The 72,089-nt window shown below is 41.4% G+C and overlaps 6 protein-coding genes and 1 long non-coding RNA gene across 7 annotated transcripts in view; 4 read left to right on the top strand and 3 right to left on the bottom strand.

The window, feature by feature from the left end:
• Positions 1–6,322: 6,322 nt before the first annotated feature.
• Positions 6,323–18,922, top strand: unc45a (unc-45 myosin chaperone A). The gene is made up of 19 exons (XM_080737326.1): positions 6,323–6,464; positions 7,768–7,960; positions 8,254–8,429; positions 8,544–8,633; positions 9,721–9,888; positions 10,651–10,819; positions 11,194–11,364; positions 11,982–12,153; positions 12,616–12,916; positions 13,074–13,168; positions 13,260–13,401; positions 13,540–13,680; positions 13,955–14,082; positions 14,176–14,242; positions 14,514–14,627; positions 14,738–14,853; positions 15,693–15,810; positions 16,407–16,562; positions 17,902–18,922. The coding sequence occupies exons 1-19, from the start codon at positions 6,438–6,440 to the stop codon at positions 18,163–18,165; spliced, it is 2,808 nt and encodes a 935-aa protein (XP_080593452.1). The 5' UTR covers positions 6,323–6,437; the 3' UTR covers positions 18,166–18,922.
• A 943-nt stretch (positions 18,923–19,865) lies between these two features.
• On the bottom strand, positions 19,866–21,901 carry LOC308294245 (uncharacterized protein; the record flags this gene model as incomplete). The annotated part of the gene is made up of 3 exons (XM_080736973.1): positions 21,806–21,901; positions 20,640–20,906; positions 19,866–20,022 (listed from the first exon to the last, which is right to left on the bottom strand). Exons 1-3 carry the CDS (start codon positions 21,853–21,855, stop codon positions 19,866–19,868), a joined length of 474 nt encoding a protein of 157 aa, XP_080593099.1. The 5' UTR covers positions 21,856–21,901.
• Positions 21,902–22,064: 163 nt separating this feature from the next.
• LOC308294009 lies at positions 22,065–23,210 on the bottom strand. Its single transcript, XR_013962508.1, has 3 exons — positions 23,107–23,210; positions 22,563–22,677; positions 22,065–22,240 (listed from the first exon to the last, which is right to left on the bottom strand). It is a non-coding gene; the product is annotated as an uncharacterized lncRNA (long non-coding RNA).
• Positions 23,211–24,141: 931 nt separating this feature from the next.
• rccd1 (RCC1 domain containing 1) lies at positions 24,142–29,672 on the top strand (the record flags this gene model as incomplete). Its single annotated transcript, XM_080736406.1, has 8 exons — positions 24,142–24,367; positions 24,486–24,689; positions 24,938–25,103; positions 25,414–25,535; positions 25,993–26,094; positions 27,846–28,016; positions 28,284–28,313; positions 29,494–29,672. The coding sequence occupies 8 exons, from the start codon at positions 24,142–24,144 to the stop codon at positions 29,670–29,672; spliced, it is 1,200 nt and encodes a 399-aa protein (XP_080592532.1).
• Positions 29,673–29,864: 192 nt separating this feature from the next.
• Positions 29,865–33,010, bottom strand: cib1 (calcium and integrin binding 1 (calmyrin)). The gene is made up of 7 exons (XM_080736407.1): positions 32,869–33,010; positions 32,455–32,489; positions 32,083–32,188; positions 31,013–31,166; positions 30,427–30,545; positions 30,163–30,251; positions 29,865–30,071 (listed from the first exon to the last, which is right to left on the bottom strand). Exons 1-7 carry the CDS (start codon positions 32,917–32,919, stop codon positions 30,050–30,052), a joined length of 576 nt encoding a protein of 191 aa, XP_080592533.1. The 5' UTR covers positions 32,920–33,010; the 3' UTR covers positions 29,865–30,049.
• Positions 33,011–52,712: 19,702 nt separating this feature from the next.
• Positions 52,713–55,803, top strand: gdpgp1 (GDP-D-glucose phosphorylase 1; the record flags this gene model as incomplete). The annotated part of the gene is made up of 3 exons (XM_080736974.1): positions 52,713–52,885; positions 53,381–53,564; positions 55,027–55,803. 3 exons carry the CDS (start codon positions 52,713–52,715, stop codon positions 55,801–55,803), a joined length of 1,134 nt encoding a protein of 377 aa, XP_080593100.1.
• Positions 55,804–65,206: 9,403 nt separating this feature from the next.
• Positions 65,207–72,089, top strand: part of rhcgb (Rh family, C glycoprotein b) — a gene marked incomplete at both ends in the record, with an annotated part of 11,456 nt that continues 4,573 nt past the window's right edge. Inside the window, 4 exons of the mRNA XM_080736491.1 lie at positions 65,207–65,429; positions 69,475–69,667; positions 70,457–70,607; positions 71,662–71,809. Coding sequence (XP_080592617.1) covers positions 65,207–65,429; positions 69,475–69,667; positions 70,457–70,607; positions 71,662–71,809 — 715 coding nt within the window. The remainder of the gene's footprint in view (positions 65,430–69,474; positions 69,668–70,456; positions 70,608–71,661; positions 71,810–72,089) is intronic.

The raw sequence follows: 72,089 nt of genomic DNA on the forward strand, positions 1-72,089 counted from the left end.
CCCATGGAGCTTGCTGGTATAGAGGCCGGCGCTGGGTGGAGTGTGGCCGAGGAGGGAGCCCCTAGTCGGCCTAGAGGGTGTGGAGGGTCGGCCCTGGTGCTCTGGAGCTCCGAGCTCCAGGCTCCCTGGCTCAGTGCCCACTTTAAGCACTGACTAACACTAAAAGGCAGGGGCAGGGGAGACAAGCTCAGGGGGTCCCCGGGACCTCCAGAGAACCAGGGACCACCTTTTGCATCCCAAACCCGAGTAGAGACACCCATCTGGGCCACTTTCCGCCCAGCACCAGCATACTCGACCACCTCCGGAGCTCCAGGGCCGGGGGGGCAGCGCCGTCGCCGGCCTGCCCCACCGAGAGTGCCCCCAGGTCGGCCTCGAGCGGCGAGGGGCCGGCCCCTGGGCCCTGGAGCTCCGGAGGTGGTCGAGTATGCTGGTGCTGGGCGGAAAGTGGCCCAGATGGGTGTCTCTACTCGGGTTTGGGATGCAAAAGGTGGTCCCTGGTTCTCTGGAGGTCCCGGGGACCCCCTGAGCACCAGGGACCACCTTTTGCATCCCAAACCCGAGTAGAGACACCCATCTGGGCCACTTTCCGCCCAGCACCAGCATACTCGACCACCTCCGGAGCTCCAGGGCCGGGGGGGCAGCGCCGTCGCCGGCCTGCCCCACCGAGAGTGCCCCCCAGGTCGGCCTCGAGCGGCGAGGGGCCGGCCCCTGGGCCCTGGAGCTCCGAGCTCCAGGCTCCCTGGCTCTCTCCCCCCCTCCCTCCTTTGAAAAACTCTCCAGAGCAAAGTGGGAACTCGTCCGTGCAACGTCATAGGGGGTGGATTGAGATTCCAGGGGGCGGATTGAGTCATTCTCATACTATCCAATAGCATCCCTCACACAATCCGCCCCCTAACATACTATCCAATAGCATCCCTCACACAATCCGCCCCTAATCTGCTGTGGTCTGCAGCCAAACCCACTTGCATTTTGGACCCAATCCTAGGATTTCTTTTTATTTATTTTTTGTCTTGACAAATACAAAAAATATTATTGAACTCAAGTCTCCATGGTGTAAGTCAGTTTTGGGTGTGAACTATTCCTTTAAATAAGCCATGTGCTTTCTTGGGCCTATCCTTTTAGTTGACCTTGTACCAGTGAACTGTACTGTCATGAAACTGTACCTTATCCTATGCAAACTACTAATACATTCTTCAATCAATCAATCCATCAATCCTGCACGTTACACACGCACAACCTGGGCCCACTGGCCATATTGCAAGTGGTCCCCCAAGTGGTATGGTAATTGGCAATTAAGATTTTATATAACATTAATAACAACTTAATGTCAAAATACAAAATAGCAAACACTACACACACACACACACACACACACACACACACACACACACACACACACACAGAGAGAGAGAGAGAGACTCAACAAACAAGTATTTTCAGAGTAAAATATGCCTTCAAGCTAATCAGTAGCTATGTTTTGGTTACTGATTCACTGAGGAAAAAGGTAGACGGTAATAGGCTACATTATGTGTATTGGTAATAATTAAATTATTGCCATAATGCATTCTCAGTTATCGAATCGCACCTTGCTATGGGAAAATATGAATTGCAAGAAGTACAGTATATAATATGTACACTGTATATTCGTTTGTTGGTGTATATTCACAAGACATTATGGATGCTATTAGGGACATTCTGGCATTAAAGTCATGTATGGAAAGTGGTTCCAGAATGCCCATTACCAACTTTGTGTTAATAAACCTAAAAAAATAAAAAATAAAGAAAATGAAACAGAATTCCTGAGAGCATTTTCAGTGGGCGGCTAGAATGTTGTTTTGCTCGGCAACAGAGCCAAATGAACGACAGCTCAGAACACCCGAGGCACCAGTGCATGGGTCTTACTGTTGATCACTTAAAGGAAACCTCAAACGGGTATTGTGAGTTCAGTCAGAATGTTATGTCATACATCAGTGGTTCTTAACCTGTGGGTCGGATGGGTCAGATGACAGTGACGTAATAATTTAAGGACTTTTAAGCCTAAAAAAGGAGAAAGAAAAGAAAAAGCCCATTACTGCATCAAAAGTAAACAACAAACTTGTTAGGAAATTTGATAAAATATGGAACTTGTGAATGTATTTCACTGTTGCCATGCTAATGCCATGTCCAGATTACAACCTTGGCTCTGAGGAATTCTGTGCAAAGCACCCACAAGGCCAGGTCACTGTCTGGTGGAAACGAGGACTTTTCAACTGTGGGCCCAAAACAACAGTCTAACCACCTTTGTGGAAAAATACTAGGACGACTCGCACGTGTTTGATGGACGTGGCAACCTTGTCATATAAGCAGGAACCTATGAACTTGTCCCACACCTTACTGTCATATTAAACTGTATTCTTTTATATATGAAGACCACCATCTTGTCAGAGAGAGCACAAACTATTGAGCCATTATTTCTGTACAGTACCTGTCTGATTACTCTCTCAGCACAGTACAATCTAAATATAGATTTTGATTCATTCTCTTGTCTTATTTCTTGGTGATGTCATTTGTTTCATATGGGAATAAGAAACGAGTTGTTGTAGTTTACAGAATTTATTTATCAAAACTATACTATAAAAACTAGTCAAACACTGGCCAAATTGAATGCCTCAACTCAGGGTGGGGCGGGGAGGGGTCCCCAGTTCAAAAATGATTATTTTGGGGGGTCGTGGCCTGAAAGGTTTGAGAACCACTATATATATTATGTCACTACCCAGCAAGCACGTCAGGACCTGGACCAATCAGTGACGTCTCGATTGGGGCCAGATCACAGCCCATATGATCCTGACGTCATTACCAGGATGTCATATGGACTTTTTTGTTTGACAGGATTATTGTTTGTAATGTTAGTTGAAATATGAGCATATACGGTAAAATTATGGGACATATCTAACTAGTTATGATATTTATCTGGCCTAGAATATCACCTGATTTCAACCAACATAAATCCAGTCAAAAACAAAACTTCAAGATCATCCCCATATGGGCTGTGATCTGGCCCCAATCGAGACGTCACTGATTGGTCCAGGTCCTGTCCGTGCTTGCTGGGTAACACATGTTGGATGGTTCTTTGAGAGCCTACTAAAGTGGAAGTGCATGATGTGGTAATCCTGTAATCTTTTACCATACGTTGGATGTTGGGAACTACAGGTAAAATAATGCTATGTGAAAGCTTCTTTATATGGCCACCGGGGTTTGTACGGGTTCTATTTGCTTTCTGACACATGAGCTATTGATGTTGGCTGGGAGAGATGGGCTCAAACAGTGCTGCCTGCAGTCATACAGTAGGCTATACACTAGAAAAACACGAACCCCAGCCGGCAGTGCACTGAACCACAAAGAACCACTCTACAGGTCATTGACAACCTGAGAAACCCAGTGTCATGTTGCAAGATAATGTTGTCAGGTTTTTCATGTTACTGATGGACTGTTTTATAAACTCCTTTAATCTTATTTTGTGGAAACAGGAGCTTTAGCTGTGACTTCAATAATTCATTAGAAAGCTGTTTGTCAGACAAACAAAGGAAACAGATGGTTTTGTTTTGGGGCTTCTTATAGTCTCAAGAGAGTTTCAGTACACAATTCCTTGGAGCTTAGCTCATTTTCATCTCACTCAGCTATTGTTTCTCGTCACAATTGACAGATTGTTGCCGACTCTGTGTAGAGTGTAGACACTCCACACAATTCTGGACAAACATATGGACAATTATTCAGTGATGAAAAGTAGATTTGGAGTAAAAAGTACAATCTCTCACACAGTTCTGTGGAGTAAAACGCAGTGCACTCTAACTAAAGGTATCAATAATGCAATGTAGAAATATTGTTCCAAGTAAAATTCCAGTATTCAAAATGTAAAAGTGTATGTAAAAGTACAAAAGTAGCAGCATCAAAATTTAGCCTATACCAAAACTAAAAGTAGGCCTACTCATTGTGCAGAACGTCCTAGTTCAAAATGTGTAAAAATCTTTTGAAAATAGCAGATCTACAAGCTCTCAATGCATCACATCTTTAATTTACACCACTGCTCTTACATAATAATAAAAAAAAAATGGATGCAGCTGCTTGTGTTTTTTTTAGTCCAACATCAGACATATTTCTAAGGCTGTGATCCTTCTCTATGGTTAGGTCTGATTCTTGTGGATCTCGTGTGGTTCTGTGGAGTAAGAGGTCTCTCTCACACTGACTTTGGCACTTAGGAAATATATCACCAGCCGTTGGATATCTGGCCTAGTGGCCTTTACTTCCACCTCAAGTCACAGAGTGGCCATGGTAACTGGAGGGGCTCAGGCGGCAGGCCACATAATGTAGGTCCCATAGGAGCACCTTAGCAACGCTATGCAGTGCACACAACAATAGGGCAGCTTGGCAATAACATTAATGGAGGAACTCTGTAAAACCATGTGCTAATATAACCCAGCTAGAGTGTACACATTTGCATACAGCATACGCTCTGAGTTACAAATAGATAAATGATACTAAGGATTTTATGTGTAGTGACTGACTGACTATCCCTGGGGATTGGCAGAGGACTGTGTCATGTGCCATGCTGGCTCTAAGAAAGGCAGCCTGCAAATGAAAAGTCTTTCAACATTTGTAAAGTTTGGGGTTTAACATTATTATAAGGGGGAAAGGAGGTCAAACAAGAAAAACTAAATGCAACATAGACCTTTATGGTGTTTGAGCATAGCAGCAGAATACTGTGCATGATATAGGCCTACTTATGAACATTACAAAATAAAAACAAAACAAGTCACTGCTTTGTATGGGATTAGTTGCAACTGCTATATTTTGGTTCCAATACTTTTGTACTTTTACACGTAGAATTTTGAAAACAAATTTTACTGACCTACTTGTAACAAAGTATTTCTACATGGCATAAAACCATAGCCTACTTCTTTCATCACCACTGTTTGTCTCGTTATAATACAAAGACATTATTTGGGTCACATCACTCTCTATTCACCAGCAACCAGGAATGAAAATATCAGTGTTGGAAAAAGTAGGCTAGGCTACTCATTTTACTTAAGTAAAAGTATCAATAATGCAATGTAGAAAATAGAAATACTCTGAAGTAAAAGTTCAGAATTCTAAATGTAGCCTACTTGAGTAGCCTACAAGTGCAAAAGTATTGGCATTAAAATAACTCAGTCATTATGCAGAATTGTCCCATTTCAAGTTTTCAAAAGTAGACAAAATATTTGAAAATAGCAGATCTACAAGCTCACATGTGTCACACTGTGACGCATTGTGAGCTTGTAGACGGCCTATTTTCAAATGGCTGAAATGTATATAGGCATAGGGTTTAACCCTTAAGTGCTGTTCGGGTCATTTTGACCCGTTTTACATTTTCATTTGGAAAAAAAAGGTAGAAGTTAAAAATGTTTCCACCTGAAACTCACTGGCCTTAAAGATTCTTCTGAGATGAACATGTAAAAAAAATATTTTTGCACTACACCCATGCTACACCCCCCTCATATTTTTTGAACCTTAAGTGCTGTTCGGGTCATTTTGACCCGGAAGCACAGAAATACACAGTATTATGCCAAAACACAGACACACAGTCACCCCCACTTCTAACACCCCCCTCCCGAAGCCCCATTCCGAACCCTCCCCGCCTTCCTATAAGCATGAGCAATATTGCCCAGTATTAAATGAAGTAGTTTTTTTTACATGGATTTCAGCTAAATCAGTAAAAACGCCTAGCTCTTTCAGTGTTTAATGTGATATAGCAAAGCAGAAATGCAAACATTTACCAAATATATCATATGAATTGTTTGGTATTGAGTCAAAGTCAATGTATCATGATGATTTGTTAAGTTAAAATTTATATTAGTGTTGTTTTTTTAAACCAAATATCCACCGGGTCAAAATGACCCGAACAGAACGAAGGTGTAGTGAATCTGAACAGAACTTAAGGGTTAAGTGGTTAATGTATGTTTTTTTAATAATCTACAAAATAACCAGTAACTAAAGTTTTCAGGAAAATATAGTGGAGTAAAAGGTACAATATTTTGATCCGAGATGTGGTAGAGTATTATAGGCTAGAAGTAGAAGTGTATTGGAAAGTGGAAATACTCTAGTAAAGTACAAATACCTAAAAATGTTACTTGAGTACAGTACTTAAGTAAATGTAAATGTATTAACCACTGAAAATATAACCAAATAGGTCCATGATGTGAGATGGAGATAGCTCTGTGTGCTGAAGCTGCCATGCCTTTTATGGGCATACGCCGTCGAGGGAGGGCGGGGCTGGTTGGTGAGCGTCATCATCGTGCTGCCGACTCCCGGAAGCATAACACATTTTTGGCAGAAGTTTAATGCGTTTTTGTTAACTACAGAATATACAACACAAAGATCATTCCATCTGGCACAATACTGCGTCCGGAGACACACTGAAGATGAGCGCTGTCGATGAAAAACAAAAGGTAAGATATAACATGCATGCATGCATTGCATGAACTAAAACGTGAAGTCCTTGCATTGATATCTCATTACATGTTAGTAACCTAGGCGATCACATACAATACACACATAATATATATTATGACTTTGTGGTCATGCTATAACGTTATCTTTAGTAATTTAAAGAACGTTTACCTGCCAGCGGAAATGGGCGAATATTTACAGTATTTGGATCAAAATACAGACCAGGATCTAACACCAGGATACTATCCAAATCCACTGTCAGTATCCTGATCCTGGTCCAGTAGGCTAAATACTTTTTTATGTATTTTCGCATTTCATGAATTGGAATGCATGAAATGTATAAGATCACAGACATTCTAGGGCTAACTTCTCAGCATACAGGGCCATTCTGAATACTGAATACTGAGCAGTCTATAACTCTATAAAAGTATATCGTTTTAAAAACCATTAAAGTCAAGTGGATGGCAGTATTCACACCAACTATATTAAAAGAATCACACCAGTGTGAAGTGAGTGGTGCTGCTGCAGTGCTGCTGCTGCACATGATGTCACATGTATTTGGTATTTGATACCCACGGAAAAACACATGGACATGTCATACACACAAAGTCACATTAGTTAGTGTGGTTGCTAAGGCCTGAGTTTGTTTTTTGTTGTTTGCCAGAATTGCACCTTTCTAGTTAGTCGTAAACGGATATGGTGGGTTAGACTGTGTTCAGATGCCTGGAACGTACCCCATGTATGGAGGTGATTCACCTCTTCAATTCCAACATCCACAATTTCCCCATATATGGAGATAACTGACAAGCCCAGGTCTGATATCATAAACTCTATCTTTGGGCATGACCGGTCATTGAGACTCCATATATGGATATAACTGACTCACAGTGACATTACCGGGATGACACCAGCACTGCAGCCAAGATATAAAGCCAAGGGAATCACAGGGCCAGCGTTTAGTTCAGATCCATCGGATATACCCAGACACGAAGCATCAAGACTAGTCTAGACCTTCAAGACATTGACCGGTTTGGTTCAAACTAGGGGAGAACTCATCACCCTCTGTACGAACCCGGTTAGCTGGCCTTACAACCCAGATACTCACGTCCTACAGACTCCTTACTGATTCTCCTTCCTTATATCCCGCTACTGCTAAGGACATCCCAGTTTAATCCCTGCTTGGACACCATCACATCGGGTCTAGACTTAGGTTTAGACAAACAGTCAAATCTGTGGTATTTTATATCTACTGTATATTATTATATTACCGTCCCTCTTTTCTACTCATGTCTTTCCCTGTAGGACCCTGCAGCCATGAAAGAGGAAGGGAACAGGCTCTTCAAGGCAGGAGACATGCAGGGTGCTATAAGCTGCTACACCAAGGCGTTGAAGATCAGTGATGGTGGAACAGAGGCTGGTGTTCTCCATCGCAATCGGAGTGCTTGTTACCTCAAGCTGGAGGATTACAAAAAGGCAGAGGCTGATGCCTCGAAAGGTGGAGTGCATGCATATTTTAGTCTTCATTAGGCAGAAGAATGCATACCCTTCCCCCAAAAGACAAAACCTGTGCAACCTGTGAACTCATAAGCCCAATATATCCCCTGGCCAAGGGCAGATTCCCTCTTGCATTTGGTTTCCTATGCTAGATACCCAGAAGTGATTTTGTTGTCTTTCTATTATATAATTTATTTATTTATTTCTGTCAATGTGAAATGCACTTTTCTATAAGATGTTGAGTGCTACTGTGCTGTGTAAATAATAAACACAACTTGTCTTCACTCCACACAGCTCTGGATACTGACCCGGGTGATGTCAAAGCAAGGTTCCGAAGGGCTCAGGCTTATCAGAAACTGGGTCGGCTAGACCAGGCATTTATGGATGCACAGAGGTGTGCTCAACTGGAACCCAAAAACAAAACATTCCAGGACCTCCTCCGGCAGTTGGGAGCACAAATCCAGCAGAAGGTGACGTTTCTTCAGAGAGTCAGGTTACTGGGTTTGAACAGCTATGGTGCTTTGTATGATCTATAATGGATGAGCTTTTGTTAACAACTGTCCTTTTTCTCCTCTATCTTGTAGTCGTTGCAGCTAAACTCCACAGACGCTCGTGTTCAGCAGATGTTCTCCCTCCTAGTAGATGCATCTGCGAAAGAGTCTGATAGGCAAAAGGTAAGGTTCCTCTTCAAATCTAGTCATAGAAACAATGGTACTGCAATATGTAGTCCCTGCTGCTCAGTATAAAGCAGGGATGTCATTACGTGCGCATCCCGCATCAAAAACTCATTCAAGTCACCCAGGGACTCATTCATGTCATGGTCCTGGGGTCCCGGGGATGCGCCTCCATTGGAGTCCATGTTAAAATAATTTACCGGGTCGCGGTAAAAGAAAAACATTTTAAAATTCCACAGACACCACCATTGTTCATGGGTGAAAGCATCCTACTTTACCCTACATTAACACAAATAAAATCCACGTAGAAAGTCTTAAACAGGCGATAGAAACGTCAATGTTTTGATTCCACTGACGTCCGACGCCATTTCGCACGCCCAAATTCATTAGGGGCACATGTTTTAGTAGTTTTAGTAGTTCTAAGTTCAAACATTAGCCAAATTGTAAAATAAATATAAGAAATAGGCAAACATTTTGAAAATAGCCGATCTACAAGCTCACAGTGCTCGAAAACATTGTATTGAGGACTCATAAAACTTTTCTGGGACCCATTTGAATGACCACCTGTGGGTCCCGGGACCCATTACATTGAAAACCTAGTAACATCACACCACACCAACTACAAACGAAGACAGGTTTGTAGCAAGTGTTCCTTAGCAAAGGAAAGTTCACTACTAGTGTTAACTCTGAGGTCCAAATGGAACCAAATGGACCCTTAACTCAACTACTATACAAATTAAGGGTCTGTAACCCCAAGAGTATACAAATGGAACTGAATACACCCGTACGGGTCTATTTGGTTCCATTTGTACACTCTAAACAAAAGACTAGTCTGACCAAAGTTTGTGATGAGGAGAAATTGTTGCAACAGACAATGGTTTTCAACATTCTAAAAACTGTACAGTCCACGTCAAGGCAACAAGCAGAGATAATTTACAGTTTTTATAGCATGTATTTTGTATACATATTTACACATAATTACATGTATCATGTATGTATATCTCAGGATCTCAGGCTTTTAATCAGTTATTGCACTGATTGTGTGATTAGATTTGGACCTCTCTTTCATGTCCATCCATTGATTTAGGCTGCACAGAACCTGGTGGTGTTGTCTCGAGAGGATGCAGGTGCTGAGCAGATCTTTCGTAATGATGGAGTGAAGCTGCTTCAGAAGCTGCTGGGTTCCAAACAGGAGGAGCTGGTGCTGTCAGCTCTGAGGACGCTGGTGGGGTTGTGTACAGGGCATCAGTCCAGAGTAAGTATTTACTGTTCATAACTTTAGCTGGCGACCAGATGGAATGTGTGCCTGACAAATAGGGATATCATTCTCACTGTTCTTTCCTGCTTTGCCATTCTCATTCCCAGTCTGCTGTTTGCTGACCGATTGCTTTGCATTGCACAACCAACTAACATTAAAGGAGTAGTTCACCCCCAAAATGACTTCTTTTCTATTGATTACTCGTGCAATGGAGACTTGAGTTCAATACAATATTTTTGTATTTGTAAGACTCCTAAGACAAAGCATTGATTGTTGTAAATTTACCCACATTGATTCTGGATGGGGACCCGAATGCATTTGGGTCCCCATCCGGAATCAATGGGGGTAAATGTATTGTAATCAAATTACTGTCTTAGGAATGCGACAAAAAACTAAAACTGTTATTGAACTCAAGTCTCCATGGCATAAGTAATCAATAGAAAAAAAGTCATTTTGGGGGTGAACTACTCCTTTAACCCTAGTCATAGAAACAATGGTACTGCAGTATATAGTCCCTGCTGCTCTGTATAAAAGTAGTTGTATCACCAACTACAAGCAAAGGCATGTTGTTTTTCCTTAGCATAATCCCTTAATAATCAAGAAGTGCTTTTAAAAATATATATTTGTTGTTTTTAAATTATATCAACAAAATAAATTGTCAACATTAATCAGATTAATTGTTTCTTTTACCCATTTTTCTTATATAATCAGTTAAATCAATATATATACATTTTGGTTATCTGATTGTCATCTCTCCAGACCATGGCCATAGTGAATGAGTTAGGAATGGAACAGCTGTGTGCGGTCATGGGATGTGAGGCGTCCGCTGTGTCTCTGGCCGCCTGCCACCTGCTGCAGGTCATGTTTGAGGCTCTGACTGAGGGCATGGACAGAGAGATCAGAGGGAAAGATGAGGCCATCCTGCCTGGTGAGATTGGAGTCTAATGATGCACTATAGATACGTTTAAAATGAAAATCGAATACATCGGTCGACCGACCGAGAACTGAAATGGCACCTGCTGTTTGATGTGACACTGCAGCTAAAAGAAGAGCCACTAGATTCTAGAAGGGTACTTTTCACCAGAATTAGAATTGTCTTATTTTGTTCTTTTTTTTCTTCTTTTTTTTCTCAATATTGTGATTTTAAAAAGTCTAAATTTAAGTCAAATTGATCTGTGGATTTGGAGAATCTGAAGAATTCTGGCCTTAAACGTATTTCACATCATTTATCGGTTTGACACCTTTACTGCAGTTCTTCATCTGGTATTTAATCATAAACTGGCCATGTGGATTTTGATACAGAACCGTCCAAGGAGCTGCGGTCCATGCTGCGGCATCTGTTGGAGATGATACCAGCGTCGAGTGTATCGGGCCCTGGCAGAGACAGCGCCATAAACCTCCTGGTCAAACAAGTGCCTCGCAAGTCCAGAAAGAACCCTGACAACTCCGTCACGTTATGGGTGATAGATCAGGGTACGACACAAACCATCATACATTCTTGGAAAGTTTCACTTTAAGAATACATTGTTTTTGTGGGTATATTTGTTATTTTGTGGGAATTCAGCAAAGATTTATGAAATCACTCTTTTCAAGATGGTCAGTCATTTGGTGGATATTATGAAAGATTACCGTCTCCCGTGTGTTACTGGCTAGGGATGGGACGATACGCGATATCATCTTTTATCGTGATAAAAAACATTCACGATAATCGTATCATGGATATTTAATTTATCGTAATATAGTCTTCTGTCATGCTTTGGGATCAATTCACCTTTTACTTGCCGAGCTGCAAATCCGGTACCACTTAAACCCTCTATAATTGGTAAAAGGTATTTATAATATGTACTTGATACAGTCTTTTTTTTTCACTCTATCAAATGTCTTTGCCAAAAAATAGCCGATAGCTTGTAGATCGGCTATTTTTTGGCAAATGTTCCGCCCCAGGATAATGGATTTTGATTATTTATTTTGTCACAATAATCGTGATATGAAATTTTCATATCGTCCCATCCCTATTACTGGCTGATAACGACAATAAGTCACTCCCGACCTACTTACCGTTCAAAATATTCCTCTGTCTCCTCTTGCAGGACTGAAGAAGATCCTGGTGGTGGCAGGAACAGTGCCTGAACTCGCAGAAGGACCACCTCTCACAGAAAACTCCCACATGAGCTGCTCTGTGCTGCTTAGTAAACTGTATGATGACCTCAACAGTGACAAAGAGAGGGACAACTTCAACAAACTAGCAGAGGAATATGTCCAGTGAGTTTCCTTCTTATCACATTAGGTTCTATTACTCATTCGAACTCTAAATCTCGAATTTCTAAAACACTAATACGTCCCAGGTTTTCAACATTCGGTACAAAATTTTCATATTTTTTGCCAGAATTAAAATAAGGATTATTTTATAGTTATTTTCAATGGTTGCATAGACTTGTATCATGTTGTTCTCATGTAAAGATGCTCATCTAATCAATCAGCATACATGAACAAATGCATTTCTAGTCTGAATTCAACGCTGAGGCTGGCGTTTGTCAATCATTCACCTTTGGTGCGTATACATGTGCATGAAAGTGTGTGCACGGCAAACGTGTGCAGTGATTTGAGGGGCTGAATATATCGCCACCGGCCTTGTTTTAGACTACAGGGCGACTCTGCTGCAAGGATTTGTGAACGGGGAAATGTTTGGCGGCTAATAGTTATAATAACTGTTTTTCTTTGCAGGGAACAATTCAGCAGGCATGATCTGGAGAGCAAGCTGCGGGCCATCCAGACGGTGTCGGTGCTCCTCCAAGGACCCAGCGACGTGGGGAACAGAACCCTGGAGATGTCAGGGATGATGGATGCGGTCATAGCTCTCTGTGCCTCCCAGGAGGTGACCCACCAGCAGGTAGCGGTGGAGGCTCTGATCCACGCCGCAGGCAAGGCCAAGAGAGCGTCCTTCATCACAGCCAACGGCGTGGCACTCCTGAAAGACCTCTTCAAGACGAGCGAGAATGACAGGATACGCGTGAGGGCACTAGTGGTAAGAGCTCCAGAAAAAGCAGTTTTACGTTAGTTTTACGGTCCTCATCGGAGGTTGCAGCAAAGAATATAGTCAACGTTGTTGAAGTAATTGTTAGTTGGGGGTCGTGTCACACAGGGTTTGTTTAGTAACTGGATTTGGGGGTTGTGTGCTACAGGGTTTGTGTAAACTGGGATCTGCAGGAGGGACGGATTTCAGCATGAAGCAGTTTGCAGAGGGATCCACGCTGAAACTGGCCAAGCAATGCAGGAAGTATGTTCTGGATAATATCTAGAAATCGGTCATTTCTGTCCTGTTTTCTTGGATGTAAAATGAGGGATGATACTGTATATCTCTGCTTCAGGTGGCTATGTAACGAGTCTCTAACTGCATCCTCTCGTCGGTGGGCGGTAGAAGGCCTGGCGTACCTCACGTTCGATGCCGATGTGAAGGAGGACTTGGTGGAGGACAAGAACGCACTTCAAGCCATGTTTGAACTAGCCAAGGTTGCACAGTCTTTGCATTATGATCATTGCAAGTGTTTGTAGTCATTGTGAATGCGATAATAAGAGTATCATAATTTATAATCATTTGCAAACATGTCTGCATTTGTTTTGACATTAAATATGTTTTCCTTCTCACAGTCTGAAGACAAAACGGTGCTGTTTGCAGTGGGCTCCACATTGGTGAACTGCTCTAACAGCTATGATGTGGAGAAGCCAGACCCTCAGATGGTGCAGCTGGCCGAATACGCAAAGCAGCACATCCCAAAAGAACACCCAAAGGTTCTGTCATTTTTATATTGTAGACTCTTGGAGCTCTGGTTTTGCCCATGCCTTATCCCTTATCCCTAAAGTCCTTTGCCTTTTTTCAAATAGCCGATCATACATCGAAAGAAACATTGTGAGCTTGTAGATCAATTATTTGTAAAAAAGAGTTTAGGGATTAGAGGCAAGGCAGGGACGAAAATAGGGCCCCATGTTCTCTTTGAGTTCCGTAGTTGATCTCTAAAAGCTCACACAACGTGTTGCATTGACGTGTTTCTGTTTCATCTGTCAGGATGCCCCTTCCTATGTGGAGAAGAGGTTGCTTAAACTTCTGCAAGCTGGCGTGGTTTCTGCGTTGGTGTGTATGGTCAAAAAGGAGAGTCCTGCCCTCACAGACTCTTGCAGGGAGTGTTTTGCCAGGTAGGCATCACATAAATGTAACCGACCGTCCTCCCCTTTCAGCTCCTGTCCTTGTCTTTGCTGGGTTTTATCCATTTTCATTTCTCACTCTAGGGTGTTCCTGGCTTTGGTGGAGCAGCAGGAAGAACGAGGCGCGGTGGTGGCACACGGTGGAGGAAAGGTTAGAGCACCCTGATCCATTATTATGCCACCTAGAGCTAGGCATACACTTTGTTCAACATGTCTAGCTGTCAGAATGGACAAGTAAACAAAGTATGCACACTCACAGCCACAGCTGCTGGGCAGAAGCAAACATCACAAATGAATACAGTCCACACACTTTATCAAGCTCCATTATTTATTACCACCCTGTGGTAATAAATAATACCCTTTGGAGTTTGATCCAGTTTCAGAATAGAGCCTCATTCCTGTTCATCTTTTTCCCTCTGCAGGCTCTGATCCCACTGGCATCCGAGGGCACAGATGTTGGAAAACTAAAGGCAGCACAAGCCCTGGCAAAACTCGTGATCACCACCAACCCCGAGATTGGATTCCCGGGAGAAAGGGTGAGCGGGGGATGCTGTAATATTTGCCACTTCAGTTAAATATATTAGTTAATGTGTTGTAAAGCCTTCACTGAAAAAAAAACCCACCTCGCTCCCTCTTGTGTTGTCAGATCTACGAAGTGGTCCGACCCCTTGTCAGTCTTCTGTCTCTGGAATGCACAGGGCTGCAGAATTTTGAAGCTCTCATGGCCCTAACCAATCTGGGAGGCATCAGTGAAAGGCTCAGGTCAGCCACTAGGGGGAGGCCTCTCCTTAGAAAACACATACACTACATACACTGACATACATAGTCCAGTTTATTATTTAGGCCTAGAATTATTGAATGCTTTAACCAGTGAAAAATAGCAGATATACAAGATCACAGCGCGGCACCGAGTGCCACGCTGCGAGCTTGTAGATCTGCTATTTTTTGAAAAAGTCGTGAAAATGTGTGCAAATCTTTGAATAATATGTATTTTCAAAGGCGAACGTTTGTAACTCAAATTTTGCTTCCGGGTGGTCCCTGGAACTAGATATTTTGAGATGGGGGTCTGTGGCCAAATAAATATCATTTTGGGGGTCCTTCACGTGAAAAGGTTTGAGAACCACTGACATAGTAGTCTCTCAAGAACAGACTAACTGAGCTCCATTTAAGTGAAAAGGACCTTTTCTTTGACAATGGCGAGCCAGATTGCTGACATAGAAACATAGGTTTTTCAAAAAATCTTAGAAGGATTCAAAAGACACAAGAATTCTAATTTTCACGATTTTTCAAAAATAGCAGATCTACAAGCTCGCAGCGCGGCACTCGGTGCCGCGCTGTGAGCTTGTATATCTGCTATTTTTCAATAGTTAAAGCATAAAATAATGATACACAATATAGTGTACCCGTTCTAAATGGGTTAAATTGAGAATAATAATTGTGCTGGACAATCAAGCCTTTGTTTTGTATTCAAACGTTGTTCATCTATACATTATATGCAAGTTATTTTAATACGTTGTTTTGGGAATAGTGATAATACATACTGTAATAACCAACAAAATGTACGTAAATATTTAGAGAGCTTGTGTTCCACGGTTTCACAGGCAAAAGATAATCAAGGAGAAAGCTGTACCAAAAATTGAAGGCTACATGTTCGACGATCACGACCTGCTCCGAGCGGCCGCCACCGAGTGCATGTGTAATCTCATTCTGAGCACCGAGGTAAGACGCACGCAGAAATCACTGAGCTTTGGGATTTTCAATATGTGGGAAAGCTAGTGGTGTACCGTAAAATGTGTTCGTTTTTACCGTGTTGTGGAAATAGGGGTGGGCGATATGGAAAAATGCAATATCACGATATCTTCCCAAGCTGTATCACGATACACGGTTTGATCACGATTCTTTTTCACGTTGGTTTTGATGGTTATTTTTCGAGTTACTTGACAAAAACTAGACTCTCTGGGTTCCTTTTGGGAGGTCTAAATTGAACTTTACAAGTATGTAACTCTGACAGTATACAAATGAAACCCTTACCGGTCCATTTGGTTTAATTTGTATACTGTCAGAGTTAAGTGGAGACCTTGACATTTTAAAGTTTGAGAACTACTGATTTAGACCAAAATGCAGGTTTAAATTGAATTCTGCAATGAATCTCTGTATTAACGAGTAAACAGGATTTTTTTACAAGGCTCCCTCAATTGTATCACAATTACGATAACTCTGAAAAGGCATATCGTGGAGACATTGTATCGTCTCCACGATAATTATCACCATATCGCCCACCCCTAAGTGGAAATTTGTCTGCTATTGGTGTTCAGGTGCAGGAGCTGTTCCTGGCCAAGGGGAATGACCGTCTGAAGTTGCTTGTGCTCTACTGTGGAGAGGAAGACGACAGGCTTAGGAGAGCTGCTGCAGGAGGTCTGGCCATGCTGACTGCTGAGCAGCCTGAGATTTGCACCCGCATTCCTGAAACTGTAAGTAAAGAACTAAATAAAAACTAAGCTGTGATGGCTAAGACTAAATATACTGTTAATTTTGTCAACAAATAAAAACTGGACTAAAACGTTAGGGAGGGACTAGTGGAGGAGAGAGAGAGAGAGAGAGTAGAACTGAAAGACAAGTCATTTTATGTTTAGTGCACCATGGACTCTTACAGCTTGCCTATTCAGTGGGATGTGGAGCTGAGAAGAATACCTCCTCATGCGTCGCTGCGAGTGAAAAGAAGCTCTCTTGACGTAACACATGTCTGAGGAGACACATTGTTTTCTTCACTCTCCCTAGAACAACTGTAGCTAGCGGTAGCCGTGACGGGACTGGCATAAATTGGGAGAAAAAGCGGAAAACAAAGTCAATAGACCCTTTAACATACAGTACCACACATCACACTGATATGTCAAGTATGTGAGCACAGGCAGGTTGCAGAAGAACCTGACCGCCAAATCAAACCTTTGGCTGCAGTGCAGATGGAGAAGACTAAGGTTGTCCATCGTGTCCATTGATGACACAAGCCTCATACACAAGACATTGAGTGAAGTGAAACAAGCACTCCTCTTAAAATACATGCAACCAGCATGGAGGTCAATACCTAACATCTAACTCTCGCAACAGTTTAACTGATTACATTTTAAGATGACCCTCTACAGTGAAAAGTTACCCGCATACTGCCAACTTGCACTGTACATGAAGTTATATATTAGGAGCTAAGCAGCGTTTCTGTCACAGTTGGCCCTCTAATAGGGCATTCCCCAAATATTTGAATTATAAAGTCACTATTCGACGTTGTTCACCGAAGTCGAATATTCGCTTTTTTTTATTGTTTTCTCTTTTATATAGTTTCTAAAGCTTGGCTAGATAGGAAGTCATAAGAATGAGTTGTCAATGCCCCTGGTGGATGAATTTGTTAATGCTCTATACCAGGGCTTCTCAAACCTTTTTAGGCTGTGACCCCCCAATTTAAACATAATTTGAACTGGTGACCCCCATCCTGACCCTGCACTTGGAATTGTAGGTATTTCATTTAATGTGACTCGGTTCCGCAGATAAAATATTGTGAAAATAGCAGATCTACATGCTCGCAACGCGAGGCGTTGTGACCACATGAACTCCTATTCGGCCCTATTCTGGGTGAACATTCAGAGAATATTGCAGATCTACAAGCTCACAACATGTCAAGTCTGTGAAGGTATTTAGTGTAGAGCGAAAACAGAGGGGGCCTTGTATACTGTAAAGCACTGCGGAACTCTAGTCTACTAAGTTAAGGTTTGTGTGGTTTATAGAGTCCCTTGTGAGTTTATTCTGTGTCTTGTCTTTTAGACTACCCAGTGGCTGACGATCCTGCAGGCCCTGCTTCTGGTGACAACGGTGGACCTGCGTCATCGCGGGGTCGTCATTGTGCTCAACCTGATGCAGGCAGAGAAGAGTCTGGCTGAGACACTGATGGAGAGCGAGATGCTGGAGATCCTCTCTGTCATGGCCAAGGGGGGACAAGAACAAGAGGCCATCTCCAAGCTGGCTCAGAGCTGTCTGGACACGGCCATACAGCATGGCATCATTAAGAAAACGGAGGTTGTAGATTGAGAGAAGGCCTAAGGACTCAACGTGACAGTGTGTCTACATGGTTTATTGGAGTGCACAGATACTGTACCTATTGCAAAAATAACTGGGACCAGAGGAATTATTCCCTTTACCAGCTCTGTCACTTACTGTATGAATTATTCCAATGCTGACAGGTCTTACATCAACACCAAGAACCATGAAAAACAGAGGAACTGAGTATTTTAATGAAGAGGTTGAGAAATGAAGAGAAATTGACAACTGCTCAATCATGCCTGTTTTCACTAGAATCATGTTCATCAAGCACAAGTATATCGATTTGGGAGACCAAATACTTAACACATTGCTTTTTACTTTGCATTCCTGTTCCCCTGATATTATGGTATTTATTTTTGCACCACACTATGCATGTTTACGTTCTTTTTATATGACCAATAGAAAATAATTTGCTTTTAAAAATAAAATATATATATCCGTATAATGCTCCACACTACATTTCCAATATTTACGATTTGTAATGTAAACTTAAAGCATACTGGTAATAAAATCTGGGAAGCTGCAATATAATTTCACTCATGTTGAACTGTTTTTTTCTGTAGACCTTTTCACACAACATATTGTTGCTGTCGGGCAGAAACCTCATATCTACATATTCAAAAAAAAAATCACAAATTAATAACCTCATACTGTAGCGTCACAAAACTGAAAAAGAATAAAATAAAAAAAGCATCAAAAGTACTAGCTCTGTTCCATAGCGTTAGTGGAGTTCTCCCTAACGCTATGTTCCTCTACATCCCAAATCCTTGGCAAATCCGGAAAGACCCGCCGTCTGGTCCGAAAATAACAAAAACTGTTTCGCCCCTCACCAAACCAAAGGTATCAGTTGAAAGCTTACTCTACTTTATAGTGGATGCGGTCTGAGCCCCCCACCACACGATTAAAATATATTTCTAGGGCAAAATGAAAAATATTCTACCGGAAGGAGACCCCATTTCTTCTAGTTTTTCACTATTTGTCGTCGCCATCGGGGTCCCAACTCACTACTGCCGCGCAGGTCAGAGGACCGAATTACACAGAGCATTGTCTCATTGGGTGTTATTCAACTCTGCGATGTTGGAAGCGCTGTTTCGTAACAACCAGGAATAGTGTCTCCATCCGGTGGAATATTTTTCATTTAGCCCTAGAAATGTATTTTAATCGTGTGATGGGGGGGCTCAGACCGCATCCACTAAGTAGAGTAAGCTTTTAACTGTCCAATGATACCTTTGGTTTGGTGAGGGGCGAAACAGTTTTTGTTATTTTCGGACCAGACGACAGGTCTTTCCGGATTTGCCAAGGATTCGGGAGGTAGAGGAACATAGCGTTAGGGAGAACTCCACTGTTCGCTCCTCGTCGCTACGCAGGACCTGAAGCAATCCCGTGAGCTCATTCAGACGACAATAATTGTAAAGGATTCCTACCCGATGACCCGAGAATATCAAGCTTTTTTGATATTATCGGGAGCGCTCCCGACGAGTCCCGAGGTCATAAAAAGCTAATTAACATAATCCGATCGTGTCGGGGTACTGTTCAAGCCCAAGACCGATTCCGGGGCCGACCAAACGATTTTCCCGGGGGGTCATCCCGAAATCTGATCGGGGAGCCTCGGCTCCGGGATCGGCTCAATGTGTACGGGCCTTAACGCTATGGACCAGAGCTACAAAAGTACATGAGAGAAAGTACTCTCAAATGAGAACAACAACAAAGTCTCCTTGGCTTGCACTTGGAGCGGGCGTCAGTGGGGTGGAGTGGTCCTGATGGCTTGCAGATGGATCTTGCCTCAGAGGATCATCATCAGCTGTCCTCACGCTATACTCCTTTGGAAATAACCGTTTGTGGAGTCTGTGCAAAAGACAGTTGAGATTATACGATTATCTGACTGACAGTTATCTGCTTGACCCAGTAAATGCATGCATAAGCAGTGCACATACTAAAACACTTCACGCCATGGCCATCAACTACTTTATCAGATAGACTGACATCTCTGCACAATGACACAATATGCATCTTCTGTCCAACTTGTTCTGTTCTTCATCCATTTCATATCTGCTGGTCACGTCACCTGTCCGTCACCTGTACTATATATCCACAAGTTTCCCCGGGAGTTTACTGGAGACTATCAGGACCAAACTTCCGGGTTTAACAGCAGACATACAAGCTCACGTTGCGTCGCAGATGCAACCCGTTGTGAGCTTGTAAATCGGCGGCGGAAGCTCGGTGCAGACGTCTGTGCAATGCACTATGGGGCGTTGGAAACTTGTGGATATTCTTTATGTGTGTAATAATCTTTAGAACGTGGTTCTAAAGACACTGTCTGGTTTTATCTTGTTCTATGAGCTTGTAGTTAAGGGGTGATTATTAGAACCACGAGGGGTCAACTAAATTCACAACAGAGCTTTTAGGAATGTGCTTCATTGATTGAGGATTAAAAGTAGTTTTTAAATGTGCAGTATGCTTACCTGTGGCAGTATTTAAGGTCAGGGCAGGTGGCTCGGTCTGCCGCAGCATATACATAGTTTTCACCAAACTCAGCTTGAAGGTCTTTCTTGAAGACTGACAGGGCAGAGCGTGGCGTGTGTCCAATTTCAAAGAGCTTGGTTAAAGCCTCAATGGCCTTTTGCCCAACATCTCTGTGTTTCATAGAGTCAAACGAATAGATGTTGTGGTTGTGGATGTTCTGGAGAGTTATCACAGTCGGATACTGTGGCATATGTTGGTCCTTACTCCTGAGACAAACAGCACAAAACAAAATAGGTTAGACATAAAGGCACAAAATATGTTAGCCTTAAATTTGTGGAATAGTTAAATTCAAATTAAAGCACTTATTTATTTTATTTTTTTATCCCACGATTGTTCCCACCCATTTTCACCCAGTGCCAATTGCCTATGTAATCCTGGGCTCTGCTCTCCCTCTGCCGCGCCTGGGTAGACAACGGACAAACCTCATGCTTCCTTCAATGCATGGGTAGTCCAAGTTGTTTCTTTTCACCTGACGGGGGATTTCCCTGAGATGGACGTAGCACGTGGAAGGAACACGTTATTCCAACCAGTTCCTTTCCCCTCCATCAGGCGCCCCGGCTGGCCAGGGGGAGGCATTATTGAGACCAGGATTACTGCATGTTTTTTGTGAGGGTATCAACCCTAGGAGACACAGGGAGAAAATGGTAAATGGTGCATTTATATAGCGCTTTTATCCAAGGCGCTTTACATAGATTGTGCATTACATTCACCCATTCATGCACACATTCATACACCGGTGGCAGAGGAAACCATGCAAGGCACCGACCTGCTCACCGGGAGCAACTAGGGGTTCAGAGTCTTGCTCAGGGACTCTTTGACATTAACTCAGGGGGAGCCCGGATTCGAACTGGGAACCCTTCGGGTACCCCCTTCGTGCTCTAATAACGGTTTCTCTACCCCTGAGCTATGCCGCAAACTCCACACAGAAACATGCAAACTCCACACAGAAAGGCCCTAACGCCATCCCCACCTAGGGTGTGGGCTCTGATGACGCGGAGGGAGGAACACGCCCCCAGCACCCACAGCGTCCCCCGGCGGGAATCAAACCCAGGACCTTCTAGCTGTGAGGCGAAGCGCTAACCAATTAAAGCACTTATAAACTCACTCTGACTTTTTGCCGTTTACTGCAGTGATATGCTTTACGATCACGGTCATTTTAGCTGGACAGTCAGTGTTTTTTGATGTCCTTCTGGTGCTTGCTGTGTCCGACTGCCCCTTCACATGGTGCTGACAATTGTAGACCGTCTGAAATATACAAATATCAACTCATTGTACTACAATAATGTATGTGTAATGTGTTTCTAGTTAGGTAGTCATGACAGTTTCTTACATTACAGATCATCCTTTTCCCTGTTGTTGTTTTTTTCGTGTTAACCCTCCATGTCACAGGGGTGCAGCGTGTCTTCAGAACCCACTCTTTTGCTTCTTCTGCGGTCTTCAATGTGAGACGTATGGTAGCGCAAACTGCAGTATGGTCCAATCCTGTTTGCGTCTCCTCAATGGAGCACACGTGATAGTCAAATCCTGGTGGCAAGCATTTCTGTAAATGGAATGATGTTATTCATGTTTAAGCCATATGCCTAATGGTCTTTAATGTGGCAAAAACCAGTTCCATTAGTCTACAATCAATATGAAAGCCATGGAACATTAGGTGATGGGCATGTAATGTAAGGTGAGGTGATAACGGTCTTCAATGTCTTTCGTTGTCTCCATCTGTCTCCAGTTTGTAACCCCCAGTCTATACACTGAATAAGAAAACCATAGAATTCTGGCAGCATTTCTAACTAAATCTACTTTTGCACTAAACCTTCCTACAACGTAGACTGAAATGAATAAACCCAGCAATACACATTGTGACTGACCTGTAGGGCCGGATGTTGAGAAAGATCAACATCTCCACATGGAATTAGGGATGGATGTTGAACAAGCGTGCGTTTAACAACATCTCCACATGGAGTTGTGCTTTCTGAAATGGCACTGTGAAGACAGACGAGAAAAACATTGTTATAATGCTTAATTACATTGCCACTGGCTCCCGTTACCTAACAGACAATAAGCATTATGAATGGATTTAATTTTTCCTTTTGCAGTGAATGAAATTCAGCAGCAGGCGAGATCAGTGTTTCTCAAATGAGGATATATGTGTACCCCTAGTGGTGGAGGTACTACAGGGGGTACACGAGAGAAAGTGGAACATGGAAAAATAAATTACTCTCAAATGATAAAACATTGATAACCCTTGTTTTAACCTTCTGATTTGTAAAGTGTTAAACAACAATAAAAACTTCACTATGACAAACTGTTATTGATTGGAAAGCAATTCTCATTTGCACATTATAAAACCACATGTTGTGTTGTGGTCCCAGTTTAAAATAAATCTACTTGGAAGTGGTCAATTCACTCAACTCCACTCTAATGACTTTTGCTGCTGGCTGACATGGAATCATTTGGCCTGGTCTCTTTGCTGCTCGTCTGATTGCTGTTGCTCTTTGGGTCATGTAGAAAGTAGCAGTATCTTCCAGACGCTTGGCCCAATCAGCAAGTGTCTGATTGGGGACTGAGGGATTCTTTTCCAAGGCGGTAAGGGTTCTGCGCAGTCGCTTCATGATGCTTTGGCGGTCCGGTGTGTCTGTTAAAACAGGTGCAACTTTACAACACAACCAGTGCAACGTGCAGTTTACAGTAAGATCTTAATATTCCCACATTTATTGTACTCAAATGTGTTCTACTTCAGCCTAAATATACTGTAACGCTGAGTTAATATTGTACATGTAATAAAGTACTTGTATATCCAGCAAAAGTATTATTCTTACCCTCTTTGCCATGCACCACTGAAGGATGGTTAGAAGAATTTTCATTGTTGCATTCTTGGGTGGTCGTGTTGTCTCCTTGGCTTGCACTTGAAGATGGAAAAGTAACTTCATTTAACACATGATAACTGTGTGACGATGCATATCATTTACACGTTTATTCAGTAAAGAGGTCAAAGCTTGTCTCCATGTCTCGTCGTGTATATAATGCTGAGTTACACAGCTTCAGCTAAACACTCATTTAACACAACAAAATAAGCTTCGTACCTCATTGTCTCTGTTTGTGTGGACTTCAGCGACAAGTGATTCCTTATTTCACTCGCGTGCTTCCTTAGTTGTTTCTCTTGTGTGTTTTAGCAAAGCAGCAGAACACTGAACTGTGTGTGAAGTGAACACAGTAGCCTACCTTGTTTGTTTATGTGTTGTGTGTGGGAGCATGGGGGAGAGGAAGTGAATGCCCTGTTAAGCGAGGATTTCCGGAACTCTATGCGCGTTCCCTAGCAACGCCAACGCCACTATATTTAGCGCATGCGCAATCCTTACCACTGGGGTATAAACTTTGCGCGAAACTGCGTGATGATGATCGCATGCGCCTGTATGCAGCGGTGTATGCAGGAGTTAAGTTGCACAAATGAACTGGTTTGGATTTGGTTTCAACGCTTTCGGACAAATATGTGATAATAATGAGAAGTTAGAAAGAGACCAGGGTTGTACCGTCAAGGTGCTTGTACCAACCAACATTACAGACTGTGTTGAACTTGTGGAAGCATCCAGCTGTCAACAAGACACTCACAGGAGTAGAAATATTAGTCTAATCAGAGCAAGTTGGAGCCGGAGAGCATCTTTGTATTCAGAAGGTAACAGGCTGTTATAACCCATTTCTTTACAAATGACATTATTGATTGCATTGTGGTTAAAACTAAAGAAGCGTGTATTCTAAAATGTAGCTTATAATTGAACTTTCTGACTGTTTAGATGATGGCCTTGTGCGCCTGTCGGGGTTTGGCTCAGGAGGAGGATTGACAGGCGCAGCAGGTTGCCATGGCTGCAAGGATGCTCAGATAAGCGAAGAGTATGTGACACTGGCTTTCCCAGACAGAATAGAGTCCTGGAAAACCCAGAACAACGACAAGACACCTGTTTGGAGCATGGCCATGAAAACACAGTCAGAGGAATCTGGTAGCCTATACTCTAATTATATATCCTGAATGCTAAGGTAACCTTGAGAGTGTGCCAATGGAACCAAATGGACCGGTCCACTTGGTTCAATTTGTAAACTCTGTGAGAGTAAATCAAAACTGAGGATTTCATGATGAGTTTTGTATTGATGTAACTATATGACATCTATCGACTAGCCTACTAGTCATATATTACAATTACATGATAATATGCATTTCAACAGTCTATTCCCTGTTTTCTTGTTCTAGAGACCTCACTTAATCTCCCACTAGTCCCAGGAGGATACATAGCCGCAACACCTCCCCTCTTCCGCCCTCTATCTCCTCAGCTGAAGGCTGTCAGTCTAGCACTGGGGGCCGAGCACGCCTTACTTCTCAGTGCAACCGGAGCTATATACACCTGGGGGTCAGGCAGGTAAAGGAGCAAGCAATATTAGCCCTCAAGCCCTGAGTGACTAGCTTACAGGCCGCACTCACACAGATGCGTGAGACATCTTCTCCGTATCGTCTGAGAATGAGGGGGGAGGGGAAGTCCAATGCATTGTCAATGGAAGGTTGTTTGGTTTTTTGTCGTTGACAATGCATTGGATTCTCCCCTCCCCCACTCATTCTCAGACTACACAGACACGATAGCTGTCGCAACTGTGTGTAGCGCGCCTAACAGACTGCTTTGTTGTTGTTGTTCAACCTGCCATCATTTGTGTGTTTGTTTTTATTATTCATAGCCACGGTCAGTTGGGGCATGAAGTTCTCAGTTCTGAGCAGGAGCCCAGGGCGGTTGAGGCCCTCGGGGGGTTGCCAATGAGCTTTGTGGCTGCTGGGGGCTGGCACTCTGCCTGCATCAGTGGTAAGACTAATGCCTCATTTATGCTCCATATGACAGTGTGCAGAAAATGGCAGACCTACACAGTACAATGGTTACAGTACAGTACAAATAGGACTGCTATGTTTGGCGCACGATACCGTTGTATGAATAAGTATAATTTGGGCTTAAAGGAGCTATAGTCAACTTTTTCATTGTAGGGCCGACACTTTGTTTACATCCTAGTCTATAGACTAGAATGTAAACAAATTGTCGGTCTGACAATGGCCAAAATGATTATTTTATCATTATTTTACGCTTTTTGTGGTCATTTTTGAATAGAAACACATAAATTAAACTTATTTTTTTATAAAATATTTTTGAAACATTATTTTTATTTTAGCACCCTTTTTTCAAGAAAAAGTTGACTATAGCTCCTTTAAGAGTAACAAATTATAGGTTTATTATCAGGGGGGTTAATGTAGACCAATTTTGTCAACAGCTGGGGGTGACCTGTATGTGTGGGGTTGGAATGAGAGTGGCCAGCTCGGCCTCCCATCACAGACACTACGAAAAGAGCAGCACGGAAGGAGCAAGCGACCAGGTTAGTCTATTATTCATTCAATATTTGGGGTAAATAGGTGAACATTACGCAAAAATAGCTGAACTGTTGTGAACTTGTAGATCTGCTATTTGTGGCAGAGATATTTGCTTTGTAGGGAAAACATGAGGGGGCCCAAACCCCTGGGGGAACGTGGGCAACAAAGTTAGTATAGAGGGTTAAAGTGAGGTAGGCAACCTTTTTGGGCATATGATCCACTTTACCTTTTCCAAGGTTAGAGATATCTACCATTGCCAGCCGAGCTGACACTCCTGACAGTGAACACATTCACAGCTTAGCTGCTAATGAGAATAATGCGAACACAGAATAAGTCAATCAGTTAATCTTTGGTGAAAAGTTTTATGCACATCAAGAAATGACGTGATGACGGATGTATTTTGTCTGGGTTTTTTAAATTGTCTGCTTAATGTACTCACCCTGATCTGTCGGCAGATCAAAAATATATTGTTGCCCACCTCTGGTTTAGCTTCAATATCCTTCCATTTTATCCTCTTGCAACAGATAGATGTAATTGTAAACAGGATTTGAACCACATAGGAGACCAAACATCTATCACTCAGCAAAAAGATTTATTCTTTTTTGAAAAAAGGAAACACAAAAAGATTCATAATATTTTGTAATGTTAATGTAATGTAATGTTTTATTAACCAAGTAAGACCGAGAAGGAATCTGTGTCATTTTAGATTTTAACGTTGGCTATTCAGACAATAGTGAAAAAAAAACACTGCTCATCTGCTAGTAGATTCAGATGAGGTGCTGGAGCCAAAAAGGAGCAAGATGAAAAAAGGGAACCTCCGCACACTCAAAACTGTGCAAAATCAGTTCTTTATTTTCAGTTTAGGCAAAGTGCAAGCTTTCGGTCTTAGACCATCTTCAGGCATAAGATTAGCATTGACAATGACCATATATAAAGGGTGTCATCACTTTATTAATTGATGTGTTACACCTGTGTCAAAAGTTTCGATCAGTAGGCCTACTCAAGGGAGTTGTAGTACTAGACCTACAGAGATGCTCCAAAAACCCAAAGGACACTCAAGTGTCCACTGAGACAGAAAAAAAACACCTAAAGACACCAAAAAAGAGTTGGGGGATATATTTACACAAAACGGGGAAAAAAAAGAAAAGCAAAAAAACTATAGACGAGATGCAATACTATGCAAACATCAGGCAGAAGCCATCATAGAGCAAGAAGCAAAAGTAATCTATTGTAATTTAGGAATGTTGGCTATTCAGAAATAGCAGTTATACAAGCTCACAACGTGTCACCTCGTGTGACGGTTAAAATTGCGAGAAGTACTGATTTTAGAAGGCATTTTCAGTAGAATGGACCTTGGGTCTCAACAGGTTAATGAAATGAGTACGTTGAAACTATCTGTACTTCATACACCAGATAGGGCTGTCACAATTATTACATAATCGTGATTATTTTTCATAATCGTCATAATCGTTTCCATGTCAAAAATAGTGGAAATAGCAGATCTACAAGCTCACAACGCGACGCGTCGTGAGCTTGTAGATCGGCTATTTCCACTATCAATGTTTTTTTTTAAGTATAAAGTTGTCAAATATGTCAGTAATGTGTCATATCTACCATGTGTAACTTCAAAGCCTATAAGCCAAACAGAAATGTAATTATCAACGACAAAAACACAATTAAATCGTTAAATCGCAATTATTTGAGAGAAAATTAATCGTCATGTAAAATGTCATAATCGTGACAGCCCTAACACCAGAACTGTGCCAGGATGCCAGCAGCACATCTACATGTGACGAGACACAGGACGGAGGGAAGCAGAACGACGTGTTCATATCCATCCAGGCGTTCCCAGCCCTGTTGGACATGTATCCACCATGTGACGTCACCAAGGTCAGCTGTGGGTCCAGACACACTGCAGCAGTAACAGGTAAGAAACCCTCTCACAAGTAGGGCTGTCACGATTATGTCATTTTACATGACGATTAATTGTCACTCAAATAATTGCGATTAACGATTTAATTGTTTTTGTTGTTGGCTTTGAAGGTGACATTTTTGACAACTTAAAAAATATCGATAGTGAAAATAGGCGATCTACAAGCTCACGTGTCGCGTTGTGAGCTTGTAGATCTGCTATTTCCACTATTTTTGATAATGTCATTAGATCGTTCATTTTACGTTTTATTTTTAATTTCAGACACTGGTGACCTCTACACTTGGGGCTGGGGTAAGAATGTTTTTTTTTTTTTTAAACCATCAAGTAATTAGCTTTGTGTCCAAATGTACTATGACTTAGTAGATCATACCAGTAAGACTCCCTAATCGGGAGATAAGCGACCGTTGGTCGCTTATCTCCACAATCTGTCGGTAGATAATGCCGGTCTTATATAAGGGTCATTTGTGTACGGTGTGATGTCATACTGATGTCAGCAGTGTGATGTCATACTGATGTCAGCAGCTATGTCTCTATATATGGAGTTATATGTTGTTCGTGTCCAAATATGGGGCTTGTGAGGTCAGACTTAGTGAGATTCGTTGGTTATCTCCATATATGGAGGGATGTGTTGGTTATCTCCATATCTGGAGATTCAACCTTCAACGTGTAACTATGGCTACCTAACGACTAGCCACATGACGTGAAGGTGAGTGAGGGTCTTTGTAACAGCCACCCCCAGATTTCCCGTGGAAATCTGTACAATATCGAGAAGGCCCGAACGGAAACTCTTAGTCAACTGGCCACCCCATCAAAGAGTAAAGGGACATCAAGGCCTCTCTCTTGTCAATGGGCTGGTGTCGGCCACCCCATACGGGTTCTAGTCTGAGGTGATAGCCTGCCACCCCGTTAGTAGGCAGGGGTCCCGACAAGCCGATTGCACCAGCTTCCTCCTGCCGCGAAGGGTGCCAGCATGACTCACACCATCCTTCCTAGACGATTTTGACATCTTGTTACTAATCTGTCGGTAGATAATGCCGGTCTTATATAAGGGTCATTTGTGTACGGTGTGATGTCATACTGATGTCAGCAGTGTGATATCATACTGATGCGGAGATATGAGCAGGGCAAAGGTGTGACGTGTGACCGACCGACGGACGGACGGACGGACGGCCGGTGGAGGTTTTGATACTAAACTGCGACCTGACGGTCGCAATAACTCCCACTCCCAGTGCCAACAAATTAATTAGCAGAAAGAAAACACACTTATCCCAGGATTTACTGTACCGATTATAGATGATCTACAAGCAATGCGTGTTGCTTGTAATTCAGCTATTTTCACTATTTTTGAAAATTGTGTGGGGGGAAAAAAAACGATTAACTTATGACATGCCCAAAATATGGACGACAGGGCTAGGTGGGCAAAGTCTTTGTTGAACTTTATCACTAATCTTTTATTTAATTGTTGATACAGGTGACTATGGCCAGCTAGGACACAACACCACATTGAGCTCAGACGAACCACAGCATGTGGACTTCTTCAAGGAAAAAGGACTACGCGTAGTAGACGTAGTATGTGGCGCATGGAACACTTTTGCTGCAGTGATCAAGGAGGAAGTGGTTACACCTAAAATAAATGCTGCGGGAGTTTGATTATTCTTCATAATGGACTTTGAACCTCCCATCCTGTCTTGTTAGCACAATAACCTTGGCCTATTTGGCTTCAACTTTTTGGATAAGAAATTCTGCCTGTTGATTCGCTGTGCCTGACATTAACATGTAGAAATGATTAAGTTAAAGACAAACACAACAACATATATTTACATATACATAACGTATATGTTTTTATTTTTCCTCTATATATAAAAATGATAGGAAAGGCATTTCATTGCATAGACATTTCATAATACAGCTTAGACCGTAAAAATAAAAGGTAAATATAAATTAAGGCAAACCAAAATCTAAAATTGATATGAAATTGAAAAAGACATGAGAATTGAGGAGAGCAGACCCGTTTCCATATCCCGTCTTCACAGCACAATCTTGAAAGAACTGGAGGGAGGGGGGAATGTATATCAGTCATACCACTTAACATTATTTTTGTAATACACATTTTGTGCAAACGGTAATCAGTTTTATTCACCTGACAAAATCTGGCGATCTTGAAATGACATGTTGAAACTCTGAGAGATTCACTGTTCCATCCTTGTCAATGTCTGACTCTTCAAGAATCTATGATTTGGGCAAAAATATCAATCTGTTAGACCAGCGTTTCCCAAACAGATGTTCACAACCCATTTTGGGTCGTGTACCGGTACCCGTTTTTATGGGTCTCGACTTGAAAATAAATATAACAATGTCCAACTACAACTAAAATGTTCTGTTTGAGAAGCATCAATGAACTCACATTGCTGATGAGCTGTCCCATTTCCTGTTCGTTCAGTCTTGTGTCGTCCGTCTCACCAGTCAGACAGTTAACCAGTGTCTGCAGGTCTCCTCGATCCAGTGTGCCATCGTCATCAAAGTCTAGATAAATAATAGAAACCCACATTCAATCTGACAATCAACAATGAAATGGACGGGTGCCAACTAATCAATTTAGTCTGTTATTAAAAATAAATTAGATTTTAACAAAGTAGTTTTTGTGTGACACCACCAGGGTCTTACATCACAGGACTAATAAATGCAGTTGATTATAAAATCAATTTGATTATTATTATTATTTTTTTCATGTCATTGTTTGATGTATAAAAAATGGGAAAATTGAGATCCTGCACACTGTCTTCACTTACAACAAAAAGTATTTTATTACAACAAGGTTACGGTCCAAATTAACTAACCAAATTAGTTGATATACTGTATAAAAAAAATAAAGGAATATTTATTAAACAGTTCAAGATTATTCGATTAATCAAAAGAGTAAAAGATGGTATAACCCACTAAAATGATAATCCATAGTTGCAGCACTACTGAAATGCATTGAACGTGATTACCAAAAATGCGGAATGCATAGTGGGACTTGATTTCCAGAGTAGCAGAGTCACTGAAGGCACTCAGAAGGTCCAGGAAGTCCTCAAAGGTGAGACTTCCGTCCTTGGCTTCGGATGTGGAGAAAACATGACAGATTCTCACCCTAAAAGGGTTGGACTGTGGGAGTAGGGATGGGACGATAATCATTATCAGGGCTGTCACGATTATGACATTTTACATGACGATTAATTGTCACTCAAATAAATGTGATTAACGATTAATTGTGTTTTTGTCATTGACAATTACATTTCTGTTTGGCTTTTAGGTTTGAAGTTGCACATGGTAGATATGACACATAACCTAAATATTCAAAGACATTACTGACATAATTTACAACTTTATACTTAAAAAAGAACATTGATAGTGGAAATAGCCGATCTACAAGCTCGTAGAGCTACGAGCTTGTAGATCTGCAATTTCCACTATTTTTTTACTAAAAAAAAAAAAGATATGAATATGTAATAATTGTGACAGCCCTAATCATTATTATGATAAAATTATCCTGATTAAAAAAACTCACAATAATCGTATCGCGTGAGATTTTCATAATATATCGTGAAAATTGTCCTCCGTCATATGCTGGGATCAACACCTTTGATCTACTACCCTCTACAATTGGTAAAACACACCCGTAGACATACTTGATAGTCTTTTTTTCACTCTAACAAATCTCTCTGCCAAAAAATTGCTGATCTTCAACCTCACAGTCAACGTGTCACAACGGCACGCGTTGTGAGCTTATAGATCGGCAATTTTTTGGCAAACGTTATGCCCCAGAATATGGATGCAGGGGTTCAAGTGGTTTGATGATCACAATAATCGTGACATGACATTTTCATATCATCCCATCCCATCCCTATGTGGGAGTAGTTAGTTGGCAATGAGTACAAGGGTCAGGCATACCTTCCTTATCAGTGTTGTAAAGACTTAAATATGCTTCCTCTTTACACAATACCAAACTCAGGAGTAGACTGACCAAGTAGGCTAATATATAAAAATAAAAATAAAACAATTAATTTTGTAACTATGTTACCTTGAGTTCTGGCAGTGTAAGAATGGTCGCCATTGACACACTGGGCTGGTTTTCAGTTCCACCTTTGCCTTCTTTGATTATCAGCTCTTGGAAACGCTTGTTTGCACTAAACAAAAAAATGTATTGTCATGTGTATTCAGACATAAGCAGCCACCAAGCAAACTTAAAATATTAACATACATAAATATGAATGATTAATTAACAGCAATCATGTATGTTTGCAGACTTGGATCAAAAGTAAATTGTCAGAGATATTTGTGTATACAAATAATGTAACTTGTACACAAGAAACTGAGTTAACTGACTACTAGTCTTGATCCAAGGCTAGTATGTTTGTAGCACAATGTCAACATGTGATGACATGTTACTTACAGAAGAATTTCCTGCTTTGTTAGAAATGTCAACTCCTGAAAACACAAGAAAGCACAGGCTATGACACACCCAGGCCTGAATCATGACTAATAAATAATTCAAGATGACATTAAGATTAATACTTTAGACCACGTGAAGGCAAAATTAATGATTTCCAACTGTAACATTATTATTTGACAGCTAAAGTGGTCGTTGTGACAACTATCAACACACAATGTTCTAAAATGTGCTCTTGGTCCCTTCCAAGAAAAACTACTCTCACAATAATATAACTTCATACTCTTATGTGAGGTCATTTTCAATGTTTTTGCAGTTGCTTGGAAAAGATAAAATGTTGAGCAGTATAGAATAAAGTTTTCTTGAGTCAAAAGCAGTGTTTACGAGCGAACATCGGACGTTCTGTTGGTTACTTACTTGATATTCATTCAACACGTCCTTCCCCAGTTGGCTTGCTGTTGTTCCCATTGTGTATTTTTCAACTTTAAAAGGCACTTTGTGATAGCTTTGTTGTTGTTGTGTTGCCTAAGTTTTGCTCCGATGGCTGACTGATTACTTCCTTTTCCTGTAAGCTACGTATTTGCGTGACGATTGCCATAGTAGCGCAATTAATTTGCATACAGCGCGCTGCTCATAGCACAGTACAGGCAGTGTTGTAAAGGGTTCTCAAATCAAACGTTTTACTTTTTAAATGTATCAATGCTGCAATGCAGATCTACTCTCTCTGTTACACTTAAGTAGGCTAAACGTCCGGCATTCAAAGTAAAGTAAAGTCGAAAGGTAGCCTCAAAGTCTAAAGGGCTGAAGTAGGATAGATAATGTATATGTTTAATGAATGGTTTGTATAAAATTAAATCTGTAATTATAGTAACTTAGGTTCTCAAATATTGGAAATATTCAAGTAAAGTACAAATACCTCAAAATACCTGTACTTGAGTAAATGTACTTAGTTAGGCTATAGCCTACTTAGTTTACACCAGACACCAGTCCCACTGAGTACAGGAACTTTCCATCTATCAGTGGACAGCAGCGCCCCCCGGGGCCCAAAAGGTTCAATTCAAATTGAGTTTGAAATGATCGAGTGATGAGATTCAATCAAGTCAGATACATTCCATTCCATCTTTTACTGTTTTGGCTTCTTTTCTTTTAAAATTACTCAGTTTATACTAATGGTGTTCTTTCAAATTAGGCGTCATACAAAAAGTCCTATGGCCTATGTGGTAACCTGTTTGCAAAAAAGAAAATTGCATACTTGTAAAATTATAACAGCAGATTATTCATCTTATTGTATTTTAGTGTGGTCACCGTCTACCATCTATGTAGGCCTAGTTAAATGGCGTGATATTGATATACCAAACACAGAATTGTAGACTACCATAGACTGTAAGGTGCGGTTTCTCAAACCCACTCCAAAGCTGCGCACAATGTCTTAATTTACTTGTCTTTAATACACTTAAAAATAACAAACAATTCTTCATGTAAAAAAAACTGGTAGGCCTACGCTACAGCTTCTATAGCCTACACAGCAAGCCACTTAAGCCTCTATCAGAGTCCAGGGTGAAGAGGTATTCACTTCACCGCGGTGTAGTTTTCTATAGCTATCACCTAAAAATACATAACAAAGCCTGGGTGATAGCTAGGAAACTACAACGCGGTGAAGTGAATAGCTCTTCACCCTGGACTCTGTTAGAGCCTTTACAAGGCAAGGTCAAGATCAGTTTGACCTATTAACCAATCTCAGTATCTCAGTGAATTAAAACAAACAAAACGGAGCACAATATTCAACCAAATCAAAACACCTGTGTGTAGGCTACTAGGCTAATGAAATGAAATGATGTTAATGAAATGAAATGTGGTTCTAATGAAATGAAATGGCATAGGCCTACTGTAGGCTACAACAATAGGCATACAGTTTCAAAAATAATAGAAAGTAGCCAATCTACAAGTTCACAATCACAAAGTGTGAAATGAAATGGCTCTAACACGACTTTTTGTCTTTTAAAATCAAAATACATAATCAATTACTAGGCCTACAATATCACATATATATATAGGGTCTATATATATAGGTCTATATATATATATATATATATATATATATATATATATATATATATATATGTATATATATATATATAGACCTATATATATATATATATGTATATATATATATATATATATATATATATATATATATATATATATATATATATACATATATATATATATATATATATATACACACATTCTACTAGACCATTTTTATATTGTAGCCTACCACAATGATGTTGTCTTCATTCAACACATTTAAATAGTGTTTCTATACTAAGAGAATCTTGAAACAAGCATACAATCACAAAATACTGTAGTTATAGGGCGTTTTTCTTGTTGTAGTAGTACTCAAGAGTCAAGACATATATAAAAATGACAAAATATTGAGGATTGCAGGAACAGATGGTGGTGATTTGCACTATCCGTATCCACCACCACCAGGGGGTGGCGTTGAGTCAGGCTGGAACCCAGGCTAGATTTGTAGGCTGAGGAGGCCCATTTACTACTCCCAGCTGGCTTTTTCTGAAATTAAAACAACGACATAAATCAGTCACGTTCTCCGTTTAGTCAGATAATAAATTCACATAGTGACCAGTCAAGTCATGTACTCTACATAGGGTTATCTATTTTATGCTTTGTTTATTTCCAGTTGAATGTATATGTCCGTGTCCCAGTTGTGGGGACCCCAATTTGTCATGTCATTACAATATCATAGCTTTTGGCGGAGGTGGTTGTATTGGTCAGACCCAGTGGTGTAAACTTATTAACTAACTATCCATGGGTTGCATTTGTAGTCCTACACCAGCCATGTTGAGGACCAACACAGGTGTTCTGATTAGCGTAGAACATTAGTTCTATGCCAATCAGACACATTGAAAAACCTGTGTTGGTCCTCAACATGGCCATTTAGGACTACAAATGCAAGTGCTGTGCTTGAGGTTATTCTTCAGTATTTACACATTTCAATACTTTTACTTCTACCCTACTACAAAACACACAAACCACTTCAGCCCTTTATATATTTCAGCCATTTCTAAAATAGCAGATCTACAAGCTCACAATGCATTGTGATGCGAAACATTGTGAGCTTGTAGTCGGCTATTCTCAAAATATTTTGAACCAGTGAAATTGGACACGCTGCACAATGAGTACTTTTAAGTAGGCCTACTTTAAGTGTATTTTGATGACGATACTTTTGTACTTTTACTTTTACTATATTTTTCATACAGGATTTCTTGTAACTGAGTATTTCTACATTGCAGTATTGATTGAACAGATGAATGATATCACATGACATGCAAGCATCTTAATTCTTTCAAGAGAATACAGTACCTGTCCTGATTCCCTCTTTGGTCTCAGCTGGAACACCGATGCCGTACTCATTTTCACCCGTGACTCTGAAGAAGTAGATTCCTCCCTCCACCAGGTCAGACACCTTATAGGACAGACGGTGGCAGGTGTCAGTGACTCTTGTCCATCCCCTTAGGCTGATCTCCCGCATGTCCACAAGGTAGTTGTTTACAGGAGCGCCTCCCTCATTCACCGGGGTGTCCCAGGTAACGGTGAGTGAGGTCGTGGTCGCGTCTTTGGCTGTGACTCGAGTTGGAGGACCAGGGGAGTCCAATACCCTCACGTTCAGGGTCAGGCTAGCCTTTCCAACTGCATTCTGCAGTGTCACTGTGTATTTACCAGAGTCATCTCTTGTTGCCCCTTCGACTGTCAAAGAAGTGGCAGAGCTGGTGGTGTTGATGAGCCCCCTGACTCTCAGCTCTACATCTGCCTTGTCCCATGTCACATTAGGAGCAGGCTTGCCCTTGAATGGCACGTTCAAAGTTAAAGTGCTTCCGTCCTTTACAAGCTGTGTTTTCCTCATCTCATTGCTAATGTCAAACTCGGGCTCTTCCTCTCTTTCCATGGATACTTCAGGATCCGACTCCAGGCTGGGCTCACTCACACCAATCTTGTTGATGGATCTGACGACAAACACATATTCTTCCCCCGGTGTGAGTCCAGCTACTGTGGCCTCTGTGTTTTCTGTGTTCCGAACGCCGACGCTCCAATCTTCATCTGTCGTTTTCCTGTATTCAACTCTGTAACAAGTCACTGCGGCGCCACCATCAAACAGCGGCTTGTTCCATGACAAGGTGATGGAGGACCTGGTGGAGTCAACTACGGTGGGCTTTGCTGGAGGGGAAGGTAGAAACTTGGGATCCTCCGCCAAGGTTAGTGGACTTGGTTCGCTGGCGTCGCTAAGGCCTGCAGCGTTTTCTGCGAACACTCTAAATTCATACTCGCTTCCCTCACGCAGGCATGGGGCTTTGACTCTCAGGTCATACACAGGTTTCTTATTGACTCTGACCCAGCGCAGGCCCTGCTTCTCCCGCTTCTCAATGACATAACCAGTGATGCTGCTTCCACCATCGGAGGCAGGTCTATTCCAGCAGATTGTCATCGATTCACCGGAAGCACTAGTGACCTCCACCTCTGTGGGTGCAGATGGGACGGTGTAGGGATCCCCTGCTTTGACAGGCTCACTTTCCAAAGTCTCACCATCGCCATACTTGTTCACCGCCCTCACCCTAAACAGGTATTCATTTCCTTTGATAAGCTTGGTGATTTTGCATGTTGTTGCCATCATGTCACCGTATACCAAAGTCCAGGCTACACGGCTGGTCTCGCACTTCTCGATGATGTAGTACAAGATCTCAGCACCACCCGATTCTGGAGGGGGCCCCCAGTTCAGTATGCATTTCTCTGATGAAAGTCCAGACACTTCCAAAGGTCCTGCAGGTGGGCCAGGCCTGTCCAGCACCTTGTAGTTGATTGTCTTGGTTCTAGTGCCACCTACATTCTGCACGGTCAGAACATACTGTCCAGAATCTTTCCTAATGGTGTCTTTGATGAGTAAAGAGGTGTGTGTCTTTGTGGAGGTTATCTCAATTCTTCCCTTGGTTTCAATATTTCTACCATTCTTAGACCAGGACACCTTAGGGATGGGCCGGCCTGAGATGTCAGCATCTATTCTGAAGAGGTCTCCAGCTTTGACAACCACCACCTGTCTGAATTTGTCCTCCAAGCCAATAGTAGGTGGTTCCACATCATGCTTCACTGTGACGGCTCCAGTGCCCTCAGTGGGTGCACTAAAGTGGTCAGCTGCATTCTTAGCAATAACTCGAAAGTCATATTGTGCATCTTCTGTAAGGTCTGTCACTTCCAAAGAGGTCTCCAATAAATTGTTGAAGTTGCACTTTAGCCAGCAGCCATCTGGGAGCTCTTTATGCTCAACAATGTAACTGGTAATTTTGGCTCCGCCGTCATATTCTGGTTTGTCCCAGGAGAGAGAAACAGAGTTATTAGTTATATTAGAGACTGTTAAGTTGCTTGGAGGATCGCACTTATCTCTAGCAGCCACAGGTTCAGTAGCCTTACTGCAGGGCCCGACGCCAGCGATGTTCTCAGCAGAGACACGAAACTCATATACTAGACCCTCTTCAACACTCGCTACCTTGAATTGAGTCTCTGACACCAGTACTCTGTTCAACTTTGTCCATAATATACTGCTTTGATCTTTGCATTCAATGTGATAACCAATGACAGGGCTGCCACCATCACTGTCTGGCTTGTTCCAAGCGACCACCATGATGGACTTGGAAGCATGGGCAACATGGAGGTTGGTTGGAGGACCCGGAGGCTTGAATGGATACTGGGGCACAACTGGTTCAGTGTCGACAAAGTGGCTCTTGCCGTAGCGATTCTCCGCTGCGATACGGAACTGATATTCAATGCCCTGTGTCAGACGGGAGATTTTGATTGAGGTTCTGGCAACTGTTGCGGATACAGTCTGCCATGTTGTGGTGGTTGTGTCTCTCTTCTCTACAACGTAGTTGTTAATTTGACACCCACCCTTATAGGCTGGGGGTTGCCATGACAGAGAGACAAAGTCAGCACTCACTTCATCCAGAATAATATCACTTGGCGGTCCAGGTCTTTCAAGAATGTTAACAAAGATCTCGGCCGATTTGGTTCCCACTGAGTTGGTCAAAGTTATTTCATACACGCCAACATCCGTCCTGGCGGCATCTTTGATAACAAGCTGAGATGATGCGTCAGATGTGAGCACATTTACCCTGCTTGTCTCCTTTAGTATGTTGCCATCCTTTGTCCAGGTCACATCAGGCTGTGGTATGCCCTTGAATGGAACATCAATCTTTAAATCATTCCCTGTCCTCACATCATATGTGTTGGATTGCAAAGTAATGAAGGGCTCAAAGGCAACGTCTTTTACAATAACAGGCATGGGCAGGGCAGTTGGTTCACTCTTTCCTTTGTCATTAACAGCAGACACTCTAAAGAAATACTCCTCTCCTGTTGTTAACCCAGAAATAGTTGTCTCCAGAGCTTTAATCTCAGTGCATACTGTCCACTTGTCATCTCTCTTGGACTGCATCTCTACAACATAGCATGTGATTTTGCTGCCTCCATCATGGTCAGACTTCCCCCATGAGAGGTTCACACTGTTGTAAGTCATGTCACACACTATAAGTTTGCCAGGAGGCAGAGGAGCTTGAGACACCTTGACAGCATCAGTTGTCTCCACTGGAAGTCCTACACCAAACTCGTTCGCAGCCAGCACACGGAAATGGTAGAAGGATCCCTCCTGGAGATTGTCGATCTTGTATGAGTTTCTCACACAGTTGCTACAGACACTTGTGAACACCATTCTGGCATCCTCTCTCTTCTCTACAATGTAATGTGAGATCTTTGCTCCCCCATCAATGAGAGGTGGTTCCCAGGAGATGGATACAGAGTCTCTTTTTACATCCTTCACCTCAAGGTTAGTTGGTGCGCTGGGGGAGTCCAATATCCTGACACTGATAAACGCTGATTTGGTGCCTCTGCAATTCTCAAGAGTCAACACGTACTTGCCAGTGTCAAGTCTATTGACATTTTCAATGAGTAACACAGTGTAGGTGCCAGTTACTTCAATCTGTGCACGCCCACTGAGAGTGCCATCCGCCTTTGACCATTTGACCTCAGGTTCAGGCCTCCCTCTGATGTTGACAAAGAGACGCAGTGTGGAGCAGGCTCGGACACTCACCATCTTCCTCATATCAGCATCTAACTCGATCTCAGGTGCCTCCAGCTTCTCGGCTACAAGTACAGGCCCGGGTACATCCACAGGCTCTCCGAGCCCTGCAGTGTTCATGGCACGAATGCGAAAGTTATACTCTGCATTCTGTCTTAGTCCCCTCACGGTGTAATTTGTGTTCTCGACCCCGGTGAGTGGAGTGCACGTGGTCCACTCATCTTCTGATTCTTCTTTCATTTCCACTGCAAATCCAGTGACGGTTACTCCGCCGTCGTAGATGGGCTTAGACCAGGCTAAGGACACTGTACTACTGGAGTGGTCTGTCACTTTGGGGTTGGTTGGAGGGCCAGGTGGGTAGGTGGCTTCACAGGCCTTAATGTACTCACTTGGCTCACTCGGTGGGCCAACACCGCCAGCATTCTCTGCAGACACTCTAAACTCATAATAATGTCCCTGAGCGAGACCTGTGCATCGGAAACGTAGGTCATTTAGTCTTCTCTTGTTGCATTTAGTCCACCTGACACCACCTTTGTCTCTCTTCTCCAGGATGTAGCCATCAATCTCCGAGCCTCCATCACTGTCTGGCCTTTCCCATGTCAGTACTATTGAGTCTCCGGTTACAGCGCTCGCTTGAGGAGTTGATGGTGCACTTGGTACAGAAAAGGGGTTTTGTGCAATAATTGGATCTGACTCCAGGGGCTCGCCAGTACCAAATTTATTCACTGCAGTAATTCTGAATATATATTCTTTGCCTGGCACCAGTTTTGTCACTTTGTAAGAGGCTGCTTGGATTTCAGGTTCAACTACAGTCCAGGAGACGCGGCTGGTCTCCCTTTTCTCAATAATGTAGTGGGTAACGCTGGCACCTCCATCATTCAAAGGGGGGTTCCAATAAAGTTGGCTCTTCTCTGCGCTGATCACTTTTATCTTCAGTTGTCCATCGGGAGGACCGGGTCTATCCAAGACTTTCACGTTAACCGGGTAAGTGGTATTTCCACCAATGTTAGTTAGGCTCAAGACAAAGGTTCCCCCATCAACTCTTGCACAATCTTTGATGATGAGACTTGTATGAGTGAGGGTGGTTTTGACCTCCATTCTGGGTGTACCTTTATCAATTTCCTTCCCATCCTTCAACCACCTCACATCTGGCAGGGGCTTGCCAAAGTAATCAGCATCAATAGTGAATGTCTCACCAGCTTGCACAACAGCAGCACTCTTGAATTTAGGATCTATGGATGCTGTTGGTGCTTCAATAACGTCTTGAGCCATAATAGTTAAGCTCTGTGAGGGTGCGCTCCAAACACCAGCTCCATTTTTGGCAGTTACCCTAAACTCATAACTCTGCCCTCCAGTCAAGCCTGTGACTGTAAACTGAGTTTCAATAACGCTGGTGAAGCTGGCCTTCATCCATCTGCCATCGGGCAGCTCCTTCTTCTCGACGACATAGCCTGTGATAGTGCTTCCGCCATCATAACGAGGTTTAGACCACTGTAGTGTGACCTGCTCCCTGGTGATGACAATAGCTTCAGGTGCACCTGGTGAATCACACGGGTCTCGAGCCACATAGCTCTCCGATATCTTGCTAGCCTTGCTAAGCCCAGCAATATTCTCAGCAAAGACTCTGAATTCGTACTCGATGCCTTCCTCCAGTCCTGCAGTTTTGAAGCGTGGGTCGGGTAAGACGAGCTTGTTCAGCTTGGTCCACAGAATGCTGTTCTTCTCTTTGCGTTCGAGGTGGTAGCCAGTAACGGGGCTGCCTCCATCTCTGGCAGGAGGTGCCCATTCAACTATCATGTTGTACTTTGTTACTGTGGACACAAAGGGGGTTCCAGGAACTCCAGGCTCACTGAAGGGATACTGTGCAGTGACGTTGGGAGAGCTGACGGAGGTGCTCTTTCCATACCTGTTTTCGGCGAAAACCCTGAACTGGTACTCAGTGCCTGTCTTCAGCTTGGTGACTTTGATCGTGGTTCTTACTGTCGTCGCTGACACCGTCTGCCACGTCGTGGATGTGGTGTCACGTTTCTCCACTACGTAGTTGTCCAGCTGGCAGCCTCCTGTGTATTCAGGCGGCTCCCAAGAGATGGTGGCAAAGTCAGAGCTGACCTCGTCAATCCTCACCGGCCCAGTGGGAGGGCCAGGCTTTTCGAGAGCAACTACAGTAATCTCCCCGGTAGTCGCTCCACTACTGTTGGTTGCTGTGATAGAGTATTGGCCAGAGTGTTCCCTGCTCGCATTTCTTATACGAAGGACCGTTGACGATGCTGTTTTTGAAAGGTCCATCCTTGATGTCTCTTTAATTGCCTGGCCATCTTTTTTCCACTCAATCTTTGGCGCTGGGTGTCCAATCACAGGAATCTCTACTTTAAGTTCTGCACCACCTTTGACGGTGAAAGTGCTAAAAGTTATCTCAAGCTTTGGCTTAATGGCCTTTTCCTTATCTGTGACAGCTTGGTTCTCCGGTTTTTGTTCTCCTCTCTCTGGAGTATTGGTAAGCTGGCCTGGTGTGAAATAGAAACATTAATTTAGTGTATAAAATAAATGAGTGAATATCATGTAAAGATACAGTATAGTATAATTTACACCAGTATAACTGCCAAAGCTGCATATGAGCTGTGTTGCAATCCACAGAATACTTCCTAAGCAAGCGTTTCTAAATATTTATTCCGTTAATTTTGAGTATTTCATTATTCGTAAAACACCAACAATGACAAACAACTAGTACTACAATATGGTATTTTTATGTGTGGGTATTTGTAATGGTTTCAAAATTACAAATGTCTTCTAATACAAAATAGATTCGTAATAACATAGCAATGCCATAAGGCTATTATGATGGGTGTACTGTATGACATACCATTGAGTTTGGATGATGACTGGGAATCCTTAGCAGCCGTGAGCTTTACCTCACTATCCTGTTTCACGGTTATATTTAGATCTTTGTCATCGGCTTTGGCTCCTGTCTACAAAGATAAGAATGATAACAAATGGTCATTAACCATAGAGCATTAAATAGTAGCCTATAGCATTTTATAAGGGCAGGATCCAGGGAAATCATCTATCGTCACTTTCACAATTTTAGCCATATTTTATACTTTGACTATTCAAAAATAGCAGATACAAGCTCATAGTGCATCACTATGAGCTTGTAGATCTGCTATTTTTGAAAGAAAGCATTTGTAGAATTGGCCTCAAGTCTTAATGGGTTAAGATACTTTAGCCCCTTTTCCACGGGCCCAACTCCACACCACTCCACACCACACCGCCCACTTGTGTGAGGTTTTCTACTACAAGGTCCTGGGTAGAGTGGTGTGAAAGTGGTACTAAACTGGGTACTAAAAAGTATCCACTCTAGAGTAGGTCTGAGCTAGGCCACACAGGGCCAAACACATCATAATGACTGATCACTCACTGGCTTTTCATTTAGACCACCAGGATATAGTTGTAATACATGATAATAAATTCTATTGTGTTATAACCACTATTATAATCTATTATAGTATATTATAATTATCATAGTAATACATTAATACTTTATAATGTATTATAATCACAGTTATAATCCATTATAGTGCATTATAATTAGGATAGTTGTAATACAAATTTATTATGTATTATAATCACAGTTAAAACTTAAAAGGGTCAATTTGTTTCTTACCGATAGGGGTACTTTTGTGTAATGGAAAATGTAGATATTTTTATGTGGTGCGGTGTAGTGTGTTGTGGTGTGGAGTGGTGCTAAAACTGCAGTCGAAAAGGGGCTTTTGTTGTTGTAAAGCGTATAGGATGATCATAATTAGTAGTGAAAATGGAAATACCGCGAACATATTCCAGTTTATTTGGAAGACCAATAACATAAATATAATATGATTGGTATATTATATACCCTAGAGAGGTCTGTTAGAAGCACAAGAGGTAAAAATAACCTTAGAACAGCATGACTAACTAGACTGCCAACTGTTGCCAGTTTGCCACACAATGATCCAAGTTGGCCTACGGTCTTGTCTGAAAAAGGAAAGGGTCTGGGTGCTCGGAAGTTCAAAACAAAAAGAAAAGTGTGGCGAAGTGTCTAGTTCTTAATAGAAATTTAAACAACTGGGATAACCAAACTGTCTGTTCTTATGTTGAAACCATAGCAGTTAATGTTAAAGTCACTTCTTTGGGGGAAACAAGAATCCAAACTTGATTGTTATTGTTATTATGTCTTCTATGATATTTCCCCCCCCTGTTAGTAGTAAGCCTAAAGATATTAATGTCATCTGTTATTATGCATAGAATTAAAACGTGACTTACTTTATCCTCATTTGGTTCCATCTTTCTTGCTTCTTGTTTAAGCCTTCTGTATATCGATGGGATTTCAAGATGTGTCTCTACTGTGGTGAGCAGCACAGCTGAACGTCAGATATACACACACAGCTCTGCCAGTCTGCCTGTTTTATCTAGGCAGGCATGTGTGAGGTGACCAAAATAACCAGGATGCCTGATTGGCTAGTTGCTGTCCCTCACAAATTAAGTAAGTGACTCAGCTTACTGTTACATGTCAGAGTTGGGTAATTTATTTTGGACTTCTATTAAAAACTTGAATAATAAACCCTCTTTTATGATACCTTCTTTGATCTACTCATTGAGAAAAGTTTTGTGTGTGTGTGTGTGTGTGTGTGTGTGTGTGTGTGTGTGTGTGTGTGTGTGTGTGTGTGTGTGTGTGTGTGTGTGTGTGTGTGTGTGTGTGTGGTGTGGTGGGGTTGGGGGGGGGGGGCGGCAGGTGGGCCCTGTCCTTATGGTGTGAACAAACCATAAGATGTTGACTGTTTCCTTTGTTACATGGATGGGTTTATAAATAAAGCCCTACAATTATAGAATTAAAAATTGATTGATACTAATTTTGATTTGGTTAATGTTATTTGAGAGGAAATTACATCCTATTCCTTTGTTATATTTCTTTAGGCTTTTAATAATATAAATGTTATGGATAATAGCCTACAAATGTTATGATGAGTGAAAAGAAAGTAAGCAAGTTCCTTCCTTCCTGCCTGGTCTGTTAAAGGGGAAGACCACCCATTTTCAATATTGAACTGTGTCATTAATATACCTTAGAGGAGTTGTGTGGGAATAGAAAAAAGTCCCCCGTCCCCCCGTCCCCCCTTCTGTGTTGCCTAGAACTGGAGGATTGATTTTGGGGTTTGTATTGTAAAGTACAACTTGATGACATCACACATTGTACTTTACAATACAAACTAGAGATGTTACCGATCAATCGGCAATGGAAATACATAGTAATGCTGGTAAATAACTATAAGGCAAATATATAAATTAATTCATGAGTGAATTAATTATTTAAAGTTAAAACATTAACATTTAGAAAATATAAATAATATATAAATAATAACTTGATCGGATCGGTGATTGATCGGTATCGGGTGATCAAACTTTTGTGATCGGTGCTCGGTGATCGGTTCCAAAAAACCTGATCGGACCATCCCTAATACAAACCCCAAAATCAATCCTCCAGTTCTAGGCAACACATAGAAGGGGGGGAACTTTTTTTCTATTTCCACACAACTCCTCTAAGGTATATTAATGACATATTTCTATATTGAAAATGGGTGGTCTTCCCCTTTAAGGCAGTGGTTCTCAACCTGTGGGTCGGGACCCCAAGGGTGGTCCCCAAATTATTTTGGGGGGTCCCCAGATGATTAACTTATGTGCAACATTGTTTTCTCACTCAACAGTAAACAAACCAACATAAAGTTTGTATAGAGGGTATCTACGCATTTCTAAAGTGACCATTTAAGGCCTTTAATACCTTTTTTAGGGCTCGTCATGGGGGGGGGGGGGGGGTCCCCAGTTAAAATATAAAATATATTATTTTGGGGGTCGCTGGCTGAAAAGGTTGAGAACCACAGTGTTAAGGGCCTTGGTCTGCATTGGCATGTAGTCAGGGGATATTGATAAAATCTGGGAAAAAAATCCTTACCAAGAAATCTCTTCACCAATGTGTTTGTAAAGATGTCTAGTAACACATCTAACAAAGTTTGAAATTCAAAATTCCTAGTAGAATTTTTTCACAGCTGCTGAAAGTTGGGCTCCCATTGACTTTCCATACACCATACTATAGTATACAGGAAGAAAATACCCCCAAAGAATCTGCTTTAAGTAGCATGTAAGGTGTCTAACTAGGGTTTCTTCATGATTCTGAATCCATTGCAAGCATTTGTTTTGCATGAAAAACATTACTTGGGCTAAAAACGGCCCCACAAAACTCAGTCATCACTTTTCACAGTTTTGTGGGGGCCATTTTTAGCCCAAGGAATGTTTTTGTGCAAAAGAAATGCTTGCAATGGATTGAGAATCATGACAGACCCCTAGTTAGACCCCTCACATGCTACTTAAAGCCAATTCTGGGGGGTATTTTCTTCCTGTATAATATAGTGCAGTGATACTCAAACTCCGACCCGCAGGCCACTTCCGGCATCCAACAAGCTTTAAACTGAGCAGATTGGACCTTCCGTTCCAGAGATAATGGCCAAAACATCTTCAAAGCGGCCATTGAAATCACAGATTTTTGTCATTTTCTTCTTCTTTTTTTTCTTCTTCTTTTTACCTGTGGCTCTGCCCGACTAATTAGCATAACCAAAACGACATTGTTGGCCTAATACAAATCAAATGAAAGAGAGATGTACTGTAGCTCTAGCCATTTGGTAGCTAAACAGTCTGGGTAATCTATTTTAAGTAGATTGTTTGATTTTATTTTATTTTCCTTAGCCATAACTATCTATTTTCAAACGTTTATTTTCTGTAAAAAGCCATTTGTGTTGAATGAGGGCCAAGTCATAAATAACATTGTGAAGCAATTGAAAGAGAGATGTGCTCAGCTATCTTTTAGTCTGGAGGATAGTGACGAAAATCGCTCACTTTTTCATACATGCGTGACATTTGGTACACTTGTACAGTTTGGGGCCCTGAACATCTTCAGATATGGAGCCATCGCAAAACCGCCCCCCTGGTGGCCATGACAGCCATGTTACTTTCCACCATTACCAATTAATGTATTTTGCATCATAACTCCTAAACAAAACATGATAATACAGAATAGTTGATGTCTTCATACAAGCGTGACATTTGGTACACTTGTACAGTTTGGGACCCTGAACATTTTCAGATATAGAACCATCGCAAAAACGCCACCTGGTGCGGCCATGGGGTGGGCATTTTAATATCCGCCATTACCAGATAATGTATTTTGTGTCTTATCTCCTGAACCATACATGATAATACAGAATATGTGATGTCTACACCTATGTTTTGATGGTCAAGGATTCCATTGATAATCTGTAAAACACCATAAACTGTCCAGCTGAATAGTTAATGGTCAATTCAGTGATTTGAGAAGGAAATCACAATATTTTGCCTCTGTTGCATACATTTGGTTTCATTGTCTTGTTCAAATGTATTTCTTAAGCACATATATTTCATGTTTTTTTGTTTGACTGATTGATTGATTGTTGTCGTTGTTGATGATGACGATGAATCTATTATTCAATCTTCACTGTCTCCTTCACAGCCTCCTCCACATTGACACTATGCTGTGTGTGCACTATTAGGAGTTTCTTTCTTTCTTTTTTTTTGTAATGCCCCTGGCAGCCTTTCTTGCAGCCACAACTTAAGAGCTGAAGGAGAGATTGGCTTGCCTGTGGAAGAATTGACCACGATGGCATTTCTGGTGCCACCTCAAATGCTTGTCCCCAACAGTGTACTCTTTGGTATATACTGCTCTTTTAAGGTGTTGCACCAGTGCATCCTTTGTTGGGGGTATTTGCTCTCCTCTTCCTTTTTTGTGAATAACTCAAGACCAAGCTTGCTGGGTGGCATTTGCCAATCAGAGAAAGGTAAATAATGACTTCATAACATGAAGGCATACAGTATATAAGAAACAACTGCAACAGAAGAATCCATAAAAGACATGGATGCTATGCAGATGAAATGATTCCATCTGCAGCCTTTGAAAAAAATACAATGACGTTTGCTCTCCTCTTCCTTTTTTGTGAACTAGCAATTCTTGGCCATCTGACCAGTGATGTACATGAGACCAGTTACCCATATATGGAGACCCCTGCATGATAGTCAACAATGTTATGTCAAAACATGTCCATATATGGGCATTATCAAATATGGGCATTCCCAGATATGTCCTTAATATTGATGACATTGGGACAGGGATCTCCATATATGGGCATAAAACGTATGTTAAATAGGAAAGCCAAGCACGGACATGGTGAGTTAGGGCCTGGGTTTGAAACATTATTTTTATTTTAGCATCCGTTTTTCAAGAAAAAGTTGACTATAGCTCCTTTAATGTTTTCGGGGAAGGTAGGGTCTAAATCAAAGTAAAGCAGGCTCTTGGGCCAGTCAGGGCCTGGGATTTATGACATCAGAAATTTCCATTTATGGGCATAAAGGGATTTTGTTCCTGGGAATGCCCATATACAGTATGGACTTTTTATTTTATTTTATCCTTTCCTAGAAATGACGTCATGTCAATATGTCAATCTCAGAGTGTTGTTAAACCATCGCTGCCCCTCGCGTTAGAGCACCTACAGGTAAAGGGCTCTACACCTTGTCACACTATTTACACACAAAGGGTTTTTCTCCAGTGTGGGTACGCTGGTGTGTCTTCAGGTGAACTAGGTGATTAAAACCCTTGTCACACTGTTTACACACAATGGGTTTTTCTCCAGTGTGGATACGCTGGTGTGTCTTCAGGTTGCCTAAGTCACTGAAACCCTTGTCACACTGTTTACACACAAAGGGTTTTTCTCCAGTGTGGGTACGCTGGTGCCTCTTCAGGTTGCCTAGCTTACTGAAACCCTTGTCACACTGTTTACAAGCAAAGGGTTTTTCTCCAGTGTGGATACGCTGGTGTGTCTTCAGGTTGCTTAGATTACTGAAACCCTTGTCACATTGTTTACACACAAAGGGTTTTTCTCCAGTGTGGGTACGCTGATGTGTGTTCAGAGAACCTAACTCACTGAAACCCTTGTCACACTGTTTACACACAAAGGGGTTTTCTCCACTGTGGACACGCTGGTGTGTCTTCAGGTTGCCTAAGTCACTGAAACCCTTGTCACACTGTTTACACACAAAGGGTTTTTCTCCAGTGTGGGTACGCTGGTGTGTCTTTAGGTGACCTAGCTCATTAAAACGTTTTTCACATTGTTTACAAGCAAAGGGTTTTTCTCCAGTGTGGATACGCTGGTGTGTCTTCAGGTTGTCTAGCTTTCTGAAACTCTTGTCACACTGTTTACACACAAAGGGTTTTTCTCCAGTGTGGATACGCTGGTGTGTCTTCAGGTTGCCTAACAGACTGAAACTCTTGTCACACTGTTTACACACAAAGGGTTTTTCTCCAGTGTGGATACGCTGGTGTGTCTTCAGGTTGCTTAGATTACTGAAACCCTTGTCACATTGTTTACACACAAAGGGTTTTTCTCCAGTGTGGACACGCTGGTGTGTCTTCAGGTTGCCTAGATTACTGAAACCCTTGTCACATTGTTCCCAGTGGAAGGGTTTTTCTCCACTGCGGACACGCTGGTGTTTCTTCAGAGTCAATACCTCAATGAAGCTCTTCTCCTTCCTGTGTAAGTTATCAGATGTTTCTGTACTTCTCCTGGCTGAGATGAAGTCCTCACAAGATCTTGGTTGGTCTGTGTCTCCTCGTTTCCGACTGGTTACAAAGGAAGATTGCTCATCATTTTGACAGTAGAGGTTGTTGTGGCTCCTCATGTCTTCATGTCTTCATGGAGGAGAATCTGAGATGTGAAGGCGTATGGAAACTACTTGAACTATTGGAAGGCGTTTCTTTGTCAATTGTGAGGTGGAAAGATTTGGTTTTGATATATTCTCTGTCAATCTCTGTCTCCTTCTCAATCTCTACATATCGCTGTGTCACTCTTTCAAAGATCTCTCTTGGTCATTACCCAGACTAAATGCAATGTTTAAAAACGGCGTCACATCTTATTTAGGCTGACCAGAGATCTGGTCTTTGATGTCACAAAACACAAACCGTTGACATCATTCCTAACAACACCGATTTACACAGACGCATCCATCAGGCCCTTTTATAGTCTGGTTAGCTGAAATGTCATGTGAGGCTCACCAATCCACCAATCCCCATGAACGTTTTTGAACACTTATGCGGAAACCGCATGAGTGTCTGCAGGACACACAGTTTTATAGTAAGATATTATGATGTCACGTGAAGCTTGACAAATTCTTGAGATTGGCCCGTAGTCTGGTTGGCTGAAATGTCATGTGAAGCTCACCAATCCGCCAATCCTCAAGATTTTGGACATATGCCCGTTTATGCCCATCAGATTGGCTCCGGGCATAGAAGGCCCCTCTCGTGGCCCTTATATATGGCCTGGGATGTGAACTGGGTGACGTCATCACCCAGTTAATGACATCGCTCTGTGTTATTTCATGGGTTTTCCCATTGGATGACATCACCATGTGTTTTCTCAAGGGCCTCTGGTGTTAATTAAAGCCCAGACCATTATGGTGGTGTCCAACTTGTAGATCATTCGCGTATCCAGTTGTATCACGGTTGTATTCCTCCGCCATGAATATATATGACCATTAACTATTCATCTGGACAGTTTATGATGTTGTTAAAGAGCGGGCATTCATTCCTATCTACATCGTTCCCGAGTAGGCCGGTCCCCGACTAGACGATTGGCTGCCCGAAGGGCAGAGATCTCCATATATGGGCATAAAATGGATGCAGACAGACAGATATCTCCATATATGGGCATGATATCTCCATATATGGGCATACATGGACACAGGCAGACAGATGGTCAAAACGGGTCCTATGACAACAGGTATAATGGGGTTTGCATTAAAGGGTGGGGCATTCATTCCCTATTTACATCATTCCCGAGTAGGCCGGCACCAGACTAGACGCTTGGCCGCCCGAAGGGCAGAGATCTCCATATATGGGCATAAAAGGGACACAGAAGACAGATACAGAGATCTCCATATATGGGCATAACATGGACGCAGACAGACAGATATCTCCATATATGGGCACAAATGCACACAAGCAAACAGATGGTCAAAACAGGTCGTATGACAACAGGTATAATGGGGTTTGCATTAAAGGGTAGGGCATTCATTCCCTATTTACATCGTTCCGGAGTCGGCCAGTCCTCGACTAGATGCTCGGCCGCCCGTCAGGCAAATACAGGGATCTCCATATATGGGCATAACATGGACGCAGACAGACAGATATCTCCATATATGGGCATAAATGGACACAAGCAAACAGATGGTCAAAACAGGTCGTATGACAACAGGTATAATGGGGTTTGCATTAAAGGGTTGGGCATTCATTCCCTATTTACATCGTTCCCGAGTTGGCCAGGTCGCCGACTAAACGCTCGGCCGCCCAAAAAATGCACAGAATTAAAAAGAGAGAAATTTTAGCTAATTACTTTGATTACATTTACAATTGGTGTCATTGACAGAATATGGATAAATGGAATTCCAAGCCATAAAATAATGCACATTGCACTTGACTTACGTTATGTGGAAATAAAGCAAATAAAAGAGAGTTATCAAGTAATGTCATTTTATCAACTGGCCTGTGGCCCCTTGACATTTTTGTAATGTGGCCCACAAGTTCAGAAGTATCCCTGGTATGTGGTATACTGTAGCCTATAGAAGAAATTCAATGGGAGTCCAACTTTCAGCAGCTGTCAAAATGTTTCCTAGGAATTTTGAATTTCAAACTTTGTTAGATGTATTACTAGATAGATACCTTTACAAACACAGTGGTGAAGACATTTCTTGGTAAGGAATTTATTCCCAGATTTGACATTATTCTGATAATATTATTACCTTCCTATATTACATACCGCAGCTGCTGTTGGTCCCTAGCTATCGGCTGAAGATTCAGATCTATTCGTTTTGGCACACGGCTGTGGTGTTGAAAAGGCAATATTTTTTTTTATTATTGATTCTGTTTCTTCTACCATTGCCATGGAGCAATGGGGCCCTCCCCAATAGTCAATGTCCCCATAGGCTACTCTTTCATTTATGTAGACGGTGATGCACTTAAAAAGGCTTTCGTGAAATAGCTTAACTATTTACTACAAAATGTATAATTTCTTGTAGTGTTGTAGGAAATATATAAATGTGGGGTGTATGCATGAGTTAAATGATTTATGACAAACAAGGGTTCCAAACTTTTCAGGCCATGACCCCCCAAAATAATCACATTTAAACTGTGTACTCCCCACCCTGACAAACACTATTGGAATCGTTGGAGTAGAGGCATTACATTTGATTGACACTGTTCCACAGATAAATATTGTGAAAATCGGATAGGCCTACTTGGGCAGTAGGCCTACAAGTGAAATTTATTTCAGGGTTGTTAGCCAGATAATGATATTGTTAGAAAAATGTGTATCTTTTCTGTTACAATTAAGTTGGTGATATTGACATAAATATGTAAAATACAATATGAAAAAATTAACAATTGGATTTACAAATATTATTTATTTGTGTGTTGATCACTGCTAATTTTTCATTCAAGTTATATAGCTAATTTGATAATCCTGCTTTGTGAAATGGCTCACAGATTGATAGGCTTGTTTGAGGCTATGGTTCATTGTATTTGCATAAACATAAACTGCTAATTGGTCTGGGGATCTTGAGGATTCTCATTTTCCCTGCACGTATAATGTGTTTGCTTGGCAACATTATGAATACATAATCAGATATCCTCTCCCCCTTCCCTTCCATGTGATTTTAACACTTTGCTTAGGCATTGAATGTAAACGTATATTTTCTCAAACTCATGTCAATAAAGCTCCTTTGAATTGAATAGATTTTATTTTGAAAGAAACCAAGGGGATGTGCACCCTAGTCTTCGGTCCGACTAGAAGCACATTTAATACGCAGTTCCGAGTCGCTTCCGTGGTCGTCTCTGTTTACAGATGAATTGGACACCCACGCGGCCACACCGGCTTTTAGGCACTAGAACTAGGTCGTCTTGCTGAACTACAGTACTGGCGATCCACGTTAATATATAGCCTACGAGGCCGAGCAATAGCAGAGCAACATGGAGAAACAACAGTTTCCATACAGTAAGCAGGACTTTGTCCCAGGTCTCTGTCGGACCAGCGACAGCTGCTCTGTGACATCATCATCATCATCAATGCTTCAACAGTCCAGTGGGTTCGACAGAGCTCTAAAGACCGGCTGGACGGACAGGATGAGCCGAGGACTGTTCAGGTACCAATGATGTAAACTAAAGTAACTAAATACATGTAGCCTAAGTACGTCTGTACTTTTACTTTTAGTTTACTCCACATCTCGGATCCAAATACTTTAACTCCACTACATTTATTTGAAAACTTGAAATGAGACATTCTGCATAAGGAGTACTTTATACTTTTGGTACTTTAAAGAAGTAGTTCACCCCCAAAATGACTTTTTTTCTATTGATTAGTCAAGCCATGGAGACTTGAGTTCAATAATATTTTTTGTATTCGTTGCATTGATTTACCCCCATTGAAATAAGGCCCTGGATGGGGACCCAAAATGCATGTGGGTCAGAATCAATGGGGTAACTAAGTTTAGGGTAAAGTACATTTTGATAGCAATGCTTTTTGTATTTTACTCAAATACATTTTGAATACAGGACTTCTACTTGTAACAGAGTTTCTACATTGCAGTATTGATACTTTTAGTAAAAAAATTGAATATACCTTTTCCACCACTTGTCAGGTACCAGCTGGGTGATCTGAAAACCCGGGTTCTGCCCGGAGCGCAGGGCTACGTGGCCCAGCTGAACATCCAGCGAGGCACGGAGAGGAGGAAACCCCAGGAGATCCTGAGCATCCAGCAGCCCTTCAGCCACAAGAGCTTCAACTTCAACAAGATCAACCCGGAGGAGATCATATTTGAGATGGTGAGACTGGGACGATAATGGTTATTATCATGATAAAAAAAAACACTCACAATAATCATATCGTGGCAGGGACGTGCTGGCGATTGGGAAAAGCGGGACAACTCCCGAACGGCCGGTTCATTCCCGGCCGGTCCAGGCCGGCCATTAGGAAAAAATAAAATGTCGGCCTTTGTTCCATTTTGGGTGCTGGGCGGCCAACAAAGTAAATCGTCACTGTCGGGCAGAAACCTTGTATCTCCAAGTTTCAAATTTGTACATTCTTTCGCAAAGCAAAGCTCTGCTTCATCATACAAGGCCGTTGCACAAAAGTAGTGAAAACAGCAGATCTACAAGCACACAACGCCTCTCACCGCGAGGCGATCGACTGTTTTCACTAGTTTAAATCATTTTTAAAATGATAAATACAAAACGGTTTTGGATATACAAGGTTTCCACCCGACAACGACGACATTTAACTCATGTAATTGGCCCACTGGCTTGTCACTTTGTCACAAATCTTTGAGTAGCAGCAGCGCTATAGAGGGAGATATCTCTCTATAACGCGCAATGAGGGCCTCTCCAACTCTTTTTCCCAGGCTGAATCAGGGGCCCAGCACGTCCCTGTAATGTGGTGTTTTAAATTTATCGCGAAATTATCCTCCGTCATGCACTGAAATCATCCTGCCTGGGTGCATATCAATACTCCATTGTGTCACCTGTGTACATTGCCAGATTAACACAGCCTAATTTTAAAAGTCTGTCTCGCCTTTAGGGCGTCTTACTTGTTGTGAAATTATCCTCCGTCATGCACTGGGATCAATTCACCTTTTATTTGCCGAGCTGCATATCCGGTACCATTTAAACCCTCTAGAATTGATAAAACAGACCTGGAAATAACGTACTTGATGATACAGTCTTTTTTTCACTCTCTATGTGAGCTTGTAGATCGGCTATTTTTTGGCAAATGTTCCGTCCCAGGATAATGGATGTTGGGGATATTTTGATTATCGCGATAATATCGTAAATAGCTATTTATTTGGTCACAATAATCGTGACAGGAATAGAGATGTGCTGATTGATCGGTGAGTGATCGCGATCGGCCGATAATGCCTCTATCGTCTTTGATTGGTATCGGCTTTGCCGATCTACAGCTATTTTCACAATATGTATCTGTGGGACTGAATGTAACCTCAGCTTCAACTCCTACAAGTTGAATTGGATACTAAAGGACCACAGCCTGCAATCTCCTAATGTTTATACTTAATATACAATGTCAGTGTTTTGTAAGAAGAATCATTAAATATATAAATGCTGCTACAGTAACACAATAAATAGAAGAATTTATGCATTTGACGCTGTGATCGGGAATATTGGTATCGGCAGATACTGATTCCAGTTGATCGTGATCGGTATCGGCCCCCAAAATCGCAACAACAGTCGGAGCATCTCTAGACATGAATATTTCATATCGTCCCATCCCTAGGTGAGAAAACCTGAGAGGAATAATGGACATTCACATGCTGACGATGAAGAAGGAGAACCGTTTACTAGGATGGTTGTGCTGGTCAATGTGAGCCCCCTGGAGTTCGGACATTGTCTTTTGGTTCCAGAACCCTCGCGTAGTCTCCCACAGATCCTAACCTCCTTCGCTATCCAGACCGGCATTGAATCCGTGTTCCTGAGCTCTGATCCAGGCTACCGTGTGGGGTTCAACAGCCTTGGGGCGTTCGCATCCGTCAATCATTTACACCTACATGGATACTATCTGGATTATGTGCTACAGGTTGAGTGCATGCCACTCAAGCCCCTGGTCCCGGAAAGGGGATTTTACAGCTTGAAAGACTTCCCCGCGGGATTCTTGTTTTACACAGAGGCAGAGGATGTGGAGAAAGTAGCCGAAGCCATCTGTCAAGTCACAGACTTCCTTGTGGAGAGCAACACGGCACACAACCTGTTTTTCACCCGAGGGTGCCCACCCTGTGTCGGACCGGGCGAGAGGGGCTTCAGTTCAAGGACAGGTGTACGCATTGTTGTCTGGCCCAGAAAATCCTGCTTCGGTGCGAAGGAGGAATCTGCTTTCAACGTCGCTCTTTGTGAGCTGGCTGGACATTTGCCATTTAAGAACAAACAGGACTACGATCACGTTACCGAAAAGGACGTGAAGGCTATCATTCAGAGGTATCTTCTACCCGATGAGGAGTTTCTGAAGTTGGAACAGCAGCTCACTGCTTGTTTACTGGACTCCATAGTCACCAGCTAAGGCCAACTTGCTTGTGTTGAAATGCACCTTACCAAATCCTATCATGTATATATTCATCATGTTAACAAAAGTTAAGCTGGCCAGTGGCTACTAAGCAATTATGAATTGCTTTTGAAAGTATGGTTTTTAAATAACCCATTGTGAGGAACGCCAAACACATTTTAGTATTATCCTTCATTATTTTGATTTGATTAAAACGGTATTTAATCTGGCTACCCAAAAAAAAAAAAATAACGTACTAAATTACCCTGACATTCGGTAGGTATGGTAGAGATTATCATCCTGTGCCACCAGTTTGACATCCTTGAACACAGAACTGATTGAAATGAATGAATGAACTTATAAATGAACTTATTTGTATAGCACCTTTCATACATAGGCTACAAAGTTGATGTCTGAAGTGGTAATAATAGGGGTAGGAACACATGCCAAACCTTTGATTGTTTTGTAGGCCAACATCAATGTTTTGTATTCTGTGCGGCAGTAACTGGGAGTCAATGGGGGTAGAGGTGTGGTAACTTTGGCTGGACCAAGACCAAGTGTGCTGCGGCATTCTGGGACATGCTGTCAAGATGGCAATTACTATTCACCATTGTATTAGTGCCTAAATGTAGGCATAGCAAGACACACATTTTCAGCTATCTTTACATTACTTATTATGTACTTTATATGCCTCACCCCTTCCTCTTTATTTAATGATCTGACTATCTTTTGACTGCAATTTAACCCACCTTACTTGTAATGTGATGTGACAATAAAGATTGATTCTGATATTTAGGGCACACAGGCACTCTCATACACTAAAGCGGGTGAGAAACTGTAAATGCAACTACAACTATAATCCTATAATATAAAAAGCAACAGTTGCCATAAAACCTGTATTACACAAAAATGAACTTATAAACATATTATAAAACATGTCTTTATCATGGACTACAACTGCCAGTGCTTTGCTGACTGGTAATAAAATGTGAATTTTTTCTTTGTGTAAATAAATGAAGATAAGGTACATTTCACCAAGGCAACAATTCTTCTATTGACTCTTGTAGAGCACTGGTTCTCAACCTTTTCAGGCTGCGACCCCCCCCCATGTTCACAACGCCTCGCAGCGTGAGGCATTGTGAACTATTTTCACAATTTCTGACTCTAATATTTTATAATTTGTCCAATTTTTTATTTGTATTTTAGAGGTATTAAAAAGTCCTCAAATTGTCACTTTAGAAATGTGCCCTCTATACACTTAAACTTTAAGTTTGTTTGTTTACTGTTGAGTGAGAAAACAATGTTTCACATTAAGTTACCGTAATCATCTGGGGAGTCGGGACCCCCCTAATTATAGCCCCCCCCCCCCCCCCCCCCTGGGGGTCCTGACCCACAGGTTGAGAACCACTGCTGTAGAGAAGTCCATCAAATGACGAAGTATAAATCAAGCATAAGTCGGACAATGGTCACCAAAGAACAGCTGCAGTAATTGATAGATTTACACATGAGCCCTAATCAACCTATTCTGGGCATGTCCTATTCAGCCGATCTACAAGCTCATAATGAGTCGCATTGCAACACGCAAACTTGTAGATCAGCTTTTTTTCAGTGAAGAGAGGGGAAAAAAATGGAGGTCAAGTACGGTCCTCTAGGGGATCCTGGTCAACAAAATGGTTTAAGTGTTTATTTACTATAGCATGTTGGATCAGAGCAGATTATTATGTTAGATAAGCAGAGCTTAATTTGTGGGGGAACATGGGGGGACATGTTCCCTCACCTCTGAGTGGATCCGGCACCTATTTGATTGGATCTGGGACCTTCCCTGTCAATCAAAATAGTGCTGTTTGCTCATTTATGTTTTCATCTTTCCAAATAGACACCTTTTTGGCTGGAACATTTCTTCTTTACTTTATATTTTCATGTTTTGCTCAATTTCTTGTAATCTTTCTGATGTGGTGCTTCATAGGTGACAGTGAAACACAATAGACAAGCTATATACACATGGTGTCATAAAATTTTGTTAACCCAAATATATATATATATATATATATATATATATATATATATTTATATATATATATATATATTTAATATGCCAGTTATTCAGATTGATCATTCCAAATTGATAGATTGACTACCAGTGTTCTGATGGGCCACATGTGCCAAATGTTGCTGCTAAGGTTATATGTATACTGAGTGCGTACATTTGGGTCAAAAAGATATTAAAAAAAAAAGAAAAGAAACAGCGACAGTTTACACACAGTCCACACGCGCACAGCCTGGGATCCAGCACCTATTCATTGACAAATTAAGCACTGTAGTTAAGATACTGTTAAGTATTCAGATGAAATATTCTTCCCTTCCGAAACTGAACATTGCTCAAGGGTAAATTTATTCAATGATGACATTTTTCATAATTCCTTTATCTCAAACTAGAAGGCTACTAATTCCTGCTCATTCCATTTCAACCTGGAATACTATCAACAGCAAGAAATATTGTGATAGTTGTTTTTTTATACCTTCGTGTTAAACATAGCATCAGTATTACACCTTTGCATTATAGTTGGGCTGTGATAAGAAATTAAATACAGTATACTGTATTATATTGCTACAGTGCTATAGCATTTATAATATCCTCTGGTCAGTCAGGCGAGCAGTCCTGAGAGTTGATCTGGAAGTTGGTGAGACAGGGTTGTTTACTGGACTGACTGACTCTGTTTCCATAGACCACATACTAGTGGTATCACATGGGATGTGTATAGGCACACAGTTAAACTGACACGTGGCTAGTATATAAATATGTAGCAATTTCTATTGGTTGCTTTATTTGTACTTTAGCTATTTAACAAATTGTACATGGTCTGTTTAAGTATCTTGAGTATGTTCTCTTGATGAGCAATGTGATTAATCTCATTGAAATGCAATGCCTCTCAAAAATGTATATATATATATTTTTTTTACAGTTGCTGAAAGTGATTCTTAAATATTTTTCTTCCAGCATACTGTACATGTACATAGCCAGCCATTTATTTCAAAGATCAGTTTGAGAATAAACACTATTATCAGTTGCCAAAATCTGTCACTTTCTGGAGTAGAGTGAAGTCGTCAACAAGAATGTATTAACCAGGAACCTATAACACAATGCCGAAAACTATTCTTGAGGAAATACATCTTCCCAAACTTGTGGTGTCCCCTTCACTGAAAGAGCCGGAGTGAGCTCAGTTCTTTGGACCAAACGTTATAATAAAGTTACACTGAAAAGTATCAACACAATTAAAACGTCTCAAAGTCAGAAATGTCTTTCAGCTCCACAGAATAGGGAAGCAATCAATTTCAAATGTGAAAACAAAAGAAAACCCCTGCAAACCCAACAAAGGTTGCCAGGGCAAAGGGATTAACATTAACATGCCACCTGAAATACATCAGCACTCGCACATCATCTGCCAGAATGGCATCACCAAGGTAACCTTGCCAAGCCAAGCAATAAGAGCAATGAGCTTTGCTACCTGCTCATGCATTCTAACGAGGCTCCATGTTGGTGAGCTGAAAGGCAGAGCAGTGATATTCACGCATCTTTTACTGCTTTCATTATTACATTTTTCATCTTGGGCATTTCTTGACAAATAAGGTTTAATGATGTTGACTTTGTTCTTCACTCTCACACGCATCTCTCGTTTGCGCTCCTTTGATTTGTGTGACCTCAGGCTTTGTGCTGTGGTTCTACTGGGGCATCGCCCAGGTGTGAATGTGCCTACAAACCATCAAGTGACCTCTAGACCAGGGGTTCCCAAACGCAGTGCCGGTTCTAGGACTCAAGTGGCCCTATGCAAGATTATTTTAGGTGGCCCCTCACTACGCGCGCATCCGTTAGTGAGGGGCCACCTAAAATAATCTGTAGCACCAGATCGAAATGTTCTTTTTGGAGGCATATTGACTTAACAATATGTTTAAAAAATATCTTCTTTCTGTGATGTGGCCCCCTTAGTGGTTGTGGCCCTAAACGGCCGCTTATGTTGCTTATGCCAGGAACCGGCCCTGCCCAAACGTTTTGGCCTCAGGGCACCCCATAACTATCTTTTTTCATCCGAGGCACCCCTACATTAGATTATAATATTACCTACATGACATTCATAATTTTCACTCCCATTACCTTATATTCGTGGCATATTTTAGGGATTATGTCGCTAGGAAAACATTGAGATAATTACCATATTGGTCAAAAGGTACTGAAAATAACTCTGTACTTCCAAGTTTAAAATGATACCAAATATTTGTTTAAGTGTTAAAATAAATTCCAAATATTACCAAATGATCTCGCGGCACCCCTGGACTGCCGTCGCGGCACCCCAGGGTGCCCCGTCACCCACTTTGAAAACCCCTGCTCTAGACCTACTGCACATACTTTAATTGTTTTGAAAAAAATAAAATCTAAATATCTGCAGCTATTTGCTCCAAGGTGACTGTAATGATTTGTTTCAAAAAGCTTTATATGCTGTATATATAACATGTATATAACTAGGGCTTATTACATAATTGACGATTATTACATAATCGTCTAATCGCGATTATTTGACATAATCGCAATTATGTTTCATAATCATCATAACTCATAATCATTTCCATGTTGAAAGTTTTTCATATATATTTTTTAAAGTAAAAAAATAGTGGAAATAGCAGATGTAGATCGGCTATTTCCACTATCAATGTTCTTTTTTAAGTATAAAGTTGTCAAATATGTCAGTAATTTATTTGTATATTTAGGTTATGTGTCATATCTAACATGTGCAACTTCAAAGCCTAAAAGCCAAACAGAAATGTAATTGTCAATGACAAAAACACAATTAAATCATTAATCGCAATTATTTGAGTGAAGATTAATCGTCAAGTAAAATGTCATAATCGTGACAGCCCTATATATAACGACACAATGTGACATACCATAGCTCTGCTTGCACTCCGTCCAACTGTACAGTGTATATATACTGTATTATGTTCCCCATTTTCAACTGTTTTTATCATATTTTGACACTTGACTCAGTGTAATTGAATGTGCACAACTGCATGAGTGTGAAGCAGGATGTTTCTGTGAGACCTTCACTGCTCAGCTGAGCTACCCAAAGTAGAATTAATAGTTAAAAAGAAAACAATCGATGAAAGATATCAAATACACAGTGCAATACATTATGTTGTGTTGAGTTTGTATCTTTAGCTTACAGTAGATTTGTTCGCTTTGTTTGTTGCTGTTTCTATGCCTCTGGCGTTTGTTTCTGTTTTCCCTTGGTAAATGTATACAGTACAATGCCAGAGCCAGTAAACGCAGCACATGTCAACCAGCATCAACAACCTTTACTGACAGGAACTCATTACAAGAGCACGTGTTGCCTAAAGCAAGTAGATGCTTGTCAGAATAGAATAGAAGTCGTTATCGAAGTTTACAAAATGAATGAATGTGTTCTTCTGAAAAAGCTCAGTCTCTTCTTTGATTGTAGCCTCTTGTCTTTTCAGCCTTGTAAAACTGTCTACTGACTTGTTGCATGTGACAACAACTGAGCGCAGCAAGGATTCTGCCTATACACAGGGCACGTGTTTAGATGATGGGTGGATGCTGGACCGTTACTCAATAGTGAAAATCTGCCATGATCCCTAGCTGTCACCACACCCATTCAAGTTACCAAACTATATTCTATCCACAACTTTCCAACATCCCATCGTGCATTGCGCAGAATGTGCAGGCAGCTTCCGGCGCCGCAGCCGAGAGTGAAGCTCACAACGGTTGCATCTGCGACGCGACGTGAGCTTGTATGTCTGCTGTTAACCGGAAGTGTCCCGCAAATAATGCTACAGTAAATTCTCGCGGAAACAGGTGGATAGGCCCTACCAATCCCATTAAAAGGTGTAGTTTTTCCTATTTCTGTATGAAGAATGCAGAATAAATATGATAACAAAGTAGGTAGAATAAATAAGATCACATGATAATACCAGACAAGTTGCCTCATATCAAAGTGTAAATGCATAAACTATGACATAATGTGAATATTATTAATTAGATTAGTACCATTGAAGCTCTAATGCTTGAGTGAATACAACATAATTGTGCACCTCTCCAGCACAGATACACATTATGTACACATAACGCTTGACAGAATCAACACAGCACATAGTAGGACAGAGAGAGTGTCTATTGACCAAATTAAAGAATCCATAATCAAAGATCCTGGGCCTATATTCTATGCTTAGTAGGTGTACAGCTAGTTATAGTGATAAGAGTGTGTCTGTGTAGTTGTGAAGAAGTTCATATTCTTAAGATGCCAGTAACTGCTTCTGTATTTTGAGAATGGAGAGGGTTTTATAAGAGCAGGCTGACGACAAAGGTCAGATTGGTAATAAAAAGCCTTATGTGGTTTTGAAATATGCTTTGTCTGTGAGAAAAGATAAGCTGTTCTGCCTAAAAAACTGTTCTAACTAATCAATCACTGAGATTGACATTCAGGTGTTGAGGTGTGCTCAGCTGCAAATATTAAACCAGACCCAGCATTCATTACACATTTTAGAATGAATGGTCAAAAAGATTGTTTTCTTATAAATTAGCAAAATATTATTTTATGGATGCAAATCTGTACTTCACAACAGTATCGTTAGGGCTGTCACGATTATGACATTTTACATGACGATGAATTGTCACTCAAGTAATTGCGATTAACGATTTAATTGTGTATTTGTCGTTGACAATTACATTTCTGTTTGGCTTTTAGGCTTTGAAGTTGCACATGGCAATCATGAGTCATGACACACAACTTAAATACACAAAAGAAATACTGACATATTTGACAATTTTATACTTAAAAAAGAACATTGATAGTGGAAATAGCCGATCTACAAGTTCACAACGCGTCGCGACGCGTTGTGAGCTTGTAGATCGGCTATTTCCACTACTTTTTGAAAGTGTTTGTATTTTTGTAACTATATTAACATTTCTCAACATGGAAACTATTATGACGATTATGCAAAATAATGGCGATTACCTAAAATAATTGTGATTAGACGATTATGTAATAATTGTGACAGCCCCAAGTATCGTTAACTTACGCTTTTCATTAAATGGTTGATATTATCAAACATAAATATCAAACATATGTTTATATTCCCCAAAAGGAAATGTCTGACCAGAAGCAATGATGAAACATATGCCCCACCGGCCATGAAAATAAATGACCAGGGGGGGATATCAAAAGCTGAGGCATGGATTTACCCCCTCCCAGCAAACCCACCTTGGAGGCACCTCAGAGAGGGAGTGTCCTTACTATTTCCAATTAGCTGAGATGCTCACAGCCCGTGAAAGCTTCTGTCACCTCTTCTCATGACACCGGCGAGGCTCTGAAGCTTTCTGTCCACTGGACCTTCATTTCTTTTGTTTTAATAGCGTCTAACATGGGCTGTGTTCAGAGCTTCAGGGAATTTTGTGACCGTCCAAAAAACACCAACGTTCGACTCAGCCTTCCTTTGGTTTGTCTCGTGTGGCAAACTATCTTGATCATCTTGTTTGGCATTTTCGTCCGTTATGATGGAGAAACTGACACCCGCTGGAGCAGGACCAGAAATAAGAATAATATATCAAGTGACATGGAGAATCAGTTCTATTACAGATATCCAAGTAAGTTGACCAGCTCTTAAAATATTTCCCCTTTATTTTCGTGGTTCTATTCTATATTTTATAATACTATATTGTAAATGCTAATCTCTACATGACTGGTATCAGTAATATTGCGTTATTATAGATGGCCTTTATTTTAGTCTGTGCAAATGTAACTAAAAAAGTGCACTCCGAGCGCATATCTCTGTCAGGCTGGGTTGCCTAGCCAGGGCCATGTAAATTGTATACTGTAAGTTGCAGACATCAGGGTGCAAGGAAGATGGGGGATTAGAATTTCTATGACATATGGTGAAACTTTATGCCTTTGTGGTCCCCCTATGGGCAGAATTGAAAGTTAATTTGGAGCTGTGCTCTATAGAGGCTCCTCAACATGTGGTCAGTCCAAGCCACCAGAACCACTGTAGAACATTGAAGCGGTCTTTGCCTGGTGGCCAAATCGGGCATAGCAACACTTTCGCATTTAAAATGCTCTTGCACGTGTGGCTACCGTTTTAAACCCTAGTGCGCTGTTCATGCAGTAACTATGGCCAGCTCTATTGGCCTCGATATTGAGATCAATCAAGGTACTTCCGGCAGACTTCCGGGTGCTTCAAATGCCAAATTTCATTGAAATTAATAGATGGGGACGTGGCAATCCGTCCGTCCTCTATAGTCTATGGGTCATCCCCTATGGGCCGGACTGACCTAAGTGGGGGAGAGTGGAGACTTTATAACCTTCCTTAATGTTACTGTATACATGATCCTGTGTATTCTGACCCCTCATAGGACATTATACATGCTGTTTTGAAGTTAAGAGCACAGCTTTCAAATTGGCTCAGTTAGTGTCCTTTCACAATAAAAACTCCATCATGGTGAGCAGGGTTAGTTTGTGGCTTAATAATCCACTGACACCTGGCTGGACGCACAATCTACTTCAGATGTGTTTATAAGGTAGTTCCTGGGCTGGCGATCCAGTTCACTACACAATCTTTATATCTTTAGAAGATACTGCCGGTTATATGTCGAGTCGCTAATCGACAGAGTAGCAGACAAAACCAACATAAAACATCACTTCTGGGAGAGCAAATCTGCTGTGGTCGTGCGACTCGTGCGTGCCGCCATCTTGTCTCATTTTGGCTCAGTGCATTGATGGCCCTCAATTTGTGATTCAGATTTGGTGTTGTCTTTGGTAAAATAGGCCCCCACCCTCCACTCCACAGAGATAATGTTTACAGATCTGTGTGAATCTGTGGGAATACAGGTAGGTACAAAAGGTGTGTTTAGAAGAAAATGTCATATGGCAGAAGCTGGTGAGTTGCATCATGATGAAAATGTCAATCGTACGACCTATGCCCACATTTAAAATGGCCTGGTATAGTGTATATAGTATAGACAGATTTGAGTTTGACGCCGATCGGTCCAGTGGTGGGTGAAATTAGCTGCACAGACAGACAGACACACACACACACACACACACACACACACACACACACACACACACACGGGCGGGCAAAATATGATCTCTTCCTCCCAGCCTGCATGGGGGCCTCGCAGAGATCATCGTACAGAAATACAAGAATGTCCCATGGTGGAGGCTCCTCAGGGTGGGAGTGTCCTGATAATATTCCCAACAGACACACCCACAGCCTCACCTATAGGAGCATAGTATGCCTGAGATGCTCACATCCCATGAAAGTGTCTGTCACCTTTCATGAGCACAGAGAGGCACTTTAGCTTATACTGTCCACTGGACATTCCTTCCTTTCTTTATTTTAATAATAACGTTCAAACATGGGCTGTGTTCAGAGCTTCAGGGACTTTTGTGACCGTCCAAAAAACCCCAATGTCCGAATGAGTCTTCCTCCGGTTTGTTTTGTGTGGCAAATTGCCATGATCATCTTGTTTGGAGTTTTTATCCGTTATGATGAAGAAGCCGACACGCACTGGATAGAGCACCGAAAGCATGACAATATATCGAGTGACATTGAGAATGACTTCTATTTCAGATATCCAAGTAAGTTGACCTGCTCTCTTTTATTATTCCCTTTCTTTTTATGGTTCTGTTTCATAAATGACTGATTCTTGAATTAATTATCCTTATAAGTTTATAATTATTATTTTGTATTTACTTTTATATATAAATATATATTTGTAAATCTATAAAATGTTCTATAGGGTTAGAGTTATCTATAAAGTATTCACCAATAAATATATTATTATTTATTTGTTTGTTTATTTAAATAATTGCGTATTGGACTGCTGTGCACACAGTTCACACACAATACCTGAAACTGTTCCAACGAAGTATTACATTATTCCCAGCAGGAATGATAAAGATCTGAGACACACACACACACACACACACACACACACACACACACACACACACACACACACACACACACACACACACACACACACACAGGTGCACTGTTCCCTTGGGGTTTGACTCCTTTCTACTTAATTCCCATTCTATCATAGTCTACCTAGTATATACAGTATATCCATGCTACCCTTATTTATTAATAGATTTATAGAAATAAATATATTTCTTTAATTCAGATAATATTTCCAAATGATCTTAAAATTCTACTCTATACTTCTGCATATACTGTAGTACTGTATCTGTGCGTTGCCATTATATCTATATCTGTATCATGTTACAGAATGTGTGTGTGGGTGTGGTTGTATTGAATGAGTGTTGTGACAGTGTACCCCAAAACCTGCAGTGTCAATGTCAGGCCATCACAAGAGACCATCTCTGCAGAGGTGTTGGATGGCTGAAAGATGAACTTGGCACAGTTTGTTTGTTGTTTGTCGTGCAGAGCTAAGCAATAAATCTTCATGACAGGGTCATGAGATCACATTTACAGTATGCTATTTTGTATGACTTCAAAGAGTTACGTTACAGTACAGTACAGTACAGCCCCCCATTCTGGGTTTTATACATGGACAGTCTGGGAGTCGGCTCAAGAAACTGTTCAGCCTGATGGAGTCTATATCATTTCTGGAGTGTTTTTGATCTTTGTATTGAGCCTCTAATGTTTCACAATGTAATGGAAATCTGTTGTAGTCAGCACTGTGCCCAACATTTATTATGGGTATCATTGTGTGTAAACAGGTACACACAATGATGTTGTAAATGATATGTGGCTAGTTTATGCTGGTGCTTGCTGATGGTGGTGGTGTGTGAGTGCTGGGAATGACACAAATCAAATGCCTGTTCACGTTGAAGAGGAATGTGTTCTAAGTTACATAATTTTCTACCTTACACAGTAATATCCACTGTTTTTGAGCGGTGGTCACAACGCTCCTATACGTGGCCGTGTGTGTGGGTATGTCTGTCTGCGTGTCTGTCTGTCTGTCTGTCTGTCTGTAGCCTGCAGTAACCTTTTCTGACCACACATGTTAAGGGAGGGGCGCTGTTGTTCAGGCCAGGCCAGACCAGGCACACACACACACACACACACACACACACACACACACACGCACACGCACACACACACACACACACACACAGGGGGGAAGGGGGGGGAGGGGAAACTATTGTATTGGTCCGTTTGGTTCAATTTGTATACTCTCACGGTTGAATTAACACAGCTTTTATGCCAAACAAACATTGTGTCCTTTAGTCATGTTGACATCCTGTTTGTCATGCTGTCATGACAAATATTATTCTTGCTTACCAAATAGGGGTGTCAGCCTCATAAAAGGTAGTTATTGGGAAGTATCCACCTTTTTGTCATAGTTCAGCTTACATATAAAAATATACTTCTTGCATTTGTAACTCAGAGAATGTAGTACATGGACCTGGATTTACAATCTCAGAGTTAAATGAACACAGAGGATTTTGCTGTACAACAGTCACATTCTTCTGTCAGTATTGTCGCCACAGTTGAACTTGAACTTGAACCTGCTCTTGTAGAACGCACCGTAAATACACACGTTGTGTCCTTTAGTCACGTTTGTCATGCTGTATTCCCCCATGCCCCGTTCCTCACCTCCATGTTTACATTGGCATTTCTCTTCCTGGAAAAAATATGTACATTCACGTTTTACCCATTAAGACCCGAGGAACTTCTAAATCAGTGGTTTTCACACTTTTTCCTGATTCAAAATTATTATGTTTCAAACTCTTTCAAAACTTGTTAAACATGTTACAAAATAGCAGCATGGCATGAAGTGACGTGATGTGAGCTTGTAGATCTACTATTTTTGAAAAGCCGACGCTAAAATCTAAAATGACACATCCTTACCCGGTTTTAATGGGTCGAGTTCAGAATTTGTTGTGAATGGGCTCTTGTACCCTTATGTGCTTCACATAAGAATGACAACTATAAAATATGTATAGCACTTTTCTTGACAATATTACAAAGTGTTGAGAGCAGAGGTAGGCAACCTTAAGCACGGGTGCCAACATTGGCACAGGGGAGGGTGATCACTGGCACACTGGCAGACGTGTGAGAGAGAGGATTTTTATTTTAAAAACAAATCTTTTTTTAAACATGGTCAATTAAATTAAGTTAGCTAATTAGCAAATTACATCTTGCACAAAATTCTACATTCATTAAAACTCTGATTGGGGAGGGAGTCGGGGAGATAGGTGGTTTATTGCTCTGGGTCTAACAATCCTTATAACAATGTCCTGCCAATCAAAATATGTTAAAATATTTGTAATTAAAAATAATTAACTGTGGTCAATTAAATGAAGTTAGCTAATTTATAGCAAATTACATCTTGCAGATAATTCTACACTCATTAAAACTCTGAACTCTGACTGGGGAGGGAGTCATGGAGATTGGTGGATTATTGCTCTGGGTCTAAAGATCCTTATAACAATGTCCTGCCAATCAAAATATGACAAAATATTTGTCATTAAAATTTATGTTGACATGGCACACTGACACTCTAGAAAATAAAAATGTGGCACAAATAAATTACATTAAATAGTTTTGTTCCCTGATACCCTGATACCCTTTTCTCCCAATGTTTTGTCATTATGCCAACTTTCACATTTCCCCACACGTGTCGTGTGTAGTCCAAGTTGCTGTTGACCCATATCATTTAGTTGGTAATGTGGGAGGGTGTAGATGAGCACGTGTCTCCTGTGATTCATATGGAGCCACCAGCCTCTTCACCTGACAGTGACGAGTTTCACCGGGATGGCTTAAACGCATGCGGGAGAACACTCCCAGTTCTGCTCCCTGCTGAACAGACAGACGCCTTGACTAACCTGCTATAGAGTATAGTTCAGCAGCAGAGATCAGCCTCCCTACCCGGTGGCTTCCCACCCTTGATTTGAACAACTATGTTCAAGGCCAGATGCCAGATGTACTGTGGTGAATTGTAAAATGAGTTACGTTAAAATGAGTTAAATTAATAAATGAAGAAATACGTAAATAATAATAATCAGCTGATGTTTAAAAGAACATACATTTGTAACTGTAGGAATTGTGAATGGTAGGCTCTGTCATTCCACAACTTACTGTTGTACTATAGTGGCATAATGTCCGGCCCCTTTTATTTGTTAATCTAGTCTGATAGAGCTTTCTCTGATGGCTTGAAAGTACACCCCAGTACATACAGTATGCAAGTATTTACCACATGAACCAGCATCCCTATTCTGGGCATATCATAATAGGTGTACATTCCATAAATATGAAACATTCGCAGGCAATAGCAGATCCACAAGCTCACAATACAATGTAGCACATTGTGAGCTTGTAGATTGGCTATTTTCGTCGAAGAGATTTAGTGTAGACTGTGAAAAGGAGAGTACCAAGTATAGAGCCCTGAGGGACCCCTATCAACAAGGGTTTAAGACAAGTGGTTAAGGTACATTGAACCCCATTTGGGGTTCAAAGTTCATATACATCCCTTGAAATGCATTGATCAGAACAGTGTTTTGCCAGCCTATGACAAAACATTGGATTGTAAAGCTTTTCATCATACATCTTTCTTTTCATCCTCTATTGTCTATTCCATCTCTACCTCCTTCATGTCCCTGACTCCACTGCTCCTCTGTACTGCTCCTCCCTCCCATCCCTCCTCACCTTTAGGTTTCCAGGACGTTCACGTGATGATATTCGTGGGGTTTGGCTTCCTGATGACCTTCCTGAAGCGCTATAGTTTCGGTGCGGTTGGTTTCAACTTCCTCATAGCAGCCTTCGGCCTCCAGTGGGCACTGCTGATGCAGGGCTGGTTCCACTCCCTGGACTACACCGACGGAAAGATCAAGATCGGAGTTGAAAAGTAAACGCCCAAGAGGAACACTTCTCAAAACCACGTCACCACATTAACCCTGCTCCTCTTACACGTACTGTATGAAGTAAAAACAAAAATGACTGATTCAATCAAACCATATCAATTATCAACAAATGAATTATATTCAAAACAAGGAAACAAATCTCAATAAGGTTATATTCACAAGGACACAACATACTGGTGCTTACAACCAGATGACAGCCACGATATGACAGTATTTACAATTGCATGTTTCCATTCAACCTTCCATGCATGTCTCATGCCTCCACCTGCACAGTTTCAATATAAACAAGAGATATCTTGGGGTGGAAGGAAAAGTGAAGAAACCTGTCAGACAGTATCCCACATATACATAGATATTCACAGTATACTTCCTGCAATAATAAAGGAAATAAACAAATAACTGAGCATAAAGACAATGTTGAGAGTGCGAGAGAGAGAGACTGACACCAACATAAGGTTACTACTCTTTCAGTGGAGTTATGGTGACATGTTGCATTTCAAGTGGGTTAGAATCAGTGCATGACCGAACATGATACTGTACATTTAATTTTTCACACATTGTATAGTGACACACCAACGCTTTTCTCAACACTCACTTAGACTGTACACTTTTTAATTTAACTCTGAGAGTGTATAAATAAAATGTGGTTACATTTGTACCCTCTCACTCTCACACTCTCATAGTTACACTTGGAAAATGTAACACCTTTTCTGAGTACCTCTGTGAACTTTACTGTGGAATTGACTTGTCTCTGTGTTTTCCCCCTCATGCAGCCTGATCAATGCAGACTTCTGTGTGGCAGGCTGTCTAATAGCCTACGGTGCTGTGCTGGGGAAGGTCAGCCCTGTCCAGCTGATGGTGCTCACTCTGTTTGGGATCACCTTGTTCGCCGTGGAGGAATTCATCATCATCAAGCTCATACATGTGAGAATTGTGTGAATTATTATTTTTTTCATATCATGTTTTTGAGTAGCCTGGCAAGGCATGACCAGATAAATATCACTGCGTAGTCTGGAACTTCAGGTCCCATTTCAAAGGGGCGATTACAAACATATTCAAATGTCACAGCAAAACATTTCCCACTTTAAAGTGAATGGCAAATGGAGTGGCAAATGGAGTGGCAAATTGACTGGCAAAGTGAGTTTAGCGTCACTTAAAGGGACTACACCATGAATTTTCATTTTTCCAATTTCTATGTATTTTCTTGGTGTCCCACCAGCAACTTCTATCCTCACAAAGTCCTATTTCTGACCATTGTGTCTTTCTCAGTTTATGGGCAGATCTATGTTAGCATGTCTCAGAACGGTCCTGATTGTGAAATGTCAGATTTGTGATGTCACAAGGCCTGAGAAGGAGGCAGGAGGAGCTGGGAGAGGGTTGGGGAGGGGTGGGCAGGCCTGAGAAGGAGGCAGGAGGAGCTGGGAGAGGGTTGGGGAGGGGTGGGCAGGCCTGCTGAGCAGGAGGTGGGGAGGAGTGTGGGGCCAAAACTGGCTCAATAGCGCAGTCCTCCCACTCAGGACAAGGTGGTACTGCAGCTGAAAATGCTCTGAAAGCCAGGCAGAAATGACAGGGGCTCTGTATTCAGGAGTGGTAATTTAGCCTCAAACCTTTTCAAAAACGTTTTTGGGACACAAACAGTGTTATATAAATTATTTTTAAATGCATGGTGTAGGACCTTTAATGTCATTTAATGCAATCAGATAGAACTTTTCTGTTTGGATGTATGGGCTGTCAAGGCCAGAAAGTAGTTTTTGCCACTCAGTAGGCGTTCCCGTATAACTTCCGGGTATGATGATGATGTCACACGCATACCCTATTGGTTACCCACAGCTCTGTATTTCAAACCTCGGTGTGTCAGACCAATCTTCCCAGGGCAATTTTCTTTTGTCTTTTTGGAATCTTGTTATTACAATTGATTAAAAAAAGTAAATATTCTGCTGCTTATAACATTTAGTAATTTGTAATGACCCTCCTATAGGCCAGAGATGCTGGAGGCTCCATGGTGATCCATACATTCGGGGGTTATTATGGGCTGTCCATCTCGTGGATGCTCTACCGGCCCAACCTGGACCAGAGCAGTCGCCTGCAGGGCTCCGTTTATCACTCGGATGTCTTCGCTATGATAGGTGGGCCTGGTTCATGGAACAATTGATATAAATAAATGATGAATTCTAAGAGAGAACACCAATATCAGAATAGCATTTCATGTGATTTTGATAGGCTTAGTTAAGAACTCTCAATAACAAGAAAAGATATATATATATATATATATATATATATATATATATCGTCACTGTCGGGCAGAAACCTTGTATCTCCAAGTTTCAAATGTATATGTTTTTTCGCGAAGTAAAGCCCTGCTTCATCAGACAAGGCCGTCGCACAAAAGTAGTGAAAACAGCAGAT

This window comes from Nannobrachium achirus (assembly GCF_963921795.1).
Source record: "Nannobrachium achirus genome assembly, chromosome: 11".
NCBI lineage: Eukaryota > Metazoa > Chordata > Actinopteri > Myctophiformes > Myctophidae > Nannobrachium > Nannobrachium achirus.

Bases quoted from the DNA above. Each gene is read 5' to 3' on its own strand.
- unc45a (XM_080737326.1), top strand. From the start codon at position 6,438: ATGAGCGCTGTCGATGAAAAACAAAAG. The intron at 13,681-13,954 runs GTTCTGTCATTT...TTCATCTGTCAG, and splicing joins TCCCAAAAGAACACCCAAAG to GATGCCCCTTCCTATGTGGA. The intron at 14,854-15,692 runs GTCAGCCACTAG...ACGGTTTCACAG, and splicing joins GGCATCAGTGAAAGGCTCAG to GCAAAAGATAATCAAGGAGA.
- cib1 (XM_080736407.1), bottom strand. From the start codon at position 32,919: ATGGGAACAACAGCAAGCCAACTGGGGAAGGACGTGTTGAATGAATAT. The intron at 32,189-32,454 runs GTAAGTAACATG...TTTTTTGTTTAG, and splicing joins ACAAAGCAGGAAATTCTTCT to TGCAAACAAGCGTTTCCAAG. The intron at 30,072-30,162 runs GTGAATAAAACT...CCCTCCCTCCAG, and splicing joins AGATCGCCAGATTTTGTCAG to TTCTTTCAAGATTGTGCTGT.